The sequence below is a fragment of the Hyperoodon ampullatus genome, assembly GCF_949752795.1.
Source record: "Hyperoodon ampullatus genome assembly, chromosome: 15".
Lineage (NCBI taxonomy): Eukaryota > Metazoa > Chordata > Mammalia > Artiodactyla > Ziphiidae > Hyperoodon > Hyperoodon ampullatus.
The window spans coordinates 30,791,617-30,863,705 of record NC_136928.1 but is presented as its reverse complement, the minus strand read 5'-3'; the positions used below and the strand labels follow the sequence as shown (position 1 = coordinate 30,863,705).

General features: G+C 42.0%; 1 protein-coding gene across 1 annotated transcript; it reads left to right on the top strand.

Moving 5' to 3' along the window:
• Positions 1-26,298: 26,298 nt before the first annotated feature.
• PLEK (pleckstrin) lies at positions 26,299-50,668 on the top strand (the record flags this gene model as incomplete). Its single annotated transcript, XM_079720516.1, has 9 exons — positions 26,299-26,340; positions 35,468-35,623; positions 35,872-36,053; positions 37,836-37,927; positions 41,071-41,255; positions 42,924-43,028; positions 48,194-48,277; positions 49,117-49,186; positions 50,532-50,668. 9 exons carry the CDS (start codon positions 26,299-26,301, stop codon positions 50,666-50,668), a joined length of 1,053 nt encoding a protein of 350 aa, XP_079576642.1.
• Positions 50,669-72,089: the final 21,421 nt, after the last annotated feature.

The window sequence follows — 72,089 nt, the reverse complement described above, 5'->3', positions numbered from 1 at the left end:
ACAGTATAATTTTTTTTATCCCGGTGATATTTAAATTGATGTCTTAGAATATTGCTTGTTTGGCTGATCCCTTAATGCATCTCTTTGTTTATGTGTCTCTTCTCATGTTTCCATGATGGAAAGGAATTTCCCCCTTATTCTAATATTCTAATATTTTGTTCTTATTTGGTTGAAATTTGGGAGAGAAGGGAAATGAAATATGAGTTCTCAAAACACTCTGGACCTTTAAATGCTTACAAATTATTTTTATGTCTATGTCTGCCTTTTTGATGTTGTCCACTGTGTTTGCTTTATACAAATAGTATAAAACAAATACAGATAATTTCTAAATGAGCACTCTCAAATGCTAAATGCTACAGGATCAGAGATGGGAGAACATGGGTCCTGGCACTAGGTAGGGCTTCAATCCCAGCTTTGGTGCTTATCAGACTTTAGAGAGTTTCTTAGTCTTGCTGAGCCTCAGATTTCCCTTCTGCAAAATGGAGATAATTATACCTTCCTTGAATGCACAGACTAGGTGCTTTATAAACCTAGTTATTTGGAGGAGGCCATGGGGCTTGAGAGGAGGCAGAATTCGGGGCTGGATCTTGAGGGATGGATGGGATGCTTTCTCTGACTTTTGCTTTTCACCAGCTTCTTTGTCTCTGTGACAAAGTAGCATCCCTCCTCCACTGCCTGCCTTTGCTGTTACCATGGTGATCCAGGTTCTATTTAGCCAGAGTTTGTGACAGGACAGATTGGTTTTGCGATTTGTGAAATCTCACTCTCTAAAATAAGGACCAGGCAGTCACGGCAGCAGTAACAACATGGTGTTGGGTAGAGCTTCTGCAACCTCTCAGTCACACAGTAAGTGGAGAAGCTATTGTCAGCCTGGGTTGGTGCTGTCTTCTTTTTTTTTAATATATATTTTTTAATTTTTTTGGCTGCGTTGGGTCTTTGTTGCTGCGCGTGGGATTTTCTCTAGCTGCAGCGATCGGGGGCTACTCTTCGTTGTGGTGCATGGGCTTCTCATGCGGTGGCTTCTCTTGTTGTGGAGCACAGGCTCTAGGCACACAGGCTTCAGTAGTTGTGGTGCTCGGGCTTAGTTGCTCTGCGGCATGTGAGACCTTCCCGTACCAGGGCTCGAACCCGTGTCCCCTGCATTGGCAGGCGGATTCTTATCCACTGTGCCACCAGGGAAGTCCCAGTGCTGTCTTCTTATTTTTTTTAAAATTTTTATTGGAGTATAGTTGATGTACAATGTTGTGTTAGTTTCAGGTGTACAGCAAAGTGAATCAGTTATACATTTACATATATCCACTCTTTTTTAGATTCTTTTCCCATATAGGCCATTACAGAGTATTGAGTAGAGTTCCCTGTGCTATACAGTAGGTCTTTATTAGTTATCTACTTTATATGTAGTAGTGTGTATACGTCAATCCCAATCTCCCAATTTATCCCTCCCCCACCCTTATCCCCTGGTAACCAAAAGTTTGTTTTCTACATCTATAACTCTATTTCTGTTTTGTAGATAAGTTCATTTGTACTCTTTTTAGGAGGGGCTGTCTTCTGAACTGATAAGATATAGCAGTTGAAGATTGCCGTTAGCTTTTGTTTCGCTTTCCTTCAGTTTCTTTTTTACATCACATGCCTTTGTGTTCCGCCTTTTCTACCATCAAAGACCTGCTCTTAGCTCATTCGTTCTTACTCAGCTGACATAGTAGAAGTCATGTAGTGGGCCTTAAACTTAGAGGTTTCTTAGAATTGGTTTCAGAAAACTTTTTATTATGGAAAATTTCAAACATTAAAAAGTAGACATTACTCATCACCCAACCTCAGTAATTATCAATTCTTGGCCAATGTTTACCTCTTTGCAATTTCACCCTCACCCATATTTTTGAAGCAAATCCCAGAAATTGTATCACTTAGTCCATAAATAATTCAATAGAATCCCTAAAAGATAAGAATCGGTGTGTGTGTGTGTTTGTGTGTGTGTGTGTGTGTGTGTGTGTGTGTGTGTAAAACAGGACCACAATACCATTTACAATGACATTGGAGATACCCTTCATCAGTCTTGGAGAAATTATGAAGAATAAAATTATTGACTTGTGTTTCTGCTCATGAAGGTTTAACTGCAACAAGAATTTCTTTCATGTAATAAAAAGCTAGAAAATTAAACAAAGTATATGTGACAACTATTGCTAGACAGTGAATGGCAGGAAGCATAGGACTGTGAAATACACAAGGGGAGCCCTATGGTAGTCCCACTTGCCGTCTGCGGCCACTTCCAGGCTGTGGTGCAGGAAGGAGAATGGAAACAGAGCCTAGTGGACACACTGGATTGAGGAGCAGAGATCAGAATTATTGGAGACTGGCTAGAATTTTCAGGGCAGAATATCAGTGAGGGGGGGATTGGCAGGGGGACGGGGTGTGGGGAGAGAGAGAGAGAATGAGGATGCTCTGGATATCTGCAGGGCAGTCGTTGAGAATCTTTGGCTAACTGATCGTGTGGAGTGAAATTCGATGAGATGAGGAAAGAACCACCAGAAAGCACTAGGTTGAATAATTCCTGGCACTCACACAAGGCTGGGAATGGTTTGCATTGCTAGCAACCAGAGTGGAAAGACCTTGTAATATTTGCAGCTCCTTTGTTGTACATTACCTTTGATTTGGTGAAAATAAACAGTTAATGGGCCAAAGTCTATAAAAAAAAAACTTGTGTAGATAAGTATTGTCTGAATTAGAGCCCTGATACAGAGCCCACCCTATGATAACCGGTTAGCAGGAACTGTCTTCTATTAAATCACATGATCATTCTGAGTGATATAAAGATAGACAATGCTGTAACCCTATCTTTTAAGTTTATTTCTCAATGAATTTTAACAATTTTTGGATCAGCTGTAAGCTTCTCCTCATCTGTCCCATTTGTTGTATAGGAAATAGAAAAAAATGTGTCTTTCTCTGCTTCAATATATGTACTTTTAGCTGTTATCTAACTATGATCAGAAAGCTTAATACAAACACCTTAAAAGCCGTTATTTTTTATCAGCATCTCGCCCCTCAAAATTATTGATTGGTATTCAACAACTTCATAGGGAAGACCAATATGACTAATTACTTTTGGTATATTACTTTTCAATCTTCTGTCTTAGTGGGATCACTCTGATTCTGTGTTGTTTAACATCCGCCTATCTGCCTATCTACTGCATCCCACTCCCAGCTTTGTTCAGGGCCTTTTTTTTCTTAGTGTGGCATGTTCATGTCCCTAAGAGCATCTAGAACACTATACTTCGGGAAGCAGATAATAGAGCTATCCTAGTAATGTCTGTTTTTGTACTCTTCTAGTTCAAAATCACTATTGCCTATGATATACAACCTTGATTAATCATTCACATATTTATATATATGGTAGTGGACCACCAACTGTTTTCCAAGAAGAATTTCTGTCCTGGCATAAAAAAAACCCTGCAACCACCAAATGCAGAAGGGGTATATTCATCTGTAAGGTGTGAATTATGTGTACATTTGACTGGAGTTAGCCTGTGAAGATGGAAACAATATTAATCTTTTTACACAGAGGATAATATGCAGTCATAGTTGTGTACCCTGCTCTTTTCCACTTAGCAATATACTCATTCATCCGTTCATTTATCATTTAAATATTATTTATAGAGTTCTTAATATGTGCCAGGTCCTGTTCTAGATGCTGGGTATGCAGCCTGCCTTTTGGTGCTTTGTCTTGCCACCAAGAGTAGTTCCAGTTTCAGACTGGCAATCCAACTGCCAGGACTCAATGGGACTGAGTCTAGCAGTAAGGTTACTCTGTTGATGGAAACAGGTCATGGAAAGCAGCACACAAACTTCTTTGGGCTCATCAGTGATACAGCAGGGAGTGCAAACACAGTTTCCATGAACAAGGTCAGGGTACGTGTGATTCATCTTGAAAAAGAGACTTTTCTGCCCTGGTTCCCCTCCTGTCTCTTGATATGATTCCAGTTATGTCAGCCCAAGTCTTGAGTGCCCATTTGCTGCTGTCTCAGTAAACAAGATAGATAACAAAAATGTAGTACGTAGTGGTCCACATTTATGCAAGGAAGTAGAGCTGTGAGAAAGCAAACCCAGGATCAGCTCCCCAAGCAAGTCTGCTGCTCACCCTTTACTTACACACATGCACTCGAGGGAGAGACAGACAAAACAAATTAGTATATCGGTAGGTGCTATGATGACCGAGAAGGAGAAAGAAATAGAGGATGATGCAAGGTGCTACTTTATACTTTGAGGAGGGGAGTCCTTGTATACTTGTTATTTGCACACAGGTAAGTATATCCATAGGATTTTTGCTCAAAAGCAGATCTGCTGGGTCAAAGAATGTGAGCTTTTTGGAATTCTGACATAGCCAAATTTCCTTCTGTAGAGTTTGCTCTGCTTTATACTCCTACCAGCCACGTGCCTATTTCCTTACATCTTCATCAACACAGGATGCCATCTGACTTTTGACTCTAAGCCATCTGATATATAAAGAATTGCATCTCATCTTTTTTTGGGTTCACACATTTTTCATAAGTTTAAGAATCATTTGAACTTCCTTTCCCATGACCTGTTCATGTTCTCTAACCATTTTCTATTGTCTTTACCTTATTTCTTTGTGTGAATTTTTAGTACATCAAGGAAATAAGTCTTTTGCCTGGGATATGTAATAAAATATTTTTTTCGATTTGGCACATTTTTTGCTTTGTATGTGATGCTTTTTTCATACATAGTTTTTTTTTAAACTTTTATGTTAATTTAATCTATCAACCTCTTATGGCATCACCACTCTGGGATTATAAAAGTAATTTTATCTCATGTTTTCTGATAGGAATTTCCAGATATCATTTTTAGTATTTACATTTTGATCCATCTCTGGAATTTATTTTGACATAAGGTGTGAAATGTAGAATATATATATATATCTGTAGAATATATATATCTGCTTTTTCTATATGTCTATCATCACTCTGATTTATTGAATAACAACTTGATATTATTTCAGAGCATATACATCTGCTCTTAATTGGCCACCTAGAATATACACACTTTAGGCCTTTGCCAAAGATTATAACCTCAAATTTTTACTGCTAAACTTTTATCTTAAGCGCTTTGATGAAAGATGATTTACATGGAAGATTGTTTAAAGGATATTCCTCTGAGATTTTATATAGGTGTGTGTGTTTTCAAGTTTTATTTCTGGATTAAGACAGAGAGTTTTATATATAACTCCTATTGTTTTAACACCTTTTTGAAGGTGAGCATTTATTTCCTTACCTCAGATTTGTTGAGAGATTTTAAGAAATTGCTATACAAAATCCAAGATTGCATTTATCGTAGGGATATTTTATTCAGTGACTTGTATAAAAAACACAGTAAGCATTTTTTTTTTAATGAAGAGTCAATGAAGCTTTGTTTCTTCTTTTGAAATGGTGACTCTTTTTGGGGTGGGGTTGATGTGAACTTAATGATTGATTTCTCTTGGCTGCCAAGCACCTGAGCTTAAAGGGACGGTATGCCAGGTATTGTGTGGAGCTTGTAGGTTCTGGAATGAGACAGATCTGGATCAAATCCCATCCAATTGTCCTTATGAGCTGAGCTGCCTTGGGCAAGCCATTTATTTATTTGTTTGTTTATTTATTTATTTATTATCCGAGTGTTCTCATTTATTTTTATGAATAATGTTTGTCCTTTAAATAATTTTTAATTGAACTATAGTTGATTCACAATGTTTCGGTGTACAGCAAAGTGATTCAGTTATACATATACATAGATTTTTTTCCATTATAGGTTATTACTAGATATTGAATATAGTTCCCTGTGCTATACAGTAGGTCCTTGTTATTTATCTATTTTATGTATAATACTGTGTATCTGTTAATCCTGAATTCCTAATTTATAACTCTTCCTCCTTTCCCCCTTTGGTAACTATAAGTTTGTTTTCTGTGTCTGAGTCTGTTTTGTAAATAAATTCATTTGTATCATTTTTTAGATTCCACATTTAAGTGCTATCATATTATATTTGTCTTCCTCTGTCTGACTGACTTCACTTAATATGATAATCTCTAGGTCCTTAGGCAAGTCACGTAACTTCTCTGTGCTCACTGCCTCACCCGCAAGCCAGGTATAATAACAGTTGCCTCGTTAGGTTGGGAGGATTAGATGAGGTTAAAATAAATGAAGGGTGAGCACAACACGTTCAATAAATCTTACCTTATAATAATAATAATAATTATTATTATTATTTTGCGGTACGCAGGCCTCTCACTGCTGTGGCCTCTCCCGTTGCGGAGTACAGGCTCCGGATGCGCAGGCTCAGTTGCCATGGCTCATGGGCCCAGCTGCTCCGCGGCATGTGGGATCCTCCCGGACCGAGGCACGAACCCGTGTCCCCTGCATCGGCAGGCGGACTCTCAACTACTGCGCCATCAGGGAAGCCCTGTTATTATTATTGATTCATGTTGATCAAAGTGTTAAGAAGTATGCCATTTTAAAAATGGTTTATAGCATTCGGAAGATTAACATAAGTCTTAGATGCACTGCCATCTGTCCTTCCCAGGAGGAGCTGAATTATTTCTCTTTCGCTATTGTCCTTAACATCCTAGAAACCAGGGGCTTGAAAAAGATCAAACTGTCAAAAAACAAACAGGGGGCTTCCCTGGTGGCGCAGTGGTTGAGAGTCCGCCTGCTGATGCAAGGGACACGGGTTCGTGCTCCGGTCCGGGAAGATCCCACATGCCGCGGAGCGGCTGGGCCCGTGAGCCATGGCCGCTGAGCCTGCGCATCCGGAGCCTGTGCCCCGCAACGGGAGAAGCCACAACGGTGAGAGGCCCGCGTACCGCAAAACAAACAAACAAACAAAGCAAATGTGAGTGAATCCTGTTCATTTCATAGAATCTAGGTGTCAGAAAGGAATTTAGATGTTATTTGCTCCAGGTTCCCTTCCCAGAGTTATTTGCTAAATATTTAAATAAACCCCAATTTTAACTTTTTTCCCCTATAAATGAGACTAAGGTGTCTTTTAAAAGAAATGGGAAGTCAGTTTGAATCGGAACGAAATGTATATTTATTATTTCTAATTTGTCAAATATTTTCAGAACTAAATCAGGATCTGATATTTCACTTGGTTTAATTCTTTTGGGAAACAATTTCCTCCATCTTTCATGGGAGGTTAGCTGCTAGAGGGCGGGAGATCTCACAGTACTCCTGGCACCCACTCAGATCTGGTACCCGCTGTGGTCCTGCGCAGTCAGGCAGTAATCAGCAACCACTGCCGCTGCTGCAGAGAGGACGTTGTGCTGACCCGGGAATAACAGCTCTGAGTTGATGATGTCAGTAACTTTTAAAATAGCTTATTTAAAAATCTCTTCCGTGACCTCAGCTACATTTAATGCCACTTAGCTCATCTAGACATGGGCAGGAAATGTAAGAAGGATAGGTGACAACTGGAACTCCAAGCAGCTATATCTTCAGAAGCCCGTTTTAGGAAAGAACTTGTCTGAACGAGTTGAAGATTGAAGATACACTTTGTATCAAGTGACCGTGATGTAGATATAGAACTTGTGTATCCCCAGCCCTGCAAGTCTGGGGAAAATCTAGCTATACAACAACAGTTGTATATGGTATTTCTCAAGCTCTGCACATAACTTCTGTGAGGGGAGCTCTGGCTCCCTTCTCTGGTCCCCTGTGTATTTTGGAAATTCTGCAGGAAATGATTCATGAGGACTCATGGACAGCTCTATCAGTTACCGTGTGTTTCCCCCATTGGCCCTTCTTAGCATTCTCTCCTGCAGCTCAGGCTGCCACCACAGCAGGTGATGCCTCCCTAGGTCTGCTGCATCCAGGCTGGGGATTCGTAATGCCAAAGATGCTGATGTCTGCACTGAGAGCACGGCCCCCACTTGCACAGCCACTTGCAAAAGGTGCCACTGCCAGTCCCTGAAAAGCTGTGCTTAGTCTTCTGGAGCCTTCAGTGTAGCTGAAGCAACACCAAACCAGAGGGCATTTTGGTATTTGTTATGCTATTTATCTGTTCATTGGACACCAAAGCTGTACCCCCAAATCTCCAGCAATCTATGCCTGTTAGTATTAAAATTTTTATAGACCATTATTAAAAATGCTCTTATTAAAAATTTGACAGTTGATTCCACAGCACCTAGATCATCCCAGAACTCAACAACTTTTCAGCCTAATAAAAATTCCAAGTTGGGGGTTTCCCTGGTGGCGCAGTGGTTAAGAATCCTCTTGCCAATTCAGAGGACACGGGTTCAAGCCCTGGTCCGGGAAGATCCCACATACTGGGGAGCAACTAAGCCCATGCGCACAACTACTGAGCCCACATGCCTAGAACCCATGCTCTGCAACAAGAGAAGCCACTGCAATGAGAAGTTCACGCACCACAATGAAGAGTAGCGCCCTGCTCGCTGCAACTAAAGAAAGCCCACACAGCAACGAAGACCCAACGCAGACAAAAATAAATAAATAAATAATTAAAAATAAAGTTCCCTTTAAAAAAAATTCCAAGTTTATTCTGCGAAAATTAGCACATATAGTTTTGAACTGGTTCACGTCCTGTTTTTTTTTCCCACTTATTTCTATTGAATGCCTTTATTTCAGTCTATACATGCTTTGTAATTCATTTAACCAACATTTTATTCTTGTACACTTAGATTCCCCCTAACTTCTCATTACAGTGGTCCCTTGGTACCCGTGGGGAATTGGTTCCAGGGACCCCTCTCAGATACCAAAAATTGGCAGACGTTCAAATCCCTTATATAAAATGGCATAGTATTTGCACGTAACTTATGCACATCTTCCTCTATACTTTATTTTTTTTTAACAAATTTATTTATTTATTTTTGGCTGCGTTAGGTCTTTGTTGCTGTGTGCAGGCTTTCTTTTTAGTTGCAGTGAGCAGGGGCTACTCTTCATTGCGGTGGGCAGGCCTCTCATTAGGGTGGCTTCTCTTGTTGCAGAGCACGGGCTCTAGGTGCGTGGGTTTCAGTAGTTGTGGCACATGGGCTCAGCAGTTGTGCCTCATGGGCTCTAGAGCAAAGGCTCAGTAGTTGTGGTGCACGGGCTTAGTTGCCCCGCAGCATGTGGGATCTTCCCGGACCAGGGCGCGAACCGGTGTCCCCTGCATTGGCAGGCAGATTCTTAACCACTGCGCCACCAGGGAATCCCTTCATGTATACTTTAAATTATCTCTAGATTACTTATAATGCCTAATACAAAGTAAATGTTATGTAAATATTTGCTGGTGCTTAGAAAATTCAAGTTTTACTTTTTGGAACTTTCTGGATTTTTTTTTCCTGAGTATTTTCTATCTGCAGTTGGTTGAATCCTTGGATTTGGAACCTGTGGATATGGAGGGCCATATTATAAACCGCACTGCACATAACATCCTCATGGCTATATTTCCCCCTCAGAACTATAATTATTTCCTTAAAGGGGAAAATTCCTGATTGCTGAGTCAAAGGAGTTGTATTTTTTTAAGGCTTTTGCTATACACGATCTAGTTGCCCTCTGCAATGGTGGGACTGATTTACACTCCTACCATGCTCTTGATAACTCTGAGTAAATCATTAAAATAAATGCTTACTTTATTTATATGTAATTACTGCAAGAATACATGCACACTGTAACAAGTTCAAATGATAAGTGATTAAAGTGGAAGGTGAAAGCCTTCTGACTTCCTAAAACATTTGGGGTTATGTTAACAGTTTTTGTTTGTTTGGTTGGTTGGTTTTTTAGTTTTTAGTTTTTTGCAGTGAAAGCACAGGGTCCTAACAACTGGACCACCTGGGAATTCCCAAGGTTAACAGTTTTGTGTGTTTCCTTCCACTTTCCTGAGCAGTGCACCTAGAAGAAGGCAGTTCTGAGACTTTGGCATTTACCTGCTCTGATGTGATGAAAACGACCCTGTTGAATTATAAAATCACTGCTTTTAATGGAAAACACTTAAAACATCAATTCACCCTCTTTCATTTCCATATTTATTTCATTCCTTTCTGTACTGTTTAAAATGTTTACTGGTTTGTACTATTTTGATAATCCAAAAAAATCCATGAGTATATTTACAAATATGTTAGAATTGGGATGACCTCTAAGGGATGTCGCCTGTTCCCCAAAACCATAAAAAAGAAATTTGTTATATTTATTATAATGTATGCATATTACAGAGTGCTGAGAAAACTGTTAGAAATTTAGTTGAGGGGTTTTCTGTTGCTGTCTAGAGTTAAGGACAAAGGATCATTCTGTAGCCTGTTCCCCTAACCTGCAAAAAGCAGGAGTTCCCTCCCTCAGATTAGGAGTGGACAAAATGGCAGGCACATGGGCTAAACTGAGCTTGCCACCTGCTTTTATTTTATTTTATTTTATTTTTTTTGTGGTATGCGGGCCTCTCACTGTTGTGGTCTCTCCAGTTGTGGAGCACAGGCTCTGGACGCGCAGGCCCAGCGGCCTTGGTCCACGGGCCCAGCTGCTCCGCGGCATGTGGGATCTTCCCAGACCGGGGCACGAACCCGTGTCCCCTGCATCGGCAGGTGGACTCCCAACCACTGCGCCACCAGGGAAGCCCTTACCACCTGCTTTTAAATGGCCTGCAAGCTAAGACATTTTTAATAGAAAAATCAAAAGAAGATTAATATTTAGTGATACATGAACATGATCTGAAACTCAATTTCAGAGTTCACACAGAAAATTTTACTGGCACATAGCTACATTCATTCGTTCATTCATATATTGTCAGTGGTGACTTTTGTGCATTTAAATTTTGAGGGGTACCAACCACATTGTTCCCCAAAGAGATCTTTACTAATTTATATTTTCACTAACAGTATATGGAAGTGCACTCATGTTCTCACCATTATAAAAAAAAATTTAAGTCTGATGGGCAAAAAATGGCACATCCTAATTGTTTGAAATTCATTTTATTTTTTAATTGAAGTATAGTTCATTTACAGTATTGTGTTAGTTTCAGGTGTACAGCAAAGTGATTCGGTTATACATATATATGTATATATCTATATTCTTCTTTTATTTTTCTGATTCTTTTCAATTATAGTTTCAAAAGATATTGCATATAGTTCCCTGTGTTATACAGTAAAACCTTGCTGTTTCTTGAGTTGCATTTTGAAGTGGGAATTTTTTCATCTTTATTGGTCATTTATACTTATTTTGTGAAATGCTTTTTCATATCTTTTGACACTTTTTTTCTCTTGGGTTTTTTTCTACTAGATTGGTAAGAGTCCTTCCTGTATTATGAAGAGTAACTTTTTGTATTTCACACTTATTTCAAATATTTTTCCAGGCTGTCATTTATGCTTTCACTTAAAAAATTAAAAAACCTAGTATTTACTAAGCACTTACTATTCAATACATACCAGATACTCACCTAAGAGCTGTGCATACATTACCTCATTTACTTCCCATGAGGTGGAGACTATTATTTTATTTATTTATTTTTTTTTAGAAATTTATTTTATTGAAGTATAGTTGATTTACAATGTTGTGTTAATTTCTGCTGTACAGCAAAACGATCCATTTATACATACATATACATTCTTTTTTTTTTTTTTTTTTTTTTTTTTTTTTTTTTTTTGCTGTACGCGGGCCTCTCACTGCTGTGGCCTCTCCCGTTGCGGAGCACAGGCTCCGGACACACAGGCTCCGCGGCCATGGCTCGCGGGCCCAGCCGCTCCGCGGCATGTGGGATCTTCCGGGATCGGGGCACGAACCCGTGTCCCCTGCATCGGCAGGCGGACTCTCAACCACTGCGCCACCAGGGAAGCCCCCCATTCTTTTTCATATTCTTTTCCATTATGGTTTATCACAGGATATTGACTATAGTTCCCTGTGCTATATAGCAGTACCTTGTTGTTTGTCTCTCTATATATAATAGTTGGCATCTTCTAACTGAGTCAGGGACTATTATTACCCTAGTGTTAAAAACAAGGAAACAGAGTCATAGACCACATGGCTAGGAAATAGTCGAGCTGGGATTAGAACCCAGACAGCTGGATCTGGTGCCAAAATCTTCGCCACTCTTCCATACGGCCTTCTTTGCAGGCATCACCCAACATCTCCTGTCATCTTCACGACAGTCCTAGAGGTGGGTGCCGTCGCCATCTGCATTTTACAGATGAGGAAATGGAGGCTCAGAGAGGTCAGGCCATTTGCCCAAGGTGAGAGGTAGAGCTGGAATTTGAATGTGAATCTGTCTCCAAAGTCTGTGTTCTTACAGTTTCCCAGCATCTCCCACTTTGAGGACCTCTCCCAAATGGAGGAGCTCTCAGCAGGGTTGGCTGAGCTCCGAAGGGCTTGGGAAGACCTTGCTAGGAACTGCAGGAGTCACAGGGCTTTGTGTTCAGGCATCCTGAGCTCCTTTAAGCCCCGCCCAGTTTTCTGACCTTGATTATTTAGAAAACTCCCTTCCTCCGTCCTAAACTTGCCCCTGAATCACAGCGGGATATGGCATTTATGGGCTGGTCAGTCTCTAATGGGACCCTTGAGTCTGTAGGACATTTGTATCTCACAATGCCCCTTTCTCCTTGTTCTGGACCACACCCTGCTTCCTACCTACTCTTGTTTTTGGAAACAAAAATTAATGTGAGTGCGGGTGGGTGGTGCTTGAATACACCATCTGTGTGAAAGGAGATTTCAGGGTCTGTGGGCAGCCTTCAAAAACATTCACCTTGGGGCTTCCCTGGTGGCGCAGCGGTTGAGAGTCCGCCTGCCGATGCAGGGGACACGGGTTCATGTCCCGGTCCGGGAAGATCCCACATGCCGCAGAGCGGCTAGGCCCGTGAGCCATGGCTGCTGAGCCTGCGTCCGGAGCCTGTGCTCCGCAACGGGAGAGGCCACAACAGCGAGAGGCCCGCGTACCGCAAAAAAAACAAAAAAAACAAAAAAAACATTCACCTTATGGTGGGAGCTGGAGCAGGCATGTTAGGCCATGGGATGGAAATCATGTGTCAAGGAAATCATGTGTCAAGGAAATCATGTGTCAATGTCACCCAGATCAAAGGGGTCTGGATCCCAAACCCCCAGAGCTATATTGCGACACTGGATTGTTTAGGTTCAGCTTGTCGTATGAGAGAGGAATAAATGTATCTTGTTTAAGCCTCTGTTTTATTTGCTTTATTAATTAATTTTTTTTTTTTTTTTTTTTTTTTTTTGTGGTACGCGGGCCTCTCACTGTTGTGGCCTCTCCCGTTGCAGAGCACAGGCTCCGGACGTGCAAGCTCAGCGGCCATGGCTCACGGGCCCAGCCGCTCCGCGGCATGTGGTATCTTCCCAGACCGGGGCACGAACCCGTGTCCCCTGCGTCGGCAGGCGGACTCTCAACTACTGCGCCACCAGGGAAGCCCTTTGCTTTATTTTTAAAGTAGCTACCTTTATGCTAAGGCAGCTAATGAACATATGAAAATAATTTCAATTTGTAAGGCCAACTGGCCCGAGGCAGGGGAACGCAATCAGATTCACAGGTTGCATCAGATCGAAACTCTCCGGACCACCCAGTTCCAGGAACTGACGTGGGGACCTTCCACCCGGCCCAGCCTTCCCGCCTTTCGAGGGGCGGGACTAGCGGTCCCAAGACTGATGTAACCGGCACCAGATATTGCCACGATACCCGAAGAGACCACCAAATAAGGAATACCCTGCGCCCTCCCAGATTCACCACACCCCTTTCCCTTCTTCCCCTATAAAATCTTGCCCAACCCTCGCCCGGGTGCGACTTCTCTGGCCCCTTTCTCTCGGACCAGTGAACCTCGCCCGGGAGCGCCCCCTAATAAAGCTCACTTGAAGCTTTCCTCTGTTTCGCGGTGCCGTTTGTTAAGATCCGACCTTACACAATTGTATTGGTGGTCAGAGAAAATACAAATTAAAACCACAAGATACTGTTTAATATCAACCAGACTGGCAAAAATTTTAAAGTCTAATACTACTGATTGTAGACAAAAATGTGGAAAACCCAGAAATTTGTAAACTTTGTTAATTTGGTAAAGCTATGTGAAACAATTTGGTGTTACTGTGTAAAATATGATCCAGTAGTCCCAATCCTTGGTGTATCCCCAACGTAAATGAGTGCACTTAGGTACCTAGGAGACAAGTACCCAGAGTTCATTGGATCATTGTTTGTAGTAATAACAAACTGGAACTAACTCAAATGTCTACTAACAGGGAAAATATAAATAAGTTCAAGTCTATTTGCAAAATAGAATGCTATATAAAGGTGTAAATTAATGAATACATATATATGTGCATTATCAGGAATATAATATTGAGCAATAAAGTAACTTACAGGAGAATCAATATGACACTTCTGGTTTTTATGCAATATATTCTTTTAACTCTCTATAATTTATTAATTATAATAAATCTTTTTTCTTTACCTCATTGCACTATTTCTGTTTTCACACAGTTGTTTGGTTGTCTTGTTTATTTTCATCTCTGGTTTCAACTTAACATTTTTCTTTCTGTATCTGGTTATCTTTTGATGCTTTTCAGATTCAAAAATAAGGTACTAGAAATCTGCTTGTGCTTGGGTGGAACTTGTTGACTTATGTAGTGCCCTGGGGCTGAGTGGGCAGAGACCTGGCTGTTTGGCTGGGGATCTCCTTAGTGTCCATATGTGATGGTCATTTCCCCAGGGAGGAATCCCCCGATTATCTTCTTGATGGAGATCTGCCTGCCTGCCAAGACGGTTGGCCCAAGCAGAGGCACTGCGCCTGAGATCTTGCTGGTTGGCAAGCAAACTTCATCTCTCTGTTTTCAGCATGTGCTTTATCTCCATTCTTGGCTGTGATGGTGGTCTCAGAGAATACTTTCTTATCTTTCTTGTTCAATAATTCTCAAATGAGTAGTTCTAATAGTGTGATTCCCAGATCCCTGAGACTTTCCGTTGTCAGCCAGGTTAAAACCGTTTTCATAGTAATACTAAATGTTATTTGCCTTTTTTACCATGTCGACATTTGCAGTGATGATGCGAAAGCAGTGATGAGTGTAATTGCCTAGCACAATCAGGGCAGTGGCACCAAACTGTAGTTGTGTGTTTTTTGCTGTGACACAGCTGCAGATTAAAAACACCAAAAACCAAAAAACCAGTTTTACTTAGGAAGGTCCTTCATGAAGCAGTAAAATTTATTAATGTTATTAAATCTTTACCCTTGAGTACATGTGTCTTTAATATTCTGTTTGACAAAATAAGTGTGCATAAAGCACTTCTATCTTTTAGCAAAGTATGATGACATCTCAAGGAAGGGGACTTGTGTGATTCTTGGGGCTGTGAGCTGAACTAGCCCCTTTGTTTTTGCAGAAACGCAATTTTTCCTTGAAAGAATGACTGACTAGCTGGTTATTCAGACTTGGGTATTTGCCAGACATTCTCTTGAAAATGAATAAAGCGAGCTTGTCAATTTAGAGACAATGGTATTCGTTGCCAATGATATAATTCAAAAGCCCAAATGAAAATTAGAAATTTGGAAAATCTGTATCTGCTACCATGATCTTGACAGCTTTCCAATATTTTAAAACTATTTTGATGAGATTGGTGATGATAGTTTTTAAAATGTGATTTTATTTATTTATTTAAACTTTTTATTGGAGTACAGTTGATTTACAATGTGTTAGTTTCAGGTGTACAGCAAAGTGAATCAGTTATATTAAATGTAATTTTCAATATTATGGTAAAATAAACTGTCAACATTTGGAAGGGTGAACCAATACTTTTCAAATGATCAATGAGTCATGCTACAAAACTGTCCAGGGGCTAAAAATATCCATTCAAAGTGCCAGGTAAACTAATAATTTTAATAGAACAGAGTACCAAAAGTCCATTCATATGGATTCAAATTCTATGTTGGAACTAACCTTTAAGAAACTTCTCGAGTTTTGGTGTAGTTTGTAAGAAGAATATCTAAAATTACCTAGAAGGGCTACTAAAATATACTCCTTTTCAAAAGAATATAAAAAAAAAGTGTATATATATATATCTGAATCACTTTGCTGTACAGCAGAAATTAACACAACGCTGAAAATCAACTTTACTCCAATAAAAAAATACTCCTTTTTTCAACTACATATCTGTGTGATGTCATATTTTCTTCATTTACTTCAACTGAGACAGCATGTCACAAGAGTTCAGACACAGAAGCAGTGCTGAGAATCCAGTTGAAAAAATGTAAACTAATGTCACTCATCACTTATTTATTTTATTTTAAAACTATCTTTATTTTATTTCATCACAATATGTTATTTGTGTTAACATGCACTGGGGTTACTGTTACTTTAAAGTGAATTAGTGAATACTTTTAAAATTTCTCATTTTTTCACTTGTTTTAAGGATAATTTTATTTATTTATTTATTTATTATTACATTTAAAAAATTGAAGTATAGTTGATTTACAATGCTCCAGGTGTACGGCAAGGTGATTCAGTTATATGTATATAACTTTTTAAGATTCTTTTCCATTATAAGTTTTTACAAGATACTGAATATGATTCCCTGTGCTATACAGTTGATCCTTGTTTATTTTATATATAGTAGTGTGTATCTGTTGGTCCCAAATTCCTAACTTATCCCTTTAAACCGAAGCTCTTTGAGGTCTTCAATAATTTATTTTAAGAGTATAAAGGGTCCTGAGACTAAAGTGTTTGAGAACTATTGCTCTGCAAAGTAAACCTTTTCTCTTCTATGGAGCAGAAGTGGGCCAGTCCTTGGGGTGTGCTGGCTGGGTAGGGATGCAACCTTTCCATAAATAGACTTCCAAATATATTTTTTGTCACAGCCCTTGTCTGGGCTTCAAGAAATAAGCTTCTCACTGATGTCCTTTCCTGTAAATAGTTAGGGTTGTTTTCATTACTTTTTTACTTGGGTCCTATACTTCATCAAGTCATTTATTTCTTTCTTTTTCCGAAAAAGTATATGAGTATATCTTTTCCAAGTCCTTAAACATATGAAATATCTTACTGAGTCTTTGAACATACATGACAGATTTGTTGTGAGTCTAAGACAATTTTTGTAGCTAGTTTTCTGATTCATCAATTCATTTTTCTGTAGCTCCCATTTGCAGTTCTTTTGAACTGTTGAACTTGTAACTACATGTTAAACCACATCTTGAAGTTTCGCCAGAAAGGAGCTAACTGGTGTTAAATACCTTTACATTCTGAGTGAAGCTATAGACCAGGGGGTTGGCATACATTTTCTGTCAGAGGCAATAGAGTAAATATTTTAGGTATTGTGTGTCACATGATCTCTGTCACAACTGCCCAACTCTACCTTTTAATGTAAAAGTGGCTGTAAACAAGACAGAGATGAATAAGTGACTCTGTTCCAGTAAAACCTATTTATGACCCTGAAATGTGAATTTCATAAAATTTTCATGTGTCACAAAATCTTCCTTTTTTTTTTTTAACCATTAAAAAATGGAAAAACCATTCTCAGCTGATAGGCCCTATGAAAAACAAGTGGTGAGGGGGCTATGGCCTACAGGCTGTAGTCTGCTGACCCCTGTGCTAGACTATTCACAGAGCACTTGTAAAAGAGGCATACAAGCTCTATTCTCATCAGCGATCGCCCGGCTCCTGCCTGAGTATTGAGATTGGAAAGGTTGGGGAGATTTCCTTGGAGAGTCGTCCGTGTGCTGTACTCCCATCCCACTTCCCCATCCCCCATTTGGAAAGGGAGGACATGCTCCCTTCACCTTGGACCAAGTGGAGAGGATTCGGGGGTACTTTCAGAGTGCTCCAAACCGAAAGTGTTTAAAGAAGGGAGCCCATGGGTGGAGTACTTCTCACTGGGAGGCAGAGATGAAAGAAATGCACTGGAGCAAAGCTGCAGTCTCTCTGCCTGGAGGCCCAGGAGCTTGGATTCTGGGGCCAGATGCAGACCCGTTGAGGGGAAGCCTGCCTGGGGTAGCTTAAGAAAGATCCTTTCCACAGAGACCAACAGGAGGGATGAAGGGACCCTTTAAGGACAGCTTATCTGGTGAAACTCACTCCAGAGGCTGCGGGGTAATGGCAGGGAACATCCAGGAGGGAGACCTTGTCCACATCGAGGGGATTGTTGCCATCATCAGCAATGGCGGAATCAGGATGTACATCTTGGGAGAGAAGGAGCCAGCCACAGTGCATCTGCCAAGCGCCAGTGCCAGCTGGTAGCTGTGCCAGTCAGGCAAGACCTAGTCCAGGGCTGACACAAATGGGCTCAGTGCAACTGAATGAGCGGGGCTGCTCATGGTGACTGAGTCCACTGGAAAGGAATCTGCACTGTAGGGCATCTTTCATGCCCTTTAGGTTATCATGAAAAGCAGAGTTTTTCAAATAGTTTTGGTTTTTTTTTTTTGCGGTACACAGGCCTCTCACCGCTGTGGCCTCTCCCGTTGCGGAGCACAGGCTCCGGACGCGCAGGTTCAGCGGCCATGGCTCATGGGCCCAGCCGCTCCGCGGCATGTGGGATCTTCCTGGACCAGGGCACGAACCTGCGTCCCCTGCATTGGCAGGCGGACTCTCAACCACTGCGCCACCAGGGAAGCCCTTCAAATAGTTTTAATGATGTAAAAAAATGAGGAATTAAGGCACAGTGCCTAATAGTCTCTCCCCTCCCCCTAAGCCCAGGAGCTAAGGCAGCTGTCCCAGATGTTTGATCCAGGGATAGGCCTGATGATGTACCTTTCGTCATATCTACCTCCCCCTTAGATCCCGGAGAGTCCAGAAAACCTGACCTAGCAAATAAGATTGGAGAAGACAGGGTGAAGAAGCTGATCAGAAACTTCCCTCTTCACTCCAGGGTTCAAACTGGGGCTGAGGAAACTCTGTAAGTTAAACAAACATGTTAGGAGTGTTTAATATTAGACTGGACTATAGTTAATACGATTGTTAGGCTGATTTGGGTTGTTTGTTTTTAAGGCTAAGAGTTCTTGGGAAATACATGGAAACTGCCCAAGATTTCACCCAAGGGGCCGAGAAGGAACTAACTGATTGTCAGAGTGGAGCACTGAGAAAAAGAATAGGTACTGTGTGCTTGTACCCTACTGGGTCTAGCTCCTTCAGGAGCATGTTACCGTTGGCACTATGGGATCTTTTCAAATGTGCTGATTGTTTTGTTTGCTTGTTGTTCTTTAAGAGAGAGCTCTATATCTTTCAGTGTCAGAGTTGAAATGAACTCTATCCCTGTTCATATCTTTCAAGCCCATTTCAAGGAGGTAGAAAAAATGTTAGATTTACTAGTGTTTTGTTTTATTTTTTTAATTTTTTTTTAAATTTGAGGGTGCCTAATACTAGTATTTTTTTATTAGTTTCTGCTGTATAACAAAATGAATCAGTTATACATATACATCTGTGACCATATCCCTTCCCTCTTGCGTCTCCCTCCCTCCCACCCTCCCTATTCCACCCCTCCAGGCGGTCACAAAGCACCAAGCTGATCTCCCTGTGCTATGCGGCTGCTTCCCACTAGCTATCTACCTTACGTTTTAGTGTTTTGTTTTAAAAGACCAGAAGCCTACTTGCTTGGGATAGCGGCAAGGAAATGGAAGCAAGGAGCTTCTCCAAGGTTCTGTTTGAGTTGCCGCTTGGCAGTTGTTTGGGGAACTCCTTTGGGCTGCAGCTAGCCTGTGAAGGGTCTATTGTTCATGGCAAAAGGCACCCCCTCTGGGTCGAGCAACCTCAGGATCACGATGCTTAATTGGAGGAGGGTACTATTGCATACAAGAAAAAGGCATCCCTTCCCCAGGGCAACAATGCCGGAGGTCTTGTCAGACACCTTGAATCTCAGCCTCCGATTGCCGCCGTGGCAAACTGCGCGCGTGTTCTATGAGCCTGCAGCTTCCGCTCGCCCACCCTTTCATCCAACAATTGCCCCTGTCTATAGGCAGCAGTAGCATTGCCCATTCTCCTCCTTCAGATCCACTGTCTGTACAAGGAGTGGGCTGACAGTAAGTGCCCAGCAGCGCTGTTCCACGGTGCTTGGTTTGCTGCACTTCTCCAAATGTGCTGGCAGGACTGGGATTTGGTTGGCATCGACCTTCAGCAGCCCATACTTCCAATAGCTAGTCCCCTCAGCTTGGCTGTATTAGTGGGATTCTTCTGCGGACCCATCCTCTTAGTTTTTGGTTGTCATAGTTGGTGTAAGACGTTTATTTAATAATATCTCTAAAAATCTGAAATTTGAGTGCTTTCCATCTTTAGACAACTAGAGACTTACACACTGCATCAAAATCTTGAGATAACAAAGGTACACTCTTTTAAAAAGCAGTGTTCTATACCTCCATAATCTTTACAGGGAGAGGAAGAACTGACAAAACGAAGTTTCCACTGCAAAACAGTCCTGAATGAATTTAAAGCCTTTCTGAACAAATGGGATATAAACATAACAATATGGAAAATTTTCCATCAGAATCTCCATCTGAATGGGATAAAAATTAAGAAGGTGAAGGTAAATCGGAAATGCTTTCTTTTTATCACGGTATTGAATACATTTTAGAATAGTTATAGATTTACAGAAAAATTTAGATAGTATAGAGAGTTCCTATATGCCCTCTACCCAGTTTCCTCTATTATTAACATTTACATTAATATGGCATATTTGTTACTATTAATTAACTGATATTGATACATTATTATTAACTAAAGTTGATGCTTTCTTTAGATTTACTTGGTTTTCCCTTAATGTCCTTTCTCTGTCCTGGATCCCATCCCACGTTACATTTAGTTCTCATGTCTCCATAAGCTCCTCTTAGCTGTGATAATTTCTCAGAACTTCCTTGTTTTTTGATGACCTTGACAGTTTTGAGGAATACTGGTCAAGCATTTTGCAGAATGTTCCTCAATTGAGGCTTGCCTAATATTTCTCTCATGATCAGATATCAAGAGTGCATACTTTCAACCTGACTTATCACCATTGATGTTGACCTTGATCACCAGGCTGAGGTTGTGTTTGTCAGTTTTCTCCACGATGAACTTACTCTTTTTTTCCTCTTTCCATGCTGTACTCTTTGAAAGGAAGTTATTATAAGTGGCCCATGATTAAGGAGTGGGGATTTATGCTCCATTTTCTTGAGGGTGGAGTATTTACACAAATTAGTTGGAATCCTTGGAATAGATTTGCCTTTTCTCCCTCATTTATTTATCTGTTCAATCATTTATTTATCTATTTTATTCTTTGGGCTATAATCCAAGAGTGCTTTATCTATTTTGTTGTTTGAATTGTTCCAGCTTTGGCCATTGGGATGTCTTTCCGTTGGCTCCTGTGGCCCTTTGACATGACCCATCATTGTGGTTTTATTTATTTATTTAAAAAACTTTTAGCACTTCCTTGCTTTCTGACACTACAAGATGTTCCAGGCTCATCTTGTATATTTCCTGTCCCAGTCCTAGAATCATCTGTTTCTCCAAGGACCCCTAGTTCCTTTCATTGGAGATAGTGTATCAAGATCTGGGCACTAGTGTCTTGGTCAGTTTAGGCTGCTATGACAAACTACTGCAGACTGAGCGTCTGATAAACAACAGAGATTTATTTCTCACAGTTCTGGAGGCTAGACATCCAAGATCAGGTTGTCATTGTAGTTGCGTTATGATGAGGGTCTCCTCCCATGTTGCAGACTGCTGTCTCCTCATTTTACCCCCACATGGCAGAAGATCAGAGAGAGAGAAAGCAAGCTCTCTTGTGTCTTTTTATTAGGTCACTAATCCCATTCATGAATGCTCTACCTTCTTGGAGTAATTACCTCCCAACGGCCCCATCTCCTACTACCATCACATTGGGGATGAGAATTTCGACATTTTGGAGGCATATAAACACTTAGTCCATAGTACTGTGAATGCTGCTACCAGGGTGTTGTGGCTTCTAGGCTCTCAGTTGACAGAGCAAGGAAATATATGTGAAGCAAATGGGTCTATGCATATATATACTTTTATATTTCTTTTATCATTTCCGCATGAATTCTGTGTCTGTTGGGAAGAATTGCTTAATATGTGCTCTCAGTTATGCATTTTGAGCTGGAGGCCCATTGGGAAGCAACTAGATATTCTCTAATGGGTTTAAAGAAATTAACAACTTAAGGCTTTCCTTTCATTGGGAGATAATTCTCCATGGATCTCTTGTTCTTCTTTACAATTGGCAAGGAGAGGCACTATCTTTTCGTGGATGTTTGTTTGTACAGTGAACAATAACCTTGGGAGATGGAGATAGGGTCTCTCTGCAGAGCAAGGGCAGATTTGTTTACTGTCCAGTATAATAAGGATAATGTCTCCTTCTGAGGCAAAGTTTGGGCAGGTTTGCTTGCAGCCCATGGTCAAAGATTTGGGTTCAATAAGCTCCTGTATGTGCAGCATCCATCTAGGCTGCTCCATCTTTTCTCACAGCAACTGGGGACAAGAGGAACAACACAAACATGAAGCCTATCTTGCCTACTGTGTTGTGAGTAACAAAGTCCTTTGTCAAATTGTAAGGTCCGGAAGTCTGGTGTCTTCTAGCAGCTTCCACAAAACTGTGCAGACTAACTTGTAAGCTTGCACGTAGGTAAACCTCAGACTCTTCTCTGGTTCTGACACTTTCATTTAGGTTGAGTACTAACAGTATTCCAATATTTCTCAGCTAGATGTAAGCCTTTTTTGGAATTACCAATGCTGAAGAATAAGTTTTTAAAATTTTAAATTAAAAACATTTAAAACGTTTCAAAATAAAATCATGACTCACACATAATAAAAGGGAAATTTTATTTAGCTCATGAATTAAAGTGGGAACCAGCCAGCTGTCACAACTGGTTCAAAGGAGAAGTCAAGGACAAATTGATATGGAGTAAAGGAATGGTAAAATCAATTTACAAATGGACAAAAAACTGGCTTTTTCCATGGGGAGTAGGGTGGGGTTGGACCTCCACCAGACAGAATTTATTTGCATGTCCATAGACAAGAATTATTTGCATTGTTATCAGGTATCCACAATTTATAGAGTTGTAAAATAATTCAAATACACGGAAAGCACAAACTCCATAGAATCAGATAACCTGGAAAGGTGTGCTGTAAATGATGCCTAGTTTTCCACTGGAGACATGCAGTAATCTTTTTTGCTTATTCCAAAGTCTTAAATATTCTTTACACCAATAAAATGTACTGTAAGAATTGTTTCCAGGGTATTGATCCAATGTGAGAGAATTAAAAGGAGGACAGAAAGAGATTCTTAAAAGTAAGCCTAGACACATACACATAAAAAAGATATTGAAAGAGGTTCTAATTATCAGATGTGGGAATAGAATCCACCAGAGCAGAAGAGCATTTGCTCAGACTCCGTCCAGTAAGAGAAGGAAGTCCTAATATGGCATTGATTCAGACAGTTCCCTGTACTGACCACTAGGGGTCGCTAAGCAGGCATTTTGACCCCTGACCGGAGAGGCAGGGGTGGCAGCATCTAATCCAGCCATGGTTAATGCTCACCTGATTAACACATTTGGGAAGCTCATTGGTGGCAAGACATTTTTACCTAGTCCAGGGCCTGACACATAGTAAGCATTCAATACATATTTCTTAAAAAGAATTATTCAGAATGCAGGGGGTGCTTTTACACTGTAGGCATGTAAGAGATATGATATTTCAGAGTAAGGATTCATTAAGACTTCTGGTCATATTAGGACAAAAGGAGAAAACATTATAAATTAGAAGTCACTAGGTTAATTAAACAAAAAGAGATACATTTAGCCATGAAATTAGACTTGGTAAATCTGTGAACAGTTTCCGTTGCCTGTACTAACACCAACGTAGCAAAATACTTGTTTCAAAGCAGACCTGGCAGTCCTCCTTTTCTTTGTTTCTGTTTTGCTCAGGTGCCATCAAATGTTGATTCTTTCACTCCTATCCCCCCAAACTTTCTAACTTCTTACTAATTTTGGTGCAATGAGAAACTGATGGCAAGTCATCTATAATTTTAAGGAATCGATTAGGATAAGATGAAAAGTGAAAAATAGAGGGGCAATGACTATGGGTTAGATCCACAGCTGGAAGGAAGGAGGAGAGCGAATCAGGAGACTCTTAGAAAACCCCAAGAACAGATCTTCTCCCTGCTCTTGACTTTCCTGGCTCCTGACATGCCTTCTGTGGACATCTGTTGTTTTTGCCTGCCTAGGGGCCCTTCCCTCTTCTACTGTTAATAGTGCCTTGATTTTACCCTGGGGGGACAAGCCCCTCCCCGACTGGGCACGGTCCTGATGGGGCTGTTCGTTCACGTGCTCCCCCCATCAGATGGCTGAGGGGTAAGCACTAAGCCAAGCTAGGCTAACCAAAGTTCCGGTCACTGGAAACTCTTGTAGAGCCTGAAAACCACTGGACTTCTTTCAACTTGGTGTCTCAAAGAGACCGTCCATTACTTCTTGCTTTGTAGAATCCCACAGCTGTGCCGTTTTCCATCCTTTCAAAGACCTGAGTCTTTATTTTGTCCTTCAAGTCCATGAGCCACCCCACATTCATCTAGTAAATTCCTATTTGCCTATATAAGCCAGAGTTGGTTTCTTTGTGACTGCAGCCAAAGAATGCTGACTGATGTAATGGGAAAAGGGAAGGAATCAAAAACCTAGTCCTATGTTACTTCTATAATCTCAGTTGAACTTATCATTGAAAAGGACTAGCCGTAAGGCAATGGAGACTCCTTGAAAATGAGGCATTACTAACATTTATGAACACATTATGTTCTAGACACTTTTCTAAACATTTACAAGTCTTCTTATTTAAGAATACTTCCCTAAGAATAAGCCCATTGAATAAATGTTATTTTTTCCCATTTTACAGATGAGAAAACTGAGGCACAGATGATTAAATAACCTGCCCATTTTCACATGGCCAGGTTAACATTCTGAAAGTTGATTCTGTAGAATACAAGTTTTTCAGACGTGTATTAGTTTCCTAGGGCTGCTATAACAAAGCACCACAAACAGGGTGACTTAAAACAATAGAAATGTATTGTCTCACAGTTCTGAAGGCTAGAAGTCTGAAATCAGCTGGCAGGGCCATGTTCTCTATGACTGCTTTAGAGGAAAATCCTGGCCTGCCTCTTCTAGCTTCTGGTATTTGCCGGCAACCCTTGGCATTCCTTGGCAGGTAGAGGTATTCCTCCCATCCATGCCTCTGTTTCTCTCTGTGTGTCTCACTCCTCTTCTCCTAAGGACACTAGTCGTATTGGATTAAGGGCCCACCTACTCCAGTATGACCTCATCCTAACTGATGGCATCTGCAATACATTATTCCCAAATAAGGTCACATTCTAAGGTACTGGGGGTTAGGACTTATTTTGGGGGTCAGTCATGTTTAGATATTCATGTTAAATATGTTTTTGAGAGTTTTTTTTTTCCACTTTAACTCGTCACAAGAATGTTGATAGCAATTGCTCAAAAAAAGCATTATGTGGTCAAATAAATTTGAAAAACACAAGATTAACCACCATTACGGTAGGATTCTCAGCTGTAGTGCTTTGGGAGGGTCTTTAATTTGTTAACTGAAAGGGAGCCAGCAAACTGGGGCTGTAATGTACAAGTTCTCAAACATGTTTGGGTATGAACTTCTTCCTACTGTGGGATTAGTGGTCTATGTGACACAGACCACAGGCCCGATGCGAGGTAACAGCACCCTGTTAAGGACCCTCCCTACTTTTCTGGTTTTGCCTCTTTCCTGCTATGTGTCCTTAAGACAACTGCTTTCTTCTCTGAGCGTGAGTTTCCTTATGTCTAAGATAGAGGCAACAATATCTTTTCCCCTGTGGGTTTCTTATAAGAACTATGCTAAATGAGGTAGGTTGAAACACACCTAGGAGAACACCTGGGACAGAAATAGACATTCACTTAATAGTAGTTGCCTTTGTTATGCTAACCAGACAGTTCTGAATTTCTTGGCATTTTGATTCAGCCTTTCTAGACTCTCGGGTATAATTCCTAAGCCAGGAAAATTTCCACCAGTAGGGTTTTCCTGTTCATTTTCCTTTTCCTTTCACTATTTTTTTCTCTTTAGGAGAATTATTTCCTTTATGATAATAAAAATTGACCTTAGGTAAATATTCGACCCAACTGTACTTTTGATAAATCTCCAATGTTAGCAAAGAATGGGTTGTTTCACTCTGCAGTTCCTTATTCTGATCTTCCACCCCGTTGAGGGGAAGAGGATGTGATCACGCGATTGCCAGCAGAGGGGAAACTGTGAAAGGGGACTCGCTCTAGAAAAGCAGCCCACAACGGCCCCAGCTCTCAGAGGAGGGCGAGCTTCTGACGCGACTTCTGCGGGGGGACTCGGCCAACTCTTTGTCCGTCCGACATGGAACCAAAGCGGATCAGGGAGGGCTACCTTGTGAAGAGGGTAAGCAAAGTGCCACCTGCAAGGGTGTCCCTGGAGATAGGGTGGGGAGGATTGGAGTCCAGCTTTGCACTCTCTATCTGCTGAACCTATTGGGCTGAAATGGGAGAGCATTGCAGCCTGTAGAAGGTTGGAGTAGTGAGGAGAAGCCAGTACGTGTTCCATTGCCTTCTGGTTCTTAAAAGTGAATTAATCCAGCTCAGGCAGCAGCACAGCTTGATTTTGTGGGGCTGAGAATTCCAGACGACAGGGTCTGGAAATCCTTCAGGATTTAAAGCATCCTTTTCAAGAGTCACACATATGTGTTATGCTAGAAGACTGAAACTCTTCTTCTATAGAGGTTACTAGGAGAAACCATTTGTTATTTAAATTCTTCTTCCCCTCTTTTTTTTTTTGGAAAAGAGGAAGAAGGAAATGATTAAAGATGAGCGGATATAATGATACAGTAATGGTAACTTATTCATCCTTTTTTATTGGACTGAAATCTCTTCACTCACAGTTCTTAGTGAATTTGTATAACGTGCTGTTAAGGTGGTGGGTAGATGCACCATTTTAAAGATTAGAAAACAGAGACACAAGTTTACTCAAAAACGCTTGGTTTCACTGGTGTGGCATCAGGAAATTGAATTTCGTTAGCACTGCTGGTTTTTCTCCTGATGGTGGGTGTATGCTGTGTCACTGTGATACTCCCCAAGAGGGTGAGTTCACACATAGGGCTTCTTGGCATCCTGTGGACAACACCTATATGAACATGTAACTCACACTGACCCAAGTGAGTTCAGGGCGTTAGAAGTGAACTGAATTCAGTACATTCCTTTAAAGGCCCAGTTTTTAATTGAATGAGAGCATAATGGGACTCTGTTTTAGGCCATTCATTGTTTAACATTTTAGCCTGAAAGTTCTACTAAGAGGAGGTTAAACTGCTCACATTACTGCCTGATTCTGTTTTGATTTAAATCTGGAAGGGGCCTTAGACCGTCTGACCTCATTCCCTCATTTTCACAAGAGTAAGCTGAGACCCAGAAGCTGGGTGACTGCTCCAAATCACATGGCTGTGACAGATTTGGGACCAGAAACCCACCCCCTGACTCCTGGCACTGAGCTCTGTCAAGTACACCAGGATTTTCATTGAGTAAATTCAATCTAAGTTAGGGTTTGTAATGTGTCTATGGTCGTGAGAGTTACGAGTAGATGCCAGAGAATAAATGAGCCCTCAGCTGGTATTCTTTCTAGCTAGCCATATTTTGAAACATCCTTCGGAAAAGACACATGTATATACACAGAGGTGTATGTAGACTCTTTGCAGCAGGCACTAATACTCTCTTGAGAGCCAACAATAATTAATGTTGACATTTCTTTCCTGGTCACTTAGGCTAGTATCCTGAGAAGAGCAGGTGAATGGAAACATTTTCTGCAAAGGTTTTTTGTTTGTTTGTTTTTTTTAAAAAAAGAATTTAAGCATTTTGTAATTAAAATTGCTGTTATATTGTATACTTACATTTTAAACTCTTTAAATTACAAAGGATTAAAAGACTCAATCTCTAATAAGTGAATTTACCCCACTAGAATATGACGATGAAAGAGTTAGGGTTGTCAAGTTAGGGTTGACTTAAATTAATAAATTTTTAAATCAGTGAGAGTAATTCTCTCAGATCATGGCCTGTAAAAGTCAGTCTAGAAAAAGTACCTAGAAAAAAACATGGTGAAATTTCATATTGATTTTTCCAATTTGTATCTCCCATAGTTTTCATGTCTACAATTTACATCTTCATAATTTTTGCATTTTTCTCTGGGGCCTTTTGAACACTCTCTGTTATAATGTGTTAGGATTCTCTAATTTGTTATTTTAAAGAAATGCTTGGTTCAGAGATTCCCTTTGTCAGCTGCAGAACTGAAGTCAGAATTTCCCAGTAAGGTGTTAAACTTCTTAACTTCTTTAGACGTCATTTTTTTTTTCTTCCAGATACTTCATATACATGGGTGAAAAAGTATATGTCAGGAACCTAGCACACAGTAGATGGTACCTAAGTCACAATGATTATTAATATCAGTATTGCTATATACTTCAGTAGATAGGCAGTCCTCTCCTAGATGCTATTGGTCATATGCCCTGCTTCCTGGATTGGTTGCCAAGTTAATAGTGAAGAAAGAAGCATGAAGATCTTTCTCTGACAAGGCTGGGAGATGCCTTGGCTATAGTCATTGATGTTAAATCACGACAGGTGATAATATATGTCTCCCTCGGTTCACCTTTTTTTCTTACGTGGTTTAAGATATCTGGGTGGTAATAGAGAATATATTTCTCCTTATTCTTGTTTTATGAAATAATTTTATCGGATATGAAGATGTTTTGGGTGGAAAAAATATAACATTAGAATATGCTAGTACAAGGATTTTGTCAAGTCAGTAATCCTGGGGTCGGTAGTCAATGGCACCGACTATATAATGTTTCTGCTTTTCTTCTGTGCAAGATAACTGTCCACATTTCACAGTTCAGGTTTCCTCCTTTGCCTCCCTCCTGAGATCTTTAAATAGAGTTGATGGTTAAGAGCGGAGGGAAAATACATGATTCTGTCATTTTGCAGCTTTTTCATTCTAAAGCAGACCCAGAATTTCTTGCCTCAAAGTCTTACCACTTTGACTTCAAAAAAAAAAGGAGCACTTAGAGCCTGCCATGTAGCAGCTAGCCACTGTACGAACTCCATCTCATTCAATCCTATCCACCCTATGTAACAGTACCCTTATCCCCATCTTACAGATGAGAAACTGAGGCTCAGAGAGAATAAGTGGCTTGCCGGTAAGAGGACAACCTGGGTTTCAAACCCAGGCTTGTCCAACCACAAAGCCCACCATCTCGTTGATCCCAGGCAGCCTTCTGAAAAGCAGGCTTCCCAAGCCAGCAAAAGGGAGGTGAGATGAACTTTGCAGAGCCAGAGTGGGGCCTGGACAAACGGTACTGTGGGCAAGTGTGTGTGTAGTGACCTCAACCTCCCTTTTCCTCTGATTAGGGGGTTACTTCCAGCTAATAAACATATTGTGGAGGTCCTTGAAAATATACTACTGATTTGGGTATGTTTATAATCATAGCTTAAAAAAAGAGAGACGAGCAGGTTACATGCAACCAATAACCTAGACTCCACCAAGTCACGTCACCAACCAGCCTCATTCCTAGAGGTTTATGCAGTTAACTGTTGTTTCTATGACAACAGCCAGCATGGTGAGTGGCAGGACTGATCCAAGGAGTGTATTAGGAATTTAGGTGGCCTGTGAGCCTGGGGGAAAGTACAGGAATCGGGGTGGTGAGAAAGAGAAGGACAAGAGGCTTGGTCAGGAGAGAAAAGGGCTGCAAAAAAAGCTGATGTACTGATAGAAGGAGGAAAGCCTGGGGCAAAACAGAGAGCAGGACTCAGAGGTCTTTGCCCAGCAAGTCTTTCGAACGGCTACCTTGTCTTCCAGACACCATGAAATAATCCCTCTTGATTTGCACACATTGATTCATTGTCATCAGAGTAACCAACATACGTAGAGCTTACCCTGCAGCAGGGACAGATCTAAGCATTTAATGCATTAATGCAATATATATATAGTGGGTACAACTATTACCCTTACTTTACAGAGGAGGAAAGTATGGTACAGAGAGACAAAGGGCCTTGCCTAAGGTCACACAGCTATTAAGTGGCCGAGATTGACTGGAACCCAGCAGTGTGGTCCCAGTGTCACAGAGAGCTGTGCCTAACCGTGTTATACGTGGCCCTCATGGGCTCAGATTGCAGTGATTTTCTTTTCCAAAGCACTGTTGTGATGCGTGGTGCCCAGGAGAACCTTAGGCCAGAATGACTTCATAGTTTTGCCTACAAAACTGTGTCATCTTATCTGCCTATATGGTTACCATTTTTTGAGCACCTACTACAAGCTAGGCATAGTGATCAGCTCTTTGAGTGTATTATCTTATTTAATCTTTATAACAATGGGAAATTGGTAGTATTATTATTTTCATTTTATAAGTGAGGAGACTAGGTTTTGGAAAAATGAAGTAACTTGCCTAAGGTCACACAGCTTAGAAGAGGCAAAGTTGAAATTTGAACCGAAATCCCTAAGACTCCAGACACTTTGTGTCATTTTTCTATTGCTAACCTAATATGTTTTTATTGAGAAATTGTCCAACCTGGAAGAGTTTTTTTATGTAAAAAATATTCTACTGAACAGATTCGTTTCCTTGCCTTCAAAGTATTTAAACTGGCACAAAATGACCATTGATCTGGGATGTTATACAAGTGATGTCATAGATCAGGCTGGACAACTAGATGAAGCAATTTATGATGTAGCAGAAATAAGGACTTCACAGAAGCAGCACCAACTTAAAATAACATGTCCCATGAGTGTGGGAGAACAGATGATACTACCTCACAGTTCTGCTTTAGTTCAATATGTTGTTTTGACCATCATATAGTTTTCCTTTAAATTCTAGCTGTATGTCAACATAGGAAAAGAGAAGTTTGAAGAAAAGGAGAAGTGAAAGGAGGTGTCTTCACTTGGTGGGAGATGTCTGGGAGGGGCTCGGCACCACAGGCAAGCTGTCCCCTCCCTCGGCGATGAGTCATGGCTTCTTTCTGTGAAGGCACACATGCGCAGGAAGGCCTGTCTCAGTTTGTGCATTCATCACACCGACCTGAAGTTGCAGGTCAAGGTCACTCTCTCCCCTGTTAGATTGTGAACATCTTGAGAGCAAAGATGGCGTCTTGTTCATGTTTATACCCTAACACCCAGGCCAGTGTCTGAAGCGTGGGAGCTGCTTTATCTATCATTATTTGTAGAGAAACCAAAAATATCTCGGGGGTTCAAATTATAGTAACTTAAAAAAAATTTCTAATGGGGTCATTTTTAGATATTCATGTTAAATATGTTTTTGAGGGTTTTTTTTTTTTTCAGTTTTGTTTTGTTTTTGCTTGCAGATGAAGCCCAAGTGTTCAGATGAAGGCAAGGCCATCTGGAATTAGAAGACTAAAGGCATAATAGTAATAACACGTGTTTAGAACAGATGTGTAGAATCTAAGGATTGAAAGGAATGTAACATATTTTGATAAGCCTTTAATTGAACTTCTCATCTGTGGCCTGAATTTCTTTTACTACTCTATTCACAAGCGTGCTAGAAGACCTCTTGTGCCAGGGAACTCACTAATTTAGCTTTCTCCCTTAAGTTATGCAGCAAACTGTTTTTTTCTGAAACTTTCACCTACTGAGACTTCAAAACAATTGAAATGTTTCACACCCTTGAAGACAGTCCTTATCCACTCTGCCTGTCCCTTTTTGGGCTAAAACCTACCAGTTCCAACAATTTCCCCAAGAGAGATGCCATCCTGTCACTCCCTTTTGAACAGGCTTCATTTTATCTGTAGCTTTGAGGTTTCCTGAGCTCAAGTTCATTCTCCATGTGCAACCATAAGTATAGAATTACAGGGACTAGATAGTATTTACTGGGTGCTCCCTTTGTTCTGGATATTGCCCTAAGCAATTTACGTGGATTATTTTATTTAATCTCTCAATCATCCTAAGAAGTAGGTGGTAGCATTATCCTCATTTGCCAGATGTAGAAAATGAGGTTTAAAAACTTCCTTAAGGTCACATTGCTAGAATGGGGCAGAGCTGGGATTTGAGCCTGGGCCACCCAGCTCCATGGTCACCTACTGGTGACGCTCCATTTAAAGTTAGAACATTACTTTCCTATGCTTCTATTTATATAGCCTACAAATCACTTTAGTTTTCTTGATAGCCCACATCAAACTGCTGACCAATAGAGCTCCATTTTTTTTCCCCACGCGCCCATTTTCCCAAATCTTCACCAATACATTTTATAAATCTTTAAAAAAAAGTATTGAAGAATAAGTTTATATTTTGTTTAATTTGCATTTGTTTAATTGCTGTTGAAGCAGTACATTTTTATGTTTATTAGACCCAAGCATTTCTTCTTTTGGGAATTGGCTGTTTCTATTGTTTGTCCATTAAAAAAAATTATATGATACTATATTATAAATATTCATACCTTTTAATTTGCTTTTCAGTTGTTCAGGGCTTTTTTTTTGTTGTTGTTTGTTCATTTGTTTTTTTACTGTACGGAAATTCAATTTTTTTAAGTGGTCAGATATCTTGAGCTTTAAGATTTCTTCTTTTGGTATCGTGCAATGTCAGACTCTTACACACTAAACTAACCACTTCCATGATGATGTATAGTGACTCACTTGGAAACTTTAAATTTGACTCAACATTTAAAACCTGCCCATTCTGACATGTAATTGTATAGGTTTTGGTCTATAATGGGAGAAAACAGGCATATGCCACATGTATATTTACTTACATATATAAACCTTATATATTTATAGTATCATAAAACATATTATTATATAGGATCATATTATGATGTGATTTACAATTTAGATATGTTTTATGATTTTATGTACACACATACACACATATATGAGGTTTTATATATATATAGCTGGCTAGATTTAGATTCCAGAATGACTCAGTGAGAACCAAAATGAAGATGGCATCTAAGGGGAAGTGGAAAGAACATAAAATTAGGCATCAGGAGACCTGGGTTCTAATCTCAGTCCCACATTAACTGGTCAGGTGTACTAGGCCCAGTCCTTTAAAGTGGCCTCAGCTTTCTTACGTGTATGATGAGGGTGTTGGTAGATGATCCTAAATGCCTTTCTAGCATGGGCAGTCCATGATCACACTTCTCGGTTTGCTCTTGGGTGGGCACGAAGAAGGTTAAGGACAGAGAAGGGTAAATATAGCGGTCATGGAGAGGAGGTGCTGTCAGGTTATCCAGGGAGAAGCCAGAGGAGAGAGATGACCCAGAATTCCATCATCCTAACCTAATGAACCACTACCAAGCCTGGAAGAAAGTCCCACTTTATAAGCTGTCCGATTTCCCTTGTTTTACCAAGTATCAGCCTCCTCAATGGGCGTACTGCCCCTGAATCCGAAATGACACATCCTCCACCCAGTGAGCTGTCAGACCCTGAGGCTACATTTGAATTAGTAAAGCACAAACTCATTTTGAATAGTTGGCCCCGGAGTAGTTTTATTTTAATGGTCTACGGAAGGAATGTAGTGCTGGCTGACGTCTCCTAATTTTATCCCGGTTCCAAGGTCAAAAGCCCTGAGTGACTCTGGCAGTTATAAATCTTTGATAGGTCTGAAGTGGAATATAAAATTGGAGACTTGAAAGGCATTTCAGCAGTCATCTAGTCCAACTTCTTACTCCTAGCTCTGTGAATAGATCTTTTATTAATTTCATTAAAATTTTTTAGACTTGTCTATACATTTCCCTAAAAGCACATCCCAAATTTTAGTATGTAGTAGTATCATGTGTTGTTCATTTATTTATTAATTTTTCCCAATTATTTTGAACATTTTCAAACCCACAGAGAAGTGGAGAAAATAATATGACTACCTATATACTCTTTCCCTAGATTTATGAATTGTTAACACATGGCTACATTTGTCTTATCTCTGTATTTCTATAGAAATATACACACATATTTTTATGCTGAGATATTTGAGAATAAGTCAGCTTATCATGCTCCCTCATGCCTAAATATGTCAAAATATATCTTCTAAGAATTAGAACGTTCTCCACAGTTTTCCAAATTTGATGTACCATTTTGCACTCCTGCCAGCCATGTATGGGAGTTCCAGTTACTGTCCTTGCCAAGTCTTGCTCTTCTCAAGCTTTCAAAATTTTAGATGCTCTAGTGGGTGTGCAGAGGTATTTCATTGTGGTTTTAATCTGCATTTCCCTGATGGATAATGATGTTAAACACTTTTTTAGAGGTTTTTTTTTAATGTAATGCCTCTTCCAGTCTTTTGCCCATTAAAAAAATAGATTATTTGTATTTTTTCTTATTGATTTGCAGGAACTCTTTATATTCTGAGTTTCTCTCTGATAGATGTAAAACAGAAGGACATTTGATTGAAATTATTTCATGAGTTGGCATAGTGTCTGACCTTGCCCATTTTTTCAAAAAGGGAAATAATTCAGTGTTAGCATGAATAATTATTCTGCATGTTCAGAAAAGAGATAGTTTGTATTAATTTAAAACTTTTTTTTCAGTAACTAAAACAAAGGAAACACTTGGACAAGCAAAATAATAGTCCCACAAGTATTTATCTTCTTTGCATAAATAGTCTTCCTTTTGGGAAACTGGACCTTTATATAGAGGCTCTTGGTGTTTTAAGATAAGCAGCAGGATCTTCTGGGAACTGGATGATAATCCCATTTTGTGGTAGTCATGACAGGGTGACATCGTGGGTTCAAAGATAAGAGGCATAGAACCCTGTTCTCTTCCTTTTCCAAAACCCTCCCAAAATATAGATAAAAAAGAGAGACTTCCTTGATGTAGTCAGAATGGTTATCTGTTGATAAAGGGGCAGTTGGCATTAAACCAAACTGAAAACTTTTTAAGTAAGGATATTCCTAAAGGCCACACTGACATGACAGCATCATGCTGGCATTAGAGATGGTTCTGCAGGTGATTTTCATACCTCTTAGCCATGCCTGTACACAAGGCTGTGCTCTGAGTTTCTTCTTGATGTTCACATCCAGATAAAATCTGATTAGACCAAAGGATGGAAGTAACTGCAGCTAGCATGCCACCATTTATGGCACATGCTGTTGATGGTGGCACTTTTCCAGTGAGTCCAGCTTCAGGCATCCTCTACTCTTCAGTCTGAATTGGCACTTGAGGTAGAATCTATTTGCCATCCCTAAGTTGAATGGAACACAATGGGCAAGGTTGGGAGAAAATAAGCCACAGATAGTCAACCTGAAACGTACAAAAAGGAGAGTTGAGATTCACACCCTATTCCCTTGGTAATGGCCCAGGAGAGGCTTATGGTCTAATTCTAGATGTGTATATATCTTATCTTAAAACTTTTAAAAAATGTTCCAGCAGAATGGTATTCCCCTTCTCCCCTGAAGGCTGCTTTCCTAGCAGCCTGGTCACACAAATGTGGGTCGCCTGTGTCCACACTGGCCAAAGCTAGGATATTTATCAAGCCCTTTGCCACCTATAGAAGAGTTTTAGAAAACATCATTACCCAGCTCTTTCTGCTGTCATTACAGGGGAGCATGTTCAACACCTGGAAACCCATGTGGGTTGTATTGTTAGAAGATGGAATTGAATTCTATAAGAAGAAAAGTGATAACAGCCCCAAAGGAATGATTCCCCTGAAAGGAAGCACTCTGACTAGCCCTTGCCAGGACTTTGGCAAAAGGATGGTGAGTTGATGTCGTTAACCACAATGAATACCTTGTCAGGCGCTGACCTTTGAGCCCATGCATAGCCTGCAATGTGAATGGAGCTTCCTGGGCCAGTCCCTCTCCCCACCACCCACCCTCTACCCTGGGCATTTGGACCTCTCTTGGCCAAGCACTTCCAGAACAGGGTTGGCTCAACTGCTGTGCTTCATAAGAGACCTCAGCCCCTTGAAAGGAGTCATTCCTAATGGGATGTGTTTTGATTTCAGTTTGTGTTTAAGATCACTACGACCAAACAGCAGGACCACTTCTTCCAGGCAGCCTTCCTGGAGGAGAGAGATGCCTGGGTTCGGGACATCAATAAGGCCATTAAATGCATTGAAAGAGGGCAGAAGTTTGCCAGGAAATCTACCAGGAGGTCCATCCGACTGCCAGAAACCATTGACTTAGGGTGATTTTCTTTTATTTTTAAGTTTTTAAAACATCTTTACTGGAGTATAATTGCTTTACAATGGTGTGTTAATTTCTGCTGTATAACAAAGTGAATCAGTTATACATATACATATATCCCCATATCCCAGCCTACTTGTATCTCTCTCCCACCCTCCCTATCCCACCCCTCTAGGTGGTCACAAAGCACCGAGGTGATCTCCCTGTGCTATGCAGCTGCTTCCCACTAGCTATCTATTTTACATTTGGTAGTGTGTATATGTCCATGCCACTCTCTCACTTTGTTCCATAGGGTGATTTTCTATGTTTCCTTCCCTTCACTCTTCCCTCTTCCCGCCCTGCTTCTTGAGGAAATCTCACAACAAATTCTGCTCCAAGGCCTGCTTTGGTCACCTCTGAAGGCTGTATCCACCATTCCAGGTCCTTAGTACTGGCACTTGGTGTACTAAGATATTTACCTGGGTCTGAAGGAGTGATTGTGGCTTCTCTAAGGTCTAGCAGCTGAGGAGAGGAGGCCGTGGAATTTAAATTCCCTCATTTTAGGTAATCTTGGCAGAGAGAGAGAGACAGGGGATGGAGAGAGAGAGAAAGAGAGAGAGATAGAGAGAGAGAGAGAGATGCATCATTGTATTTATGAAGTAGCTATAATAAGTTACTCTTAAAAGAAAGCTTCAGGATCTATAGGTAGGCAGGAAAAGGCACAGGCTGTGCGTCCTAGTAGGTAAGGTTTCAAGTTCAAGTTCACACATTCAGCAAGGGTGAACACCTCTCCTAGAAGGAAGCCATTTGTGCCTTGGCCTAGTTTAATGACCTCTGATGTAGACTGGCCTGGAATTGCAGGTGATGGTTGTTGCCTAAAAGTTGATATCACATGAGCCCCTTCCTCTAGGAGTCTCTTTACTTTTTGCTGGTTTTTGCTTTTATGTGGAACGTATCCTGTAACAGGAGCCCTGCCAGGAAGAATTCCATATTGGCTACTTAAAGCATCCAACCAGGATTCTGTTTACAAAATGGGTGGGGGGTGTCCTTAGGAGGGGACTGAAAAAAGCCCTCTGCATGCTTCATGCAGGACGTGGCAGGTCACAGGAGTCTGATGATATTTGTGCATTGAGCTTAGAGAGAATGAGCAGTTTCTCTCACCAAGAAAGCTTTTTGGTAAAGACCCAAGAGGAGTTGCCTAGTCTAGCTGTAGCTGCTGGGTGGGGTGGTCAAGTGACCACATTTCTAGCCACAGCTGTCAGAGCTAAGTGCGTTGCTTGCAATTTCTCTGATAAGGCTATCTTTAGTTTATTACTTCAAAGACAAAAATGAGAATGTCTCACTGTTTTGCTTTATCTCCTAATTTTTAGGATAAAGGGATAAGCTTAGTCAAGACAGTCACTTTCTGGGAGGCAAATGTCTATACCAGATGGTCTCTTGAAGGACACAAAGAAATGGGACATGAGGATTGAGCCCCAAGAACCTTTAATCTTTGGCACCTAACTGGGGGCAACTCTCCATCTCAGACACTAAAAATTAAACCAGGAGAGTTTAGTGAATTTAAGAGACATTAAGTACCTTCCCAGTACATTTTGCTGAATGTTGCTCAGGCCACAAAGTTATGCAATTATGAACTCTGCCCTCTAATGATCTACTTATGATCTACTGGAGAGATTAGGCTCAGGGCTCATCTGGGGAGGGGGAAGCTTGTACTCAGGAGCAGCCCCTTCGAGGCGGCAAATCCCAGAGAGGACTTGGCCATTCTGAAATGCTCTTGCTCATCCATGTGTTTTCTTCCGTGCAGTGCCTTGTATTTGTCCATGAAAGACACTGAAAAAGGAGTAAAAGAACTGAACATAGAGAAGGACAAGAAGATTTTCAATCACTGCTTCACAGGTAAAAGGCCTTGTGAGTCTGAAGTAGGGCTTCCGGGGCAGGCAGTATGGAGGCCTCGCTCAGCCTCACATGTGGGTGATGGATGTAGAGCATGGGGGCGGGGAGTGGGGTCATGGAATGCAGGCTGGTGGATGTGATCATTGAACTTCCCCAGCGTGGAAGGAGAAAGAAGGGTGAAACAAAATTTTGTCATTCAAGATAAAAATCTCAGAAGTTCCAGCTATATCAATCAAAGGGTCATATTTTGTTTTCCAATAAATGGCAGGATGTTGAAATAGACACAGAGTTGAATAAGGTGATAAACAGGAATCAAGATACCCAATGTAAGGTCTAGGTGGCAATATTCGGGATGTCTGAGGCTGCACAGGGTGAGGCATTATGTATTATGGATTTAGGGAGGTGGTGTAGTGGTTTAAAACATGTTCTTTGGAGCCCGACTTCCTTAGTTCAAATTCTAGCTCTTCAATGTACTAGCTGTAAAACCTTAGGCCAACAATTTAGCCTCTCTGTGCTTCACTTTCCTTGTCTATCAAATAGGGATAATCGTAGTGCACCTACATTAAGGCTTGATGTAACTATAATGTGTTTAGAACACACACTAAGTACTATATGGTGCAAGCTCTCAATGCAGTTATTATGATTAAGAAGTCACATGTCTGCACAATCAATTCTTGTGTTCAGAAAAGAGAAAGAACTCAGGGGTAGTTGGGATGAATAGAAGGTGGTGCCTAAATTCTACTCTGAAAGATGGGTAGAATTTCTTTAAGTATTTGTGGGAAGGAATTCTGATGAGGATAGTTAGGCTGAGCAGATGGTGAGGACAAAGTTATGGGGCTGAGATTTCCAGAATATTCATCAGGGAAAGAAAATGACCAGCCTGGTAGGACTGATGTTTCCTTAGGGAAAAAAAATGAGAAGTACAGTTTGGGACTAGGTTGTCAGATGTCAGACATGGCTGACTTATGGTGACAATAGAGGTCAAGAGAGGAAAACACTGAGAAGATACAACAGATGGAATCTGAAGGGCCGTCCAATCAATAGATAATTCACAAAAATGGTAGAGGTCAAGGTTAGGAAGGTGGAGGATAAAGGGTGTGAGCTGGGGAATTGGGGAGGGGGTGGGTAGTATCCCAGGAGAATTCAGCCTCAGAGAATCAAGGCAGTAGTCCATTAGCATCAGAAAAGCCAGCGTTGAGATTTGGAGTCAAGATACCAAAAATAAGGCAGGACCCTAACTCAAGTAGGACTGAGGTCACTAAGACAAAGCCTCTGGAAAAAGAAACCAAGGGGAGGTTCTGACATAGATCTGGGCACAAGGTCCAGGTTAGACTTACTTCCTGTGAAATGTCTTACAGAGTCCCAGAGTACTGGGCTTGAACTACTTAAGCTCTCTCCATTGAAGGTCAGACCGGGTTCTAGAAATTCAGGTGGCTTGAGCCTTCATGTGGGACTTGGGTGGTCTCAGCAGAGAGACAAGTCTGTGGCAGAGACTGGGACTCAGGCACTGATGACATGTGATGGAGGACCTTGAATATCAGGTGATGGGGAGACTAGACTGAAATTGTGTTTCGAGCTTCAGCATGCCTAGCTGAACACATATGGAATCTAGGATTAGAACACTTAAGCGAAGGCCCATTGCAGGTGTAACTCAGGCCTAAGGTCACTTAAACCCTCTCAGTCTTAATTTTCTCATTCTTAAAAGAGGTCTGTAACTACCGCCCTACCTCTTTTACAGGGTCACTACAAGGATTAAAGTCAGAAATGCAGTATTAATTAGTTTATCCTTCTAGAGAAAGAAAAGTGGGCAAAGCATTTTGTATATGAAATTCATGGAAGGTACACTAATCAACTGCTTTCACTCTTGTTTCAAGGATGGCATACCCTACTGCTCTTGCTTTGATGACCTGGGACCTGTTATGTTGGCTCCCTGGTTGGCTACATTTGTACAGAATACATATGTGTGTGTGTGTGTGTGTGTGTGTGTGTGTATAATGTTTGAAAGAAATATGTTTTATTTATTTACTTATTTTTATTGAAATATAGTTGATTTACAATATTGTGTTAGTTTCAGGTGTACAGCGCAGTGACTCAGTTATACATACATATATATATATTCTTTTTCAGATTCTTTTCCCTTATAGGTCATTACAAAATATTGGGTATAGTGCCCTGTGCTATATGGTAGGACCTTGTTGGTTGTACAGAATATTTTTCGTATGAAGTTTCATCATAACCTGCTAATAATCCAGTGGATGGCTCCTTGCAATCCTCTCTTGAGGCAGAAGGCTGTTTGAATGGCTTCTCAAGGTCTCTGCTAGACCCTTGTCTAAGGTGCGACATTCGGTGCAAGGGACATCATCAAATTCGAATTTAGGACATACACGTACTGTCATGGTGTTTTCTGCTTAAAAACTTGCAATAGCTGTTCACTGCCAAGTATCCTAATGTGCCATCAAAGCTCTCCCCACTCACACTGGGCCTTCCTCTCGCTCTCTTGTCTTCGTTTGCCTTCTTTCCACCAACTCCTCCCCCCACCCACCAGCGGGGCTGCTTCATGCCTGTGTGAGTCTGTTCACACTGCAGCTCCCTCAGCCCCTGCTGGTTCCTCTCGGCCCCTGCCTGAGTAGATGCTTGGCAAGCATCCAGTCAGTGTCACTTTCTCTGTGAAACTTTTCCTGATGGCGCACACACGGTAGCCCTTCCCCCACCCACCCCTCCACGCCTTCCTGCAGATTTGACCCAGCGGCTCCCTGTATCCATCCACAGCAAAGCACTTGTCACAACACTTACCACGCAGATCTCCTTTTTAGGTTCCCTGAGGAAGCCTCCCCAGCACCCATCACAGAACTTAGCTCCTAGCAGAAGTTCTAGGTCATTAATGGAATAAATGAGTGGGTTAGTAAAAACTATTTCCTTATGCATGCCTTGCTGCTAAAGGAGCATGTAGATGTTTTTCAAAACACTTTACATGGTTCCTTTTGTTTCCAGGTATCTGTCCCTCAGATTTCATTTTTCCTTCTTGGAGTAACAGGGAAGATGAGACAAGTCCGACACTTGGGTCACCCGGAGCTCTCCAGGGGCAACTGTCAGTGGCTTGTTCTTTGGTAAAGAGAGCTAACATTCCCTCTGATGGTCCCATCCAGGTAACTGTGTCATCGACTGGCTGGTTTCCAATAAATCTGTTCGGAATCGCCAGGAGGGCCTCGTGATAGCCTCCTCCTTGCTCAACGAAGGGTACCTGCAGCCTGCTGGAGACCTCTCCAAAACCTCAGTGGACGGAACTGCTGAGAACCCTTTCCTCGACAACCCCGACGCCTTCTACTACTTTGTGAGTGAGAGAGCCCCACATCTACTCCTCCTGGCTTGGGGGCTGCTCTGGACGGGTTCTGGGTTGGTCTCAGTTCATATCCACCATGAAAGAAAGAGCCCAGCCCTACAGCATTGATCCATGTCCCTGACTTGACAACTGTCCTCCTCCACCATGCCTGTCACATCCAGTGAGATTGTTTAAAGGAAAATATTGTTCACTTGAATAGTTTTCTTTATTCACTTAAAAAAATTTGCTATATCTATTCTTATTCTAAGCAAGAATTCTTTTATAAAAACTTATTAGTCCCAGGGGCTTCCCTGGTGGCGCAGTGGTTAAGAGTCTGCCTGCCAATGCAGGGGACACGGGCTCGTGCCCCGGTCCGGGAAGATCCCACATGCCATGGAGCGGCTGGGCCCGTGAGCCATGGCCGCTGAGCCTGCGCGTCCGGAGCCTGTGCTCTGCAACGGGAGAGGCCACAACAGTGAGAGGCCCGCGTACCGCAAAAAAAAAAAAAAAAACTTATTAGGCCCAAGTACATGACAGGCACCCACCTAGACAAAGGAGATACAGTAGTGGAAAGAAAAATAACAGGCTAAAATTATGGCCCTCTGGGAGCTTCCTTTCTAGAGGGAGATGTGTAAAATCACAATGGGCCAGTTTTATATTTCCAAATAAACATTAAAATATGTGACTCAATACAAAATGTGTTCACCCAGGTTCCTTCCCCCTGCACCATGAGTATCCCCGGTGGCATGCTTACCACAGATTGGGAAACACTGTATTGTACAATATGGACTTAATCTTGGGTTACATGAGAAATCTGGCAAAGTGGATTTCTAGGGGGATTTTGGCAATTCTGTTTCTATTTGGGGTCAGAGCACAAAAGTAAGGAAGCTGCTTATAAAAATGAAGTGAATGTCACAGAGAGAGTTTCATTTCACTTTGGGGAAGTTCCCCTGTCAGAATTTTTTTTTTTTTTTCCAGAATTTTGATCTGGTTGTTTATAGCCAGTTAAATGTGGGACTCTAAAAATATCCAGCATAGTGGCTCCTCTTCCTCTGTGTGATTCATTGCTCTCTTATAGCTGAGCAAGGCCCAGTTCCCTCCTGACCTCAGAGGATGTGGCTGGACACGTGTTCTTGGTCTTCTCAAAGCAGATGAGCTGAGTGGCAGAGGACATTATGGAGATTGTGCTGTGTGCACAGTGTCTTATAAACTAGCCAACTCTGCTTTCTTCAGGGATTTGGCCATAAGGTCCCAAGAGAAGAAAGGCTTTGAAAAAAGATGTGCTGAGCTAGACTTCCAATATAGCTTGGGGAACCCAAGAAAATGAAAGGATATTGATAAAACCACACTTGAGCGGAGACAAGAGAGCATCTAGCAACAAGAAATAAACATCTAGATGGGACTTTCCTGGCAGTCCAGTGGTTAAGACTCCGAGCTTCCACTGCAGGGGCGTGGGTTCAATCCCTGATCAGGGAACTAAGATCCCACATGCCACGCTGCAAGGCCAACCCCCGCCCCCCCAAAAAAACCCCAGAAACTTTAAAGTTCAGGTTGGAATAAACCAATAAATCACAGGCGGGAGGAGCGGCTGGAGGGGAGAGGGAGATGGAGATGGAGATGGTATAAGTAGCAATATGCCTAAGATTGGGAAAATAAACTTGCTCTTTGGTTCCCCAATAGCCAGACAGTGGGTTCTTCTGTGAAGAGAATTCCAGTGATGATGATGTGATTCTGAAAGAAGAATTCAGAGGGGTCATTATCAAGCAGGGATGTTTACTGAAGCAGGTGAGTGGTCACTACTATTCCATCCTAATCTTTCTCCCTTACCAAGTCCTTTGTATTCTAAATCACCAAATGGTATTTTGTTTGTTTGGTCAATAGTCAATTAGAAAATGACACCCACCTAGTGAAAGATAGACAGATAGTTAAGTAGATGATCAAAGTGGCATTAGGTCAGGAGGACTGAGGCAGGCAGGGCAGAAACACCTTAAAATAGGGAAATTCGGGATGTCCCTGGCAGTCCAGTGGTTAAGAATCCACGCTTCCACTGCAGGGGGTGTGGGTTTGATCCCTGGTTGGGGAACTAAGATCTCACATGCTGTGCGGTGCAGCCAAAAAAATTAAAAATAAATAAATAAAATAGGGAAATTCTTCTTCTATCCATGTTTCAAGAAAATGTTGACACTTTCATTAGCTGGAGGATATCAGCTGGCTAAGAGATGCCTTCAAAAGACAGGGATGGGGCTTCCCTGGTGGTGCAGTGGTTGAGAGTCCACCTGCTAATGCAGGGGACGCGAGTTCGTGCCCCGGTCCGGGAGGATCCCACATGCCGCGGAGCAGCTGGGCCCGTGGGCCATGGCCGCTGGGCCTGCACGTCCGGAGCCTGTGCTCCATGGCGGGAGAGGCCACAGCAGTGAGAGGCCTGCGTACTGCAAAAAAAAAAAAAAAAAAAAGACAGGGATGTTTCATAGTGAAAGTACTTCCATTGGCCTATCCCTCCTTCCTGCTAAGTAACCAGGAAATAGGAACAGGCCATACCCAGAAGAGGAGCATCATAAACCACTGAGAGCAAGAAAGTACCATTTCAGACTGTGGGTAGGTCATGGTGAGACCAAATCCAGACCAGCTCTGCAAGAGCAGCAGCAGACAAAGCTCAAATCTGCTCAGAGGGCATAGACTCAGTAATTACCCAGTGTCCACCAGTACTGGCCACTGTCAGTCTGGAAGACAGGGGCTGGGGTGAGCTAAAGAGCTCTGGTTAGTTACCAGGCTCCAAGGCACGGGATGCCAAGAGGTAAGAGAACACAAGGGCTGGAGCTGAGTGAGGAAGTCAGGGCCAGCACCTCTACAGGAAAATATGCAAATATTCAGGGTGAAACAACTGAGGCTAGCGTATGTTGTCGAGAAGCCAAAGCTGCTTTTTAAGGCCAAGGTCTTGCCCTCGTGGCTGTGCCGTGAGCTGTCTTAAAGGCACTTCTCAGTACGTAACAGAGAGAATCTGGTTGCCGTAAGGAGATTTCCATGCATTGTCTACAGGTCCCGTGGGACTGAGAGATTTGACTTATAATAGGACCCTGAACTTCCAGGGTGAAGAGAGAAGAAGCAAAGTTGAGCGTATATTTATACTTAAAAAGGAGAACGTTGATATGGATTTTGAGTTTCACCAGGGGAAGTAGGGCATTCATGTGGAAAACTTACCTTCACATCAGGTTTTGAGAGAACGATGTCCTAAGGAATAATACGGCCACGGTTTAGAAAGGATTCTAGACTATTCTAATAACTTTTATGACAGGGTGCTCACTGACTAGATTAAAGGACGAGCGTAGGAGCAGGGCCAGCCTTATACAGGGAAGGATCTGGCAGTTGCCCATAGGCAGAGCTTGTCCATCACCTGCTTTCTCATTTGTTCTGACAAACGTTCCTATGTTATCTGGCTCTTTCATTACAGGTGCTGAAAGGTGCCTGTTAAAGCAGGATTCACTTGGGGGGGAGTTTCATTGTTTCCTTTTTGTTGATGTCTTCTATAATTCTATATTGTTATCAGCCATGAAGGACTTTTCTTGAGTTAGTTGATCTGATAAGCCTTAATTTAGAGTGGAGCCCTGAGGAAACTGAACATGAAGGTTGAAAAGGGGTAGACAAAGTCCCAGCTGGACTGGAGTCATGTCCAGGCAAAGGGCCCAATGGAGATGCCGGATGGCCAAAAGTCAGCTGAGGGTAATGGTGCGAGTGTGTGTTGAAGGTAATAGTACTGGAAGTAGGCTTACTTCCCTGTTTTCCCTCGCCTTCTTTACATGGCCTTTGGTAGGTGCATGTTAGCCTTTAGATTGCCCAGTTGGTGCACATTTGAATCCTCCAGGGATCTGTTAAAATTGCACCCCAGGCCAATTAAATCAGAGTCTCTGGATGTTATAGGTCCCCAAGAGATTCTGATGTGTGGCCAATGTTAAGGACCGCCTTTTTCTTAAAAGTTCATTTATCCTATTATCAAAGTACCACTGTTTAAATAGTCAGAAGCCTCCTTTTAACATGAAGGAAACAAATCTTTGTGCATTCAGGAATTGTGTTCTTTTTCAATATTCTCCCCTCTAATTTTGGGGGGAGGTAGAGGGAAGAAAAACCTCTTCTACTTGAATTGACAGCCCTCTTTAATGTTTCCAATCTCTTGTCATGGTGGTTTACAACCCTGCTTCATAGCAGAATCACCTGAAAATTTTTTGAAAATCTTCTCTTTAAGTACCACAAAACTAAACCACCCTGTGTCTACTGTTGGAAGTTAGCCAGGGTTACCTGTGTAGAAGGCTTATCTTGAAAAAGGACACCTGTGCTCCATACTTCACAGGTGGGAAGTAGCTGCATCCAGCTGGTGGTCAGTCCCCTTCCCCCCCATTCCCCCCTCCTTCTCTCATCCCAGAGGAAATAATTCTACCTGGGGGACCGAGCAAGTTTGAGGATGAATGATTTGGGATTACATTCAATATAATCCTTTTCATATAATTCATACTGTGACGACAGCGAATAAAATATCTAGTTTCTCAACCACGTGTAGATTTTTTGATGAGGAGATTCTTTGTGTTATATGTTTTTCTTGTATCTGCTACAGAGTTCAGCATCCTTCTTGGTCTGTAATAGGCAACAAATATTTTTAGAGTTAATTAAATCGAATATAAGCACAGCCATTCCTCAGTATCCGCAGGGGATGGGTTCCAGGACTGCCACGGATACCAAAATCTGTGGATGCTCAAGTCCTTTGTATAAAATGACACAGCGCATAGATGACGCTGACAGAGCAGCAACAATTCTTGGAAACCCCAGGCATGCATGCATTCCTTAAAATACCCCAGGAAATACTCAGTCAATGAAAGATAACTCTTCAGTGCATCACATTGTGATGCCAGTGTGGGCTTAAAGATAATGTGGTGGTTGGCCAGGGTTGGCTGATTTCACATCCTCTTGTACCTTGCTCTTCCACTGACTTGAACTTGATATTCACCCAGTAATTGCATAAGAGAACGTGACTTGTGTATCCATGGATCTGGAGGAAATGGCGTGGGGCAGAAGCCTTAGTATCCTCAGCCTATGGGCAGCATCAACTAAGGCAAAGAGCAGGCACTCATAACAAGAATTCTAGAAACTGACGCTTTACAAAAGCCATTCTGTATGTGATACTGCGGATAGAAATATTCTCTGTTCTCCCATATGACTCTGCAGCATTCCTGGCTCCATGCTTCAGGCAAGTAAAAGGTTCTTTGGAGCTGAGCTCCTTGACCAGACGACCTGCCAAATAACTTAGACCCATTCTTGAAAGCTCTCTTTAAACTCTTCTGACCTGGCATTATGAAGGAGACACAGTTTGCTAAAATCACAACGCTTCATTGCTTTTTATACAAGCGCAGTGAAAAATTTTGGAAAATTTGTATGTGTGCCTCTTAGCATGTGGTGCTTCAGAAATAGCAGACAATATTCTTCATATTGGCAAGATAGAAACTATATATTTTCTAATCTAATTTTTTTAGCTTCTGGAGTTGTCATTTGAATTTACTGTGGGAAATCATAGAATCAGGTTTAACATAACATTTTAAACAACTGCTATCAGCTAATTGAAATACTGGGTAATTCAAGGCAATTACAAACAGATATGAAGGGGCTCCTGTGTGCCAGGCACGGTGCTGGGCATGGGAGAAACAAAGATAAACAGACACAAATCCTGCCTCAGAACCCACAGTCTAGACACTGTCAATGTTTAATTCTATGTGGAAGGGCCAAGTCCTATTCTTCTTCATCATGTCTGTCACAACCACTATTGCTTCCAGTTTCCATTGCTGCTACCCACTGTTAGTCCCTAATAATTTTATGCCAGGATTGTTGCAATCATTTCTTGATGATCTTCTTATTACCATATTATCTTACCCCTGGCTTATATTTAAGCTAGCCAGCTGGCCCATCCTGTATGTTGTCACCATATTAATCTTCCTAAAATGTCACTGTTATCTTTTCGCTTCCAACTCAAAAGCCACCAACGACAATACCCCCATGTTTCATTTTTTACTGTTTGCTTCCACTTTTCCAAACTTGCCTCTGCTGCTTCTCATGAGCCTTGCCTTCTAGCCTGACTGGTCTTACTCATCAGGGACTGAATATGCCTTGGGCATTCCCACCGCTACTTTTTTTGTTGTCAGTGGTCTTCCCACCCACCTCTTTCTCACCTACATAACTCCTGTGTGTCCCACATGGATAAATGTAGGTTTTTATGAGGCTCTCTTTGACATCCCAAACCCACAATTACATACCCTTCATTTAAATCCTTTGGAACCAGGACCTACTGTAGAGCACAGGGAACTATACTCAATATCTTGTGATAACCTATAATGGAAAAGAATCCAAAAAAGAATATATACACATGTGTGTATATAACTGAATCAATTTGCTGTATACCTGAAACAAACACAACATTGTAAATCAACTGTATTTCAGTAAAAATTTTAAAAACCCCAAAAGCCAAAAAAAAAACCCAAGTTAAGTTTCCAAATAATAAACAATAAATATTTTTAAAATCCTTTGAAACTCATTACCTATACATGTTATTTGATTTGGACATTTGCTATTTTATATTTCCACATAGGTTATAAACTCTTTAAAGAACAGGGTCATGTCTTAAATCTCTTGATAGCCCCCCATTATCTAACACAGTACGCTGTACATAGTACTGTCTTATATAATGCTAAAGCTGTAAGACAATCTTAGAAATAACTTAATCCATGATTTAATAACATCTATCTACTGCTATCTCTCTGACAAAGGTCTGGGTTGTGGCCTGGTTTCTCCTGGAGTTAGGATTTCATCTTTATTTTTTTCTTATTTCAACTCAACAAGACATCACATAGGTACTAGGTGTACTGAATGATGCGAAGAACTCATCCTTTCTTTTTCTGTGTTGATCTTGGATACAGGGGCATAGGCGGAAGAACTGGAAAGTGAGGAAGTTCATTCTGAGAGAAGACCCTGCGTATCTGCACTACTATGACCCTGCTGGGGTGAGAGGCTGTGCTCGATAAACCCATCCCACTAGAAGCCTCTGCTGCTTCTATTCACTGGGCTTCCCAGGCCCCTTTCCGCTCTGCTGAAGCCCCTTTCCTCTTCACGATCCTCTCTTCTTTTTCCTCACCCTCCTCTACCTTTTCCTACCCCTTCTTATTGCAGAGCTCTGAGATCTTAGGCTTTGAGGCCAGCAGAATCACAGGGATGGGAGAAAATATCACTATCTGGTCATTTATTTGGTCAACTCAACATAATTTTCTTTGTTTGCCCCAATCTGATATTTTCAGAGGAACTCAACCAAGCCAACATTGTGCTCTTGGCTTCATATGCAAAAAAGTGATAATTCCTCTTCTGGGCCTACTTCAGTGAGAACATTGTTGGAGTCCAGCCATTTGGGCTGTTGATTATTCAGAAGAGGGCTTTTTCCTCAACAAAATGAGCCATGTCCATCTGGGTTGGGTCCTCAGCCTCTGCTTGCAGTGCAGGGCTCTTCGATTCCCTCCTGCGAAGGTTATACTACTATGTCTGTTGCCTGGGGCCAAAGGGCTCTGGAAACGTGTGGTCCTTCTCTCATGGGATGTGATGATTCAGCCTCACTGCCTGCTCTGCCTGCCACTTTCCTCCAGATGTGAAGCTCAGATTGACTTGTGTCTCAGCTTCCACACCTCCCCACTGTGTGAAGTGAGGGATGGAGGATCCAGAAGGGGGTTCTCTTTCATCTCTTTCTGCTCTTAGCTACACCACAACGAGTCTGTGTGGCTTTTGCACCAACAGGATAAAGTATACCCATACATTTTACTTTGGAAACATACTGAAGGACTCCTCTCTCCTTTAGGGGGAAGATCCCTTGGGAGTGATTCGCCTGAGAGGCTGTGTGGTGACCTCCGTGGAGAGCAACCCAGATGGTAAGAATGAAGTTTTGTGGGAGAGAGGTGTGTCTACCCAGGCTCCCTTCCCACACCTGGGCGCCCTGAGTCAACAGCACTGACTCCTTCACTCCCTCACTCAGGCATGAATGAATTTACTGTCTGAAAACTTTAGAGAGACCCAAAGCTATTCTCTCCCAACTGCTGCCCTGGCTCTCTGGGCTTAGGGGACTGGGAGTGGTTTTGTGGATGTCTTGAATGAATCCTAGTGCAATGCTGAGAAAAATCCATCATCTCAGAACCGGCTTAGGTGGAGACACTTGTTACCTCCTGATGCCTGAGCCTGAGCCATGACATTCCTTAAAGAGGACCTTTTACAGACCAGGAAATATCCCACAAGAAAAGGAACATGTGTGCTGTGAGGCAGTGTGGAGAGCAGGAACTGCTCCTGGGTTATAGTTAGGTCTAGGCTAGTTAGTGCGTGGCACAACTGTGCGTGAGTTGCCTAACTAATCTGCGCTCTCCCGTCTCCTCCGAGAATGATGGAGTTGCACCAGATGACCCTTGGGTCCTGATCACAAGTCTATGATTTGGTGATGAAATGACCGTGTCTCTTCAGGTGTAGGGATGAGTGGTGTCAGTGGGAAGATGCGGTTCAGACATCCAGACCCTGGCTTCTCCTTGTCATTTTGGGTTTATGAGGATATAGAGGCTGACAGGAAAACACTACAGCTGCAAAAGCCGAGATTTTTACTATTCCTGGATCTGTTCACCCGCCTCTTCCCCTAGAGTCTTCCTTAGTGTTGGGGTGGAGAGCGTGCTGCTTTGTGATCTGAGATGGATGTGTTTTAAGTCTTGTCACAGTCCTGGAAAGTTTGCTGCCTTCCAATCTTTTAGCAAAGAGTCTCACTTAGCCCTTGATAAAAACCAGTTCAGGCTATACTGATGGCACTGGTGGTGAATCTGGGGTTTTTTTTTGATGTTTTAAAAAAATATATGGAGGTCAGCTCTTGGTTTATATTGTGAGTGGAGGAAAGATACTCACTGGACACTATTACAGGGTTACTCGTTAAACACTATTTGTGTGCAAAAGTGAGAAATTTAGTTTGCTTATAAACTATAAAATGTTTCTCCTTGAGTGTTTTATTTCTTAAACACACATACACACACACGCACACAATCATACTACATACCTGTATATATAAGCACCATATATATAATCATATAATGAATATGTATGATCATACAGTGATGGTAAGTTTGAAAATCACATACTTAATTTTCTTGGAACGCTTGAAAAATGAGGATTTCATTGCTTGCAGAAGAGGGTGAACTAGGTGGCCTTTCTGGTGCCCATGCCCACTGTCACTTTCTCTCTCACCAGGCAAGAAGAGTGAAGAAGAGAACCTCTTTGAGATCATCACGGCTGATGAAGTTCACTATTTCTTGCAAGCGGCCACCCCCAAGGAGCGTATCGAGTGGATCAAAGCCATCCAGGCGGCCTTCCGGACGGGGAAGTGAGGACACCGGCGGCCTGCACCACCCCGCTTCCCGAGGGAACCTCGCGGATCAGCTCGGTCCAGGACCTGGCCACTTCTGCGACAGATCAACGAGAAAGGGCCCAGGGGTGGGACATCGTCGTCTTCGGGGGTCCTGAATGTAACCAACCACGTGCTGCGTGATGTTCGCCTACACTGACCGCATTGCTCACTGAAGCCTCTCTGCCACTCTCTGTGTCCCCCAGGCAGATATGACAAGCCGTGTGGCCTGGGGACGTTGCTTACCCTCTCCAGGACTCAGGTTCCTCCTCTGGAAAATGAAGGAGCTGAACTAGGAGAACCCTGAGGTCCTCCCTAGCTTCAAAAGCCCCGCGATTCTAATACCCATGGCAGTGCAGCCGGAGTCCCTCTGTGACCAAGTCTTGGCCTTCAGAACCTGAAACAACTCTTCCCTTTAAAACTGTTTCCCATCTGTACTAAAAGCACTAGGTACAAACCTCTTTTTTCCCCTTTTGCTGCCTTCTTTTGCTCTTGGCCACAAGATCATACATCACGGTCAAGGAGAACCCTCTTCCTTCCTTGCCCTACCCAGAAACTTCCTGAGAGCCAGCGCCGCAGTGGTGGCTTTTAGCTTGAAGCCTTGTGACGACAGCCTGGAAAGTTATGTCTTCTGAGAAAAAGACCCGAGGAAACCAGGAGTAGCCCAGGGTCCTCTCCACATCCTGAAGCTGCCCAAAGCAGGCGTGTTCCACTCGCACTGGAGATTGATCTGACTCAGGGCTATCTTTGTCCCTTTCCAGAGCATTTCTCTACCATTTTTTTCTAATTAGGAGCAGGAACTCCAAATCTGCAAGATTCTGTTTCATTTGAGTGTTTACAGAAAAAAGTGGCCAGAGGGGTTTTCTCTATAGGGTCTCTCCATGGGTGAAGGGGCTGGACAGCTGCCCGCCTGAAGTGTCCCCCGCCCAGCTCCAGAGGGTGGAGGGGCTGGATCACAGGCCAGCTGATTGGATGATGAGTTTATACAAAGACAGCTCTGAAAGGACTTACATCTAGACAGCACGTGGAGGTGGCCGTCACATTGTGCCGTGCCTTCAATTCTTGAGTTAAAGATACTGTGGTTGTGCCTTAAAGCATATGCTTTAAGGACAAGCTGTCCGGTCTCCTTCTTGGCCTCTGAGGGGCCTCATGGACCCATCATCAGCCAGCGGGATCTGATCTAGATTCAAATTGGGTACCTGTTTCCAATTTTTGACCCCGTCCACCAACTAGTGATTCTAAACCAAAATTGAGAAGGAAATCTAGTATGTCGTGCAGGTGTATTTTCCAACTTCAGATTTTTAATTTTAAGGCCCTAGTAAGGAAAGTAGAGTAGAAAATTCTTCCTGGTTTTATCAACTCCTCTCTTTCCCTCCCTCAATTCTACACAATATCCTTGAAGCTATTCCTACCTCCAGATTGTTTTCTCAATGGCCGAGAGATGAAAGACTACCTTTTCTCTGATTCTTTAGTAAACTGTATTAGAACATGCATAGTAGTTTTTCTAGATTCAGTGTTAAAAGTATTTATTAATATGGAATCAGTTTTGAGTTTTGAAATAAATGTTACCATGTTTAGCGTCTTCTTGGTACCATGACTCTGATGTTTTGCCTGACATTAGTGACTCTCCTTTTTTACCACCTACTTTCCCTTACTGAGGATAACACCATCTGTCATCTCTCAAGTTATCCCAATGACTTTGCAATTTTTTTAAAAACAAAGTTAGTGTATTCTAGGGAGCAAGATTATAGGGAAAATAAAATATGGGGAAAATAAAGATAAGGCTTAGGGAAAAGGAAGATATACAGACAGTATATCTTCCTATTTCCTAAGCCTTTATCAGTAATTTTTAATTTATGAGACCTTGATTATAATGTTTAGGCAAGCAAAAGAGTCTATAAGTGGCCATTATTTTTAAGAATGCAGAAAATGATTTACATTAGAGGAAAAGAAGTTTCCCACTGAAATGTTACTAAGTATGGTTGTGCAGGGTGTGCACTGCTTAACTCCAGGGAGCATTAGTCACACTGTAGTCTAGGTGATTGTCACCTCTTGGGATTTGCATTGTACAATCTGCACATTTGTATATTGTGGTCTGCAGAGAATTCAAAGCATCATTATGGCTTCCTAACAGGGGCAACTGGAATGAAGGTGTCACTTGCCAAAGTAAATACTTAGAGTACAGGTATAGATATTATGTCTGAACCTCTTTGGCTTAGAAGTCATACTCAGGCCCCTTCAGCACAGAAATAAGCAAACCCACACAGGGCTGAGCCCCAGAGTGACAGAGATTGCCCTCGGTGATATGGGTCAAGGAAAGTACTACCTGTCAATTCCATTTGAAGAACATTAGAAACTGGAAAAAGGGCTGCTCAGCATTTACCCAGGATTCCAATTTAGAGTGGGGAGAAAAATAAATTGGAAGAGAATCATTTATGGGAGAATTAGGAAAGAATATATAAAGGGGGAAAATGGCTTCTTTCATCACGTGACTGATAGCAAGTCAGAAAAATAAAGCATTAAATCTGATAAATCTAACACCCTTTTGGGGAAAAAAAATAGAAGGAGACCTTGTAAGGTGAGAATCTTCCACTTAGGTGGAGAACAGAGTACTAATTTAAGGAAAGACGTTAAGTGTCTCATAGACACACATACAGTGACTAAAATCCTACCAAAGGGAGATGGCTTTCGAAAGCAGAATGAGGAACTTGCTTAGCTGAAAATGACAACCAGTGTCCCAGTGCTTGTTTGTAGACGCTCGAGAAAGCTAAACAGCGCATCCACATCATTTCCTGTGGATTTCAAGTGAAGCCTCCTATGGACAAACCCTCTTCCACCGCCGGCTGCCACCACATGTCACCCTTAGGGTAAAAAGGGAACCATAAAAGGAATTATTTAAGATTTCATGTTGTGTTCTGCTATGAATGAGGAGTTTCAGAACTGCATAGGGTGCTGCGCCCATGTTTACTGCAGCATTATTTACAATAACCAAGATATGGAAGCAACCTAAGTGCCCATTGATGGATGAATAAAGATATGGTGTGTGTATATGTATGTGTGTGTGTGTATATATATATATATATATATATATATATATATATATATATATATATAGTGAAATACTACTCAGACATAAAAAGGAATGAAATCTTGTCATTTGTGACAACGTGGATAGACACTGAAGATATTATGCTGATTGAAATAAGTCAGAGAAAGACAAATACTGTCTGATCTCACTCATATGTAGAACCAAAAAAAAATGAACAAGCAAAATAAAACAAAACAAACTCTCACATACAGATATCTGATTAGCGGTTACCAGAGGGGAAGGGGGTTATGAGATGGGCAAAATGGGAGAAGAGGGTCAACTGTGTGGTGATGGATGGTAACTAGACTCATGGTGATTACTCTGTAGGGTATACAGAAAAGAGAATCCAGTTGTTGTGGGCTGAAAAAATCCAGAGAATATAAATTACTACTTGTGAAGAGACTGATACTTTGTTTTTATTTTAATATATCGTAGGAAAACATTAAAGAGCAGATGCATGGCCATTTACCTTTGATGTTCTCCAGAGTTTTACTTTACACTGTAATGCTGTACACCTGAAACTTATAAAAGAAAACAAAACTGCACAGGGTGAATTAGGAGATACCACAGAGGAAAGGGTGGAGGAAAAATAAAGTTCGAAGAAGCTCGGTTACAAGAATAAACGCCACTTGAAATGATGGCCCTCAGTGATTTTGGCTCAGCTTCAGGGCAAAGGGAAGGTAAATTCAGATTTCACTGGAGGAGAGAAATGAGGATAGGAGAAGAGTGCTTATGACGCCACATTTTCTACTGGACTTTGTTTGACCTGCTCTAAGTTTCAGGAGAAAGATGCACACGGGTGTTTCTGGGGCAATCAGGTGATACAGTGGGAAGTACAGTCATCTGGGAGCCTGGGACCTGGGTTTGAAAGCCCTGTCTGTGGCTTACTGTGTTGGCAACACGTCCAACTATTGGCTTCTTTATCCCTAAAATGAGAATCATAACGTCCCCCTAATAGGACTGTTGTTAGGACTCAGTGAAAGAATACCTGTCAGTCCCCTGGCACTCAGCAAATCCTAGCTTCCTTCCTTCTGACCTTTCTGCCATAGAAACTGTTCGTGGTAATCCAGGTTTTCAAGGCTCTGTAGCAACGGCTTTCAACTTTCGAATAGTGTCAGAACAGCCTGTGGAATTCTTTCTCTGAGCCTCGGTGTCAGGGATTCTGATTTCCTAAGTGTGCAATGGGATCTATAAGTCTGCACTTCTACTTTTTAACAAAAACGAGACGTGTCATTTTAATCAACATTAAAGTTAAAAACTACCAATAAAGTCCTTCAATCCCCACTGCTCTAGTGTAGACATTGAAGCAATAGTCTAGCTTTAAAGACTTTTCTAGAACTGGCCTCCACCAACCTTTCCTAACTGATTGCTCCTTTGCCCCCTAATCTCCACCTGCCCTCTCTCTGGTCCTTGGGAGACCAGCACCCCCAAGGGCACCCCTGAGGCATAGACCACTCTGCTCCCAGTCTCTTTGGCGCTCTCATTTTTTTTTTGCGGTACGTGGGCCTTTCACTGCTGTGGCCTCTCCCGTTGCGAAGCACAGGCTTCGGACGCGCAGGCCCAGCAGCCATGGCTCACGGGCCCAGCCGCTCCGGGGGATTCTCCCAGACCGGGGCCCAAACCCACGTCCCCTGCATCGGCAGGCAGACTCTCAACCACTGCGCCACCAGGGAAGCCCGGCTCTCTCATTCTTATTCCTCCCTCAAGATGCAGCTCGATGCCGTGCCTTAGCTCCCCACCCCTCTCCCTTGTCCTTCTCTCCAAGTCCATGGTAGACCTTTCACCTCTGAAATTCTCCATCATCTTTTGCATCAAGCATTTAGGAACAGTTGCATACCGTGTTGCTTGAAGTTACCAACCACGCTTCCTGATTTAGGGTTTGTGGTCTTTGGGGTAAGAAACGTACCTGTGTCTTACAACTCTTTCACTCCCTCCTAACACCTAGTTGAATGGTTTGCATAGCAGGCGCACTATAAATAGCTGTTGGTTAAGTAATGTGAATGAAGTAATCACTAGTCACAGTCAGGAGGCTCCTGATACATCGCCTTGAGCTTAGGGAGATCACTGCAGCTGTAACAGCAAACAATTCCTGTCTGCTACCACCATTCTAAGGACTTTGCAGACATGAACGCAGTTAATGTTCATAATAACTCTAGGACATTTATCCTGTATTATTCCCATTTTACGGATGAGAAAATTGTGGCCCAGAGAGGCGAAGGGACTTGTCCAAGGACACACAGCTAGGAATTGTCAGAGCTGAAGTTCTAGCCAGCTCTGGTTGACCCCAGAGTTCATGCTTTTAGCCCCTACTTTAGACTTCCCCTTCATAAGAGCTGAAGTTTAATTAGTGCTGACTATGAGTGCTAGGAACTTGGCTACATACCACACAAGTTTTTCACTTCATTTGTGCAACAATCAATTTTTTTAAAAAAAAACTGGGAGATATATTTGAGTCCAGGTTCTGATTTTAACTTGCATCATTTCACTGTAGTTAGTAGCAGTTTATGGTAGAATGACCCCACTTAGAATTAACCCAACCATGTTGTGATTCCATATCTGCCTTTGTCTAGATGAATGCTAGTTTGCATCACCTTTTCCAAATTAATCTGCTAAGCTCTTGATAAATATTAGCTTCCTTATACTTAATCTACAGGTAATGGAGGACATTATTTTGATTGGAAAGCAGGGCGGCAGGCAAAGAGAGAAGTTGCACGCTATAGAAGTGACGCCGTTGGCAGAGTGGAGGAGCAATTGGAAATGGGGTAGACATTTGTTGGGCTGTGTCCCCAATTTGCGAATGAAGGAAATGAGGTTAATCATATTGCTCAAGGGCCCCAAGCTGGTCACCCAATGAGATTCAAGCACAGGTCAGCCTGGCTTCAGAGTCCTGGTGCTTAAGTGTTCTGCTCTGCCGTGGATATATCTGGCTCTTACCACCTTTTGACTCTCTATCTTGTTGCCATGGGAACACCCAGCTTACTACACCCACCACGCATGCTCTGTCAGCTGCAGCAACACTTCCTGTTAGGCCAGGGCCACCCTCTAGGCTTTTCTTTATCTAAAGGGAAACCTCTGTGGTTAGATAGAGCTATGCAAATAGCTCTGCCCTCTTGATATTGGTTTTGAGGCTTCTGAGGAGTTTATCCTCTAACGTTACATGTGGCAAAACATTTTCCTGAGTTGATTACTGTGTATGTGTCTATATATGTGTGTGTATAGACACACACATATATACTTGTGCGCTTATTTGTGTATTTAAACTCTTTTAACCTAACTCTACTGATATCACTGGGTGTATCACAGGAAAAACTGCTATGTGGTCAAAAGCCATGTTTTGTCAATAATAAGAAAACAAATGGTAATAAAAAGGGGGACATTTTACTGAAGGCATGTGGTTGGCAGATAAGCACATGGAAAGGTGCTCAATAGCATTAGTCATGAGGGAAATGCAAATTAAAACTGCAATGAGATGCCAAGGCATGCCTAGTAGAATGTCCAGAACTACAAAGGCTGACCACTCTGGGTGTTGGCAAAAGTGCAGAGGAAATGAAACTCTCGTATGTTGCTGGTGGGAGAGTAAAATAGTTGCAACCACTTTGGAGAACAGTTTGAGAGTTTCTAAAAAACTTAAACATACGCCAGCCATTCCACTCCTGGATATATTTCAAGAGAAATGAAAGCATATGACTATGTAAAACTTATACATGAATGTTCATAGCAACTTTACCTGTAATAATCAAAAACTGAAAACAACCCAAATACACAATAAAAGGTTAATAAAGAGACAAATTATGTATATTTATACAAGGGAATATTACTCAGCAAAAAAAATATTACTCAGCAAAAAAGAAATGTATATTTGTACAAGGGAATGTTACTCAGCAATAAAAAAAATGAAAAAAATATTACTCAGCAATAAAAAAAATTACTGAGCAATATTATTTAGCAACATGGATGAATCTCAAAATAAGTGTGGTGAGCGAAAAAAGCCAGACAAAAAAGAGTACCTACTGTATTGATATAAAGTTCTACAAAATGCAAATGAATCTACAGTGACAGAGAACAGTGGTGGCCTGGGATTGCAGAAGAGGGCAGAGAGGAGTGGAGGTGGATAAGAATTTCAAAGGGAAAAGGACATTTTTGAGAGCGATGGATGTGTCCTTTTATCTTGATTGTGGTGATGGTTTTGCAGACACATACATAGGTCAAAACTTACCAAGCTGTATACTTTAAATGTATGCAGCTTTTTGTATGTCAGTTTTATCTCAATAAAGCCATGCTTTGCTCATGAGAGGCTTTATATTTAGGGTTTGGCAGACACAAGTGTCCTGTAGCATGAGTAGCTGCTCATGACTTTTTTAGCTGGACCCCCCTGCTCTCAGTACTCCTGAGGGGCTAGTCCAGAGGTCAGCAGAATTTAAAGCACCTTCCCTTGTTTCCTTCCCTAGTGGGATGAGGAGCAGCTGAGAGTACAATCTGGATACCCAGAATGCTTTGGGAGTGTTCCAGCTAATGCAGATTTCTTGCTCTTTGCATATTAAGCAGGCAGCTTCCTAATATCAAGTGTTTAACTTGATAACCTTCCTAAAGCTGTAAGGCCAGGCTCCTGCCTTCCTAAGAAGTGCAGTGAAGCTGCCTGAGATTCTCTTTGCTGACTCAGGAGCTTGCCTTACTGGAGGTGGGCCTTCTGGGCTTCAGCTACCATTGCCGGGGGTGGGGCAGGAGAAGGGAATGGGCAAATGTGGAAGGAAGTGGTTGCATCCGGACGGAGTCAGGGCACCACTAGGAAGCTTTCTCTGAAACACCCCATGCCCCCTCTCCGCCCCCAGTCTCTCACATTGACCTGCTGTCTTGTGACTTGCCTCTTTATTTTAAACTGTAATATAGAAGAAAGTTCCTGTTATTTTGGAGTTCTGATCAGTTGGGTCTTGTCCAGTCAAGTGTTTCCTATAATTTCCATAATCAAATTTCCCTTTGAATGGCAGCTCAGAGGAAATAGATTGTCTGATGTGTGCAAATCTGTGAAGCTGAACACACTTCCAAGAAAGGCCAGAATGACAGAAAAAATGATGGGTTAGCTGATGAGCTCACATTAAAATTGAAGTGTGGTTGGCTTCATGTTCAGACAAGGAAGACTGTAGTTCCTTTTTTTTTTTTTTTTTTTTTTTTAATTAGTTTCTGCTTTATAACAAAGTGAATCAGTCATACATATACATCTGTTCCCACATCCCTTCCCTCATGCATCTCCCTCCCTCCCACCCTCCCCGTCCCACCCCTCCAGGCGGTCACAAAGCACCGAGCTGATCTCCCTGTGCTCTGCGGCTGCTTCCCACTATCTATCTACCTTACGTTTGGTACTGTATATATGTCCATGCCTCTCTTTCCCTTTGTCACAGCTTACCCTTCCCCTTCCCCATATCCTCAAGTCCATTCTCAAGTAGGTCTGTGTCTTTATTCCCGTTTTACCCCTAGGTTCTTCATGACATTTTTTTTTTTTTAAATTCCATATATATGTGTTAGCATACGGTATTTGTCTTTCTCTTTCTGACTTACTTCACTCTGTATGACAGACTCTAGGTCTATCCACCTCATTACAAATAGCTCAGTTTCGTTTCTTTTTATGGCTGAGTAATATTCCATTGTATATATGTGCCACATCTTCTTTATCCATTCATCCGATGATGGACACTTAGGTTGTTTCCAGCTCCGGGCTATTGTGAATAGAGCTGCAATGAACATTTTGGTACATGTCTCTTTTTGAATTATGGTTTTCTCAGGGTATATGCCTAGTAGTGGGATTGCTGGGTCATATGGTAGTTCTATTTTTAGTTTTTTAAGGAACCTCCATACTGTTCTCCATAGTGGCTGTACCAATTCACATTCCCACCAGCAGTGCAAGAGTGTTCCCTTTTCTCCACACCCTCTCCAGCATTTATTGTTTCTAGATGTAGTTCCTTTTAACCGGGCAATTTTAACAGAAGATCAACCCAGGGAAGTCGAATAATTTTAAATGAGTGTGACTTTTTCTACCCCTACTACAGAAGGGAGTTTTATCTCCCAGTCAGTAGGCAGATCAAATGCCAGACCTCCTTCACAAGTTCCTAACTAACCTCTTTGAGCCTTGCATATGCATCTGTAATACAGGGAGGCTGGCACCAACACTGCACCATTGACCTGAGGATTAAATGAGATCATGGAAGTAAAATGACTTAGGCGGGCATGGATGGTCAACATACAATAGTTTAGCAAGATGTTAAAATGGGATCCTTTTTTTTCTCTATTTGGCTGATGCCCTTAAAAAGCCCAGGTACTCCCACATCAAAACAACATGGGGGGCTTCCCTGGTGGCGCAGTGGTTGAGAGTCCACTTGCTGATGCAGGGGACACGGGTTCGTGACCCGGTCCAGGAGGATCCCACATGCCGCGGAGCGGCTGGGCCCGTGAGCCATGGCTGCTGGGCCTGCGCGTCCGGAGCCTGTGCTCCGCAGCGGGAGAGGCCACAACAGTGAGAGGCCCGCGTACCGCAAAAAAGAAAAGAAACAAAAAACAAAACAACATGGGACTTGCAAAGGAAGGATAAAAGCCAGATAGATGTATGACGCTTTGCTCTTCTCCCATCTTGAAGATCTAAACGAGAAGAATTTGGAGAGATCAGTTGGAAGTCAGGGAGACTGTTTCTTTGGGGAAAGCACTTGCAATGCAATGGAATTTTCCTTTTGGCTCCATGGGGATGGTGTGAGGGTATTTCCCTTCAGTCTAAGTAGACCGTGAAAGGCTTCAAGAAGTCTCTGACCTTGACCTGTATCCGATGGAATCCATGTAGCCCAGAGGCTAGTGGCAGATCACACCTGGAAACAGCCTAAGTCCAGAGGCTGTGACTGGTGTGCCCTGGTGGCAGAGGCAAGGAACAGAGGCTACCCTGGAATCAGCCTCTACTTCTGGATTGTTGGGGCAAAGCCTGTTTGAATGAGTGCGTCCCAGTGTGGGCCACAGGCAAGAGAGGGCCACGTGAGGCTTTAAAAAATTCTGCCAGAGAGGACTGCCTGAACAGGAGGGATATGACCTCAACAAATGGAATGGACCATCGGATTCTCAGGGGCTGAAGGAGAAAATGTAGACAGTCAGCCATGGGAACACACATGGCCAGCCTCGTGAGAAGTGCATCTTAATGCTGCTTGGGGTAGATGGGGGGCAGTGCCTTTGGGAACCCACCAAAACCTCCCTGAAGAGGCAGCTTTGAACTTGCACAAGTTCAGAGGAGAGTAACACAAGATAAGGTTGGTAACAGGAAAGTAGAACCTTTCCTGTCCCTCGCCTTCCTCGCCAGCCCTCTCCCAGCCCTTTTTACTTCTGGAGGAGCTGGAAGAAGCAGGGGCAGGGGTACGAGGCAGGGAAATGGAGCGGAACTTGCCATACTGTCACCCTTTCTCCTGCAGAGTTCTCAAGCTCCCCAGGCCTGATCTGTGAAAGGCAGACTCCTTACCTCTAAATGAGTTTTAGGGTATTGTACGGAAGGCTACATTTTAATTACCCAGTTGAGATGGTTTTGTGACTTGAAGTGACTGGAGGACTTTTCTTTACCCCAGAGACTGAAAATATGATGGAACCGGCCTGAGAGTCCATCCAGGGTGGGGAAAGTTCTAGCCCCAGAGAACTGATTTGTGTTTTTTACAGTTTTTTTCCTGTAATTGATTTCTAATCTTATAGCGTTGTGGTCAGAAAAGATGCTTGATACGATTTCAGTTTTCTTAATTTTACCAAGGCTTGATTTGTGACCCAAGATGTGATCTATCCTGGAGAATGTTCCATGTGCATTTGAGAAGAAAGTGTATTCTGCTGCTTTTGGATAGAATGTCCTATAAATATCAATTAAGTCTATCTGGTTTAATGTGTCATTTAAGGCTTGTGTTCCCTTATTAATTTTCCATCTGGATGATCTGTCCATTGGTGTAAGTGGAGTGTTAAAGTGCCCCACTATTATTGTGTTACTGTCAGTTTCCCCTTTTATGGCTGTTAGCATTTGCCTTATGTATTGAGGTGCTCCTATGTTGGGTGCATAAATATTTACAATTGTTATATCTTCTTGGATTGATCCCCTCGATCATTATGTAGTGTCCTTCCTTGTTGCTTGTAACAGCCTTTATTTTAAAGTCTATTTTGTCTGATATGAGTATTGCTACTCCAGGTTTCTTTTGATTTCCATTTGCATGGAGTATCTTTTTCCATCCCCTCACTTTCAGTCTGTATGTGTCTCTAGGTCTGGAGTGGATCTCTTGTAAACAGCATATATACGGGTCCCTTCAGCCAGTCTGCGTCTTTTGGTTGGAGCATTTACATTTAAGGTGACTATGGATATGTATGTTCCTATTACCATTTTCTTAATTGTTTAGGGTTTGTTTTGGTAGGTCTTTTTTTCTTGTGTTTCCCACCTAGAGAAGTTCCTTTAGCATTTGTTGTAAACAGAGAACTGGTTTGAATGGGTTATGGGAGAGAAAAAATAAAGACTTATTCTGATTGCTTCTTATGAGACCAGCTTTCCAACATAATGGTTACAGTAGCTATGGTTATGACAGGAAGATATTATTCCTGAAGGCATATGTGACAGTCCTGAAGGCTGTTCACTGCATAGTCCCAGCTCTCTCTTTTCCAGGAACCTGGTAAGATTGCCATTTCCCAGCCCCTCGGGGTTGGGTATTGTCGTGTGACTTGCTCTGGGTTGAGCATTTCATTGTGGTGTAAGACCCTCCAGAGTTCTCTTTTCTCTATCAATGTCCAGATCCACCCTGTAGCCACTGTAGCCACATGGAATCCCTGAGCACTTGAAAGTGACTAGTCCAAACTGAGATGTAAGTGTAAAAGACATGTCAGATTTTAAGGACTTAGTAGCCCCCAAATTCTTGTAAATATCTCACTAATAATTTTTACATTTGTTACTTGTTGAAAAGATACTATTTTGAATATAGTGGGTTGAATGAAAATATCCTTAAAGTAATTTCATCTGTTTCTTTTTACTATTTAAAATATGGCTATGAGAAAATTTTGAGTATACAGGTGACTTGCATTATGTTTTTTAAAAATTTATTTTATTGAAGTATAGTTGATTTACAGTGTTGTGTTAATTTCTGCTGTACAGCAAAGTGCATAATGTTTTTTATTGGATAGTGTGTTTCCTCCATTAGTCTGTAGGATTCCTAAAGTGAGGATGTCAAAAACATGGAGAAGTTCCTACAGTCAGCCCATAATGAATGTGTAATATAAGCAAGAAATAAAAGTTTGCTCTTTGAAACCATTGGGGTTTGGGGTTGTTTGTTATGGCAGCATTAATAACCTAGCTGTTCTGATTGGGTCAACATGGAAGAGAAAAGGCAGAAGAAGTGAATTTTCTGACTCTCCTATCCTCTCAAATTTCCGTGAAAGTCTTTTTTTTCTTCTTTGGACTCCACATCTCCATGATCAAAGACCAGAAATGTCAGAATCTTTTAGGATTTTCCTTGTCTTCTGAAGTGGACTCTGGTCTAGCAGTCATTTAGAAGAGAATGGCAAATCCAATAACTTTGTGTGGATTTTTCTTTTTTGGCAGTGTCTTGATGCACAGGAAGATAACCTTCCACTTGTCTCGTTTTTGGGTTAGTAAATGAGGTCAACATAAGGCCAGAAGACTCAGTGTCCCAGTTTGGTCATTTATTTCCTGCCACAGTGAGTGATCCAGTTGGATAAACAGCCCACTCTTTCTGTTATGCCTCACTTCCTATTCCTCTTGCTCTCTAGGCCCTCTCTGTGAAGTGTTTGCATTAGCATTTTGCAAGCTCATTCTGACCGCAGTGTGGAGGGTATTTGGAGCTGAACATCCCTGAGAGAACAGTGGCAGTCAAGCCTGTTATCATAATCCAGGTGAGAGGTAACTGAATCACAGCCTCACGTGAAGGTAAAGCAGGTGAGAGTCCATTTCAGTCAACAGTTGGACAAATATTTACAAAAGGTCCATCATATATCTGGAGTTGTGTTGGCATGAGAAGTAGCCTAGCCTTACTCTCTACCCTCAGAGAGCCCCTTGGCTGATGATTTCAATACCCTGTGATTGCTGAGTGTTATTATGGGTGGATAAAGAAGGGGAAATGGGCTGTTTAGGGAAAACTTCCTGGAGATCGTGATAACTGAGAGAAGTTTTGAAGGATGGATAAGATTTAGTAGGCAAAGAGTGTAGGAGACAGATTTGACAGATACTTAGGAGGAAGAACCAACAGGAGGGTAAGAAATCTAAGATGATTTCCAGTTTCTGACTTAGCGACCTGGAAGATGATCATTTCATTGATGAGTGTAAGAAATACAAAAAAACCCCAGCCTAGTTAGTGGAAAGGATAATTTTTCTATTTAGATAGAAAAATACTGAATTTAAAGTCCTACTTAGAATCTAGGAATGACTGCCCAGTAGCAGTTAGGGATCTACAGGACTGGAGCAAAGAAGACGGGTCAAAGTAGAATGTGAGGTTTTGGAGTCATGAGCTTGTCTGTGTACATTTGAAGCTGTAATAATGAATGAGAATGTCCAGGGAGAACAAGAGCCCCTGTATTCATTCACTCACACATTCAATGTTTACTGTGTGCCCACTTCGTGGTAACTGAAGAAATGTGAGTTCAGCCTGGGTCAGTACTTTAATGACAAACAGGACTATAGACTCTTCTTTCAAGACTCTTGATGGTGTAGAGAAATAGGTAAATAGCTGATAATTAGAAATGGGATAGAAAACCAAGAGAACACCCTTTAAGGATGAGAAAGACTTTATGTAGTTGGAAAATTAGTTGAATTTTGCATACACTTGAAAAAAAGTTTTTTGCCATGAGAGAAATATAGCTTAAAAATTTCAGTTGATTGTACATGTAGTTGTTAATATTGTTAAATCTGCAGAGATTTCAATCTTTATTAATGATTATAATTAATAATTCACATCTATGTATTATCTGATTTTTCTGTTTTGCAAATGGACATAGAAGACTTCTGCTTCAAAAGAAACTTGCTAGACAAACTTTTTTTTTTTTTTTAATCAGACTGCTCTGATACTTTACTAGTATTAATTAGTTCAGTTACAGGATTGCATTCTATGGCTTATTCATGCTGTCAGTTACATCAGATTATGTAATGTATTTTATTTTATTTTTATTTATTTTATTTTTTTGCGGTACGCGGGCCTCACTGTTGTGGCCTCTCCCGTTGCGGAGCACAGGCTCCGGCCGCGCAGGCTCCGCACGCGCAGGCTCAGCGGCCACGGCTCATGGCATGTGGGACCTTCCCGGACCGGGGCACGAACCCGCGTCCCCTGCATCGGCAGGCAGGCTCTCAACCACTGCGCCACCAGGGAAGCCCTAGACAAACTTTAATTGACCATCTCCTTAGGCAGGAGCAGAAGGGTCAAGACCCAGTCATGCCCTCTGGGCCATAGCATCTGTATATAAAGCTTAATACGCGTGAACTGTATAGATGATCCCTGTGACGAGATTATACTTGCATTTAATACCATAAAAAGTAAGAAAGTGGAATGGTTGAGAAAAGTCTAGAAAACCCGCTTGAGGCTCTGTTTATACTGAATGAATAACTAAAGAATTTGAGTTTTCCCTTTTTCTTTGGAGGCAATGGGGAGTCATTTGTTCAAGGGGGCCTGGATTGTAGGTAGCTTGAGGGCAGGTGACTCAGGGGCTAGGAAATCAGTTAGTGGACTCTCGTCCTTTATCTGTATGGCAGGTATTAGAGGGCAGGCAGTAGAAATAAGGATGAACACAACCATTTCAAAGGAAGAATCCACAGATGGTAGTGACTGAATAAGATGGTGAGAGTTGAGAGGTACTCAGAGAGGACTGTAGTATTTTGATCCTCTGAGAAGAGCAGTTCAAATTAGCAGAAAAAAGAAAATCATAACATGAGGGTGGGCTTGGGACATGAGTTTGTTGTAAGGAGAGAGACTGGAGATGTAGGGGTCTGCTTAGAGTCATGAGCAAAGAAGGCTTGCAGTCCTAGGACATGGGTTCGCCAAAGGAGAACGTGTAGAATTAAGATGAGCACAGCTTTATATCGGGCAACTGGGAAAAGCCATGGATGGAGATCAGAAGCAGGAAGAGGGGCCAGCAAAGGGGTTGATCAAGATGTGGTCAGGAGAAGAAGACTGTCAGAAGCCTAGGGAGAAACATGATTCCATAAGAAGGCATGTGTGACATGCCTTCAACAGCGTCAAAACACGGTGGGTGAGAAGGCCAAGGCCTCCAGAACGCAGTTGGGTGTGGTCATGAAAGCACATGGTGACCTTCAAGGGAGAAGTTTCAGAAGGATGGTGTGGGGAAAAGTCGCAACACAGAGAAAATGGGGTGGGTAGTTAAAAGGGGAAGCAGTGGTTGCAGATGATTGATTCATTCTAGAAGTTCATTACAGTGCATTATAGGGTAGAGGATTGGACTGTAGCTTCCAGAAGTATAGTAACTCATTCATTTATTTGTTCAACAGGCTCATATTAATTAGAGTCCACTAGTGCTTGTTCACTGTTAAGTAAATAAGGCAGGCAAGATCCTCACGATCAGGGAGCTTGCATTCTAGTGTGGAGGGAGAGTCCATAAACAATCAAGACAACTTCAGATACCGAAAGTGCTATTGATGAAAATAAAACAAGGCAAGAAATAAGTACATTCCAGTCTGTGGAAAGAGAAAGTGTATAGATCCTGAGGCAGGATTGAGCGCTGCATGATCAAGGAACAAAAAGAATGCCAGTGTGTCTGATGCTTGATAAACTAGGGGGGAAGTCATAGGAGACATCAGAGAGACAGGGAAAGAACTTGGGTTTTATTCTAAGTGCAAGAGGACATCACTGATGGATTTTACAGAAGTGACATGATCAGATTGACAACTTTCAAGTTCTCTTTGGCTTCATCAAGAATGGACTACAGGGCTTCCCTGGTGGCGCAGTGGTTGAGAGTCCGCCTGCCGATGCGGGGGACATGGGTTCGTGCCCCGGTCTGGGAGGATCCCACATGCCGCGGAGCGGCTGGGCCCCTGAGCCATGGCCGCTGAGTGGGCACGTCCGGAGCCTGTGCTCCGCAGCGGGAGGGGCCACAGCGGTGAGAGGCCCGCATACCACAAAAAAAAAAAAAAAAAAAAAAAAGAATGGACTACAGAAGGCAAGAATTAAAGCTTGCAAACATGGGAAGCTGCTGACTAATTCAGGCAAGAGGTAAGGTTGGTTTAGACCAGACTGGTAGCACTGAAAATGGAGAGAAAGGGTCAGACTTGAGATATGTTTTGGTGGTAGGATGATCAATTAAGATCTGCTAAATGATGTTAGGATAAGGGGAAAAGGTAAATGAAGGATGACTCCTAGGTTTTTGACCTGAGTGACTGGACAAATGGCAGAGCCATTCGCTGATATGGGGAGACTGGGGGAAGTGCAGATGTGGGGTGTGGTAGGCTGGTAGCATCAGGGGTTTCATTTTGCTCACATGTGGCATGCTCTGAGTCATCCAAGTAGAGGTGAGGTCCAAAGGACTGGTTAAAGCCAAGTGAAATATTTTTTTCTTAGTGGAACACTGAATATTTGTAAATCGTAGACTGGGGATAGGAATATGCTGGAGAGGAGAAGAAAGGAAGAAATGAGGAAGAAAGAGGGTAGAGCTTATGCTGACTGCCCTTGACATCTCTCTAAAGCAAGAGAGGAAGTCACCTGCAGAGGGGGATTTGAGTGAGAGGAATTGATGGGAGCTTGAGGAGAGAGGTTTGGAATAGATATTTTGGAGACTCAGCTGAGAGTAAAGATCATCAATCTCTAGATAGTGCAAGGAGGGAGAAAAACAACTGACATCTTTCAGAAGTCCTTAGTGATCCTAAACAAGAATAAGGAATCCAATGGAAATGACCTGGGCACACAGGTTGGGGTAGAGACGCTAGAAGGAAGTCAAGGGTGTGTTGATAGACTAGGTTAAGGACATGTGTGGGATCCGGGGAGGGGATCTGGAGTAGCCAGAAGAGCCTTAGTGTGCTGAGTGGGGCTGAGGAGTTAGGTTCCTGATGTAGGCAAATGCTGGGTGAATCCTCTGTGGGGTAGAGATGTGAAAGTGTGGCTACAAGTGTGGGCCACGGACTGGCAGCATCAGTACCCCTGGAAGCCTGTTAGAAATGCAGAAGCTAGAGTTCCAACCCAAATCTCTGAGTCAGAACATGAGTTTTAACTAGACTCATCAGGTAATGTCCTATGCATATTACAATCTGTAATGAGCTGCTCTAGGGAATGAGCTTTCAAAGGTTAAACACTTTTAAGAACAAGATCTGTGTATTTCTGCTGAAGATCAGAGGATCTTTCTTATAGGTTAATATATTTTACTTTAAAAAATATCTATGTTTTTCTGATTTTAAAAAAGAAGGTATACTTGTTTTAGAAGTGGAAAATATGGATATGTGTGAAGAAAACCATAATTCGAAAAGATACATGCACCCCAATGTTCATTGCAGCACTATTTACAATAGTCAAGACATGGAAATAACCTAAACGTCCACTGACAGATGAATGGATAAAGAGGATGTGGTATACACACACACACACACACACACACACACACCCACACCCACACACCGGAATATTACTCAGCCACAAAAAAGAATGAAATAATGCCATTTGCAGCAACATGGGTATACCTAGAGGTGATCATACTAAGCAAAGTAAGTCAGACAGAGAAAGACAAATATTATATGATATCACTTCTAGGTGGAATATAAAAAATAGTACATATGAATTTGTTTACAAATTAGAAACAGACTCACAGATGGAGAAAACAAACTTATGGTTACCAAAAGGGGAAAGGTGGGCGGGGGGGATAAATTAGGAGGTTGGGATTAACAAACACACACAACTATATATAAAACAGGTAATCAACAAGGACGTACTGTATAGCACAGGGAACCCTACTCAATACTCTATAATAACCTATATGGGAAAAGAATCTGAAAAAGAATAGATATGTGTATATGTATAACTGAATCACTTTGCTGTACACTTGAAACTAACACAACATTGTAAATCAACTATACTCCAATATAAAATAAAATTTTTTTAAAAAAGAACATACTCTTGTTTTAGAAGTGGGAAATATGGATATGTGTGAAGAGGTGGATGCTCAGCCACATTCTTAGGGCCTGTTCCAATAGTAGAATGAACAGAATAATAACTGGGAGGGTCTCTCAGATGTTCTGTCTCCCCCAAGAAGTATCCCTGGAAGGTGGTATAGCCGCAGAGCAGCTACTTCCTGGTAGGTGACCTTCTGTCAGTTACTTATCCTAGCCTCTGTTTCTTTATCAGCAAAATGGGTATGCAAATAATAGCACATAGGATAAATGTAAGAATTCCATTAAAAATTCATGTAAATGCCTTAGGACAGTTCCCAGCACATAATACAAAAAAAAAAGTTATCATTATATAATAGGACTGTACCAGGATGAGAAATCACTAAGCAAAGCAAATTTTTAGCACAATTTTTAGCACAAACAGATGCTCCTACTTGGAGGTCTTTGGGCCACTTCAGGTACAGACTATTGCCTTGAAGGTCCTCACCAGCCATGCCAGTTCAGGAGAACCCTGGAACCCTGGAGGACTGAGGAGACAAGATACACCCCTGATCTGAAGGAACTGGTCAGGAAATGAAAACCAAGGTCTATTCAAAGGCGAGCAAGATGTGGAAATTTTGATGTGGAGAATTAGAAGCAACAGAGGGAAAGCCCAGGTTCTGGGATGGAATGCAAGGTTCTCCTGGAGCCTCTTCCACTTTTTACTTGTTATATCTTTTCTTTTTGTTACATAAGCCCATAGCAGCAATGCAATCGCTTTTGTAGTAACCCAGTTACAAAGGAAAACCAGGAAATAAGGGGATGAGCTGCCCTCCACTGCCCCTGACTAGAGGGTAAGCAATTTTGAAATCTCCCATTTTCTGATGGTGGTGTGCCCATGCATTTAAATGAGCACTGATGAAACACTATGTTACGTGTTCAACGTAATGATGTGTGAGACTACATGAAATGTTTAATTTGCCATGTGGCACATGTAGGGTAGAAAGAATGCATACCTTCTAAGACATTTAGTGAATATGTCCTACTTTTTAAATTTCCTCCGATTATAGGTTCTGCCTGAGCTATAGCAATACTGTGTATATACATGAGAGAATAATGAAGAATCCTGGTCTTGCTTCTTTAACGTCCTTTGTCTTTCTTGGGGGACGAATGATGGATTGAAGTTATTTGTGGACTGGCAGATTTGTTTGCAAGGGCAAAGGTGGTACAATTTCGGTGGGCACTATATTAAGCACATGCTTGCAGTTCTTCTGGGGGAAAATGCACACTACCATTTTTTGCCTTGAGGTGTGACACATGTAATACTGGAGTTTCCTAGGATTTAATAAAATAACAGCCATTTACAGAATATGTAGCCTGGGTCAGGAACTCTGCTAAGGACTTTGCAAGCATTGTTTTATTTCAAACTCCCTCTAAACCTCTGAGGTAGTTCCTCTTATGATGCGCATTTTGCAGATGAGGACACTGAGGCACAGAAGGGTGAAGTAAGGTTACACGATTAGACTAGCAGAAATAGGATTCAAACCCAGATTTTGCACTTTTCATTTTGTTATGTTTTCTCTTTTTTTTTTTACCCCTCACACACTTCCTGGGCATGTCACTCAAATCCATCGCTTTACTTAGCATCCACTGTAGCAGAAGTTCTCTAGCCTCTAGGGTTACCCTTTCTTTTTTTTTTTTTTTTTTTTTTTTGCGGTACGCGGGCCTCTCACTGTTGTGGCATCTCCCATTGCAGAGCACAGGCTCCAGATGCGCAGGCTCAGCGGCCATGGCTCACGGGCCCAGTCGCTCCGTGGCATGTGGGATCCTTCCGGACCGGGGCACAAACCCGCGTCCCCTGCATCGGCAGGCGGACTCTCAATCACTGCACCACCAGGGAAGCCCATAGGGTTACCCTTTCTTTTAGCAGCCAAATAAAATGACTTAACCCTGTATAACTTTCTTTAGCAACCTCACCAACTTTTCCAAAAATTCTCAAGGGTAGGGGAGAAGACTGACATTCTTTCATCCCTTCTCATTCTGAGTTCTTCTCCTGTCTTAGTTCTCATCACCTGCTCCCTAAAATACAGCAGTTATTATTCACTCTCTACATACAGCCTCACCCTACAGGTGCGCACAGTTCCTCCTCCTCCATTCCCTCACACACCCTGCTGCCAAAGGCCTAACACATCAGCTGGGTTCTCTGGAAAGCAGATAACTGAGACAGAATCAGGAGTGGAGGAGGTTTACTGAGGAGGAGGGGGTGGAATCTCATGAAAGATAAAAGGAGAAGAAAGCAGAGCTGGGTAAGTAAAGCCTTCAGACTGCAATGCAAATCTGACTAGGGTGGCCTTGAAAGACGTGGTAGAGGGTAGTCTTCCCAATGGACAGATCTTTGAGCTTCATGTGGAAGAAGAAACGGCCCAAGGTGATAATACATATGGGCTCGTGAACAGTGGCAAATGGCCTGTACAGGTAGTCAGGGTCCTGCAAGGAAAAAGACTGGAAGATCAGAGACAAGAAGCTCTGGGGTAGTGGCGTATGGTCATATGGGAGTGGCCTGAAGTGGGAAGATTTTTGTATGTATGTCAACACCCCAAGAGCATCCACCCTAAAATTAGTTGGCCAGTTGATGTTTACCTGTCCTTGTCTAAAGTCACTACAGAACTGGCACAACTGACACATGAATAGAGTGGTCACGGTGGCAGAGATGGTGGCCACGGTGGCAGAGATGGTGTCTATGCATAGTGTCAACAGTATTGACTTCCATTTTCCAAGGTTGATCTAGCTAATGCCACCTTTGAATGCCCAACCTGTCAGCAACAGAGAACAATGCTGTGTGCCCAGTATGACACTATTCTTCAAGGACACCAACCAGCCACTGGGCAAGTTGACTAATTGGACACCTTCTATCTTGGAAGGACCAATGATTTAGTCTCATACAAATAGGCAGTGATTCTGGGTGTGGGTTTCCCTTTTCTGACCCTAGAGTCCTCAACCAGCATCACTATCCAAGTGTTTACAAAGTACCTAATCAGAGGCATGGGGTCCTATACAACATAGCATCCAAACAGTAGACCCACTTTACAATGGGGGAAGTGAGGAAATGGGCCCATGACCATGGGATCCATTAGTCATATAACATGCTGTACTATCCAGAAGTTGCTGGAGTGGTAGAGCATTGGAATGGCCTGCTAAAACATAGCTGAAATGATAGTTCAGAGGTAATACTCTGCAAAGATGGGG